This window comes from Zalophus californianus, chromosome 17 (assembly GCF_009762305.2).
Source record: "Zalophus californianus isolate mZalCal1 chromosome 17, mZalCal1.pri.v2, whole genome shotgun sequence".
Lineage (NCBI taxonomy): Eukaryota > Metazoa > Chordata > Mammalia > Carnivora > Otariidae > Zalophus > Zalophus californianus.
Window position 1 is genome coordinate 28295021 of NC_045611.1, and position 68356 is coordinate 28363376.

General features: G+C 45.4%; 1 protein-coding gene across 2 annotated transcripts; it reads left to right on the forward strand.

Annotated features, from left to right (window-relative positions):
• Positions 1-35148: 35148 nt before the first annotated feature.
• CES5A (carboxylesterase 5A) lies at positions 35149-60568 on the forward strand. Of its 2 annotated transcripts, XM_035725201.1 has the most exons (13): positions 35149-35237; positions 36357-36561; positions 38587-38725; positions 40359-40492; positions 40922-41075; positions 42564-42668; positions 44412-44516; positions 45829-45969; positions 48718-48786; positions 50642-50789; positions 57668-57817; positions 59954-60026; positions 60131-60568. In XM_035725201.1, the coding sequence occupies exons 1-13, from the start codon at positions 35165-35167 to the stop codon at positions 60351-60353; spliced, it is 1719 nt and encodes a 572-aa protein (XP_035581094.1). In that variant the 5' UTR covers positions 35149-35164; the 3' UTR covers positions 60354-60568. The 2 variants fall into 2 exon arrangements, with proteins under 2 accessions (XP_035581094.1, XP_035581095.1); XM_035725202.1 differs by lacking the exon at positions 57668-57817 and having other exon boundaries at positions 60131-60551.
• Positions 60569-68356: the final 7788 nt, after the last annotated feature.

Here is a 68356-nt window from a genome sequence, read left to right on the forward strand (position 1 = left end):
AAGATAGAGAAAATGTGGAGAGGAGCAAGTTTGGGATGGGAAATATTAGGAGTTCTTTCATGGATGTGTTTAATTGGAGATGCCCATTTAAGATGGCCCTCAGTGATCCTTGCATCCTGCTGTTCATGCCCTGTGTGGTCTTCTCCCCTTGAGGTGGGCTGGATTTAGTGACTCACTTCTAGCAAACAGAATTGGGCAAAGGTGGTGGAATGTCACTTCTGAGATCAAGTTACAAAAAGACCATTGCTTCTGCCTTGGGTTCTCTTCCTTGTCCTCTTGCTCACTTTCTCTGAAACAAGGCAGCTGCCATATTGTGAGTCTACAGAGAGACTCCCATGGAACAGCCATGCAAGTGAGCTTGGAAGCGGACCCTCCCCCATGACACCTTCTGATGAGACTACAGCCCCAGCTGGCAGCTTGAGAACCTCAGCCAGAGGCACCCAGATAAATGGCATCCAGATCCCTGACTCACAGAAACTGCGAGATAACACGTTTATTGTTTTAAACTGCTACATTTGGGGGTGGCTTGTCATGAAGTCATAGATAACTATAGACACCCAAAGTGGATATTTATGCTTGAAGCTTAAGGGCGAGGTCAAGGGTGGATGTGTTTGTTTAGGAACCATTAGTGTTTGATGGCATTTAGAGCCAAGGAACTGAATAAAGTTAGGTAGAAACAATAGCCAGAGAAGAGCTGAGGTCTGAGGAATGAGCCTTGGGGCTTCCCACCATTTGTCTGTCCTGTGAAGGTGAGAGATTCAGCAAAGCCAGCGGACACCCAAGTGGCTCAAGTGGAAGGAGGAAAAGCAGAAGGGTGTGGTGTCTGGAGTCAAGAGAAGGTCATGTGTCAAGGAGCAGGGGGCACTCAGGTGCTGCTGCAGGTCAGTCAAGGTGAAGACCAAGAAGCGGTCAAAGCTCCTGTGGATTTGGTTGGTGACCTGGACAAGGCAAGGCAGTTTGAGTGGGGTGAGAGTCCATATGGAGAGGTGTGAGGAAGATGGGGGCATTCCGGTCCTGGCCATGTTAGAAGGAGGCCTGCCCAGAGAAATAGGGACCTCCCCTTCCAGTTCCACTGTAACTGTGTTGGCTTCCCTGTGTGGTTCTTGGCTCCGGGAGATGGTGGGCAGAAGAAGATGGCAGAGGTTGGGCAGGATGGAGGGTGGCTCTGAGGAACAGGAGCAAGTTTGGTGGCAGAGCCAGAGCTAAAGTGCAAGTGTCCGATTGTTAAGAGCATTTCTTTGTATAGCCTGAGCTAGAAATCCGAGTGAAAGTCAGTCACTTGACATATCCTTACTGTGTGCAGAGAGACTCTGCCAGGCAGGAGCGATCTGTCATCCAGTAGACATTGTCCCAGGCAGTACGTTCTGTGCTACCGGAGGATAAGGGAAGGAGGGCCTGGAGCATGCAGGGGGCGTTGGGGTGGGGGGAAGTAGGCAGCGAATGAAGACTTCCTGGAGGAGGTGGCCCTAAGCGGAGGCTTAGAGACTGCTCTTGAAGTCTTTACCCTTAAAGCCTGGGAAGATTGTTCCAGGTCCCTTCTCTCGCCTCCCCTCTAACCTCCCTGCTTGCCCTCTTTTTCCAGCTCATACCCCTACCCCCATCTCTCTCCTTTTCTCCCTCCTCCTTCCCTGGCCCACGATGAAAGGCTTTCATGGCCTCCCAGCTGTTGAATTATGCATGCCATTCAGCGGGTGTGCCTGGCATCCAATTAGGGCCTTGGCCAGGTTGATAACATAGATTAAAATGTAATTCATTGAGGTTGACATTTAAGCCCCAGTGTGAGTGGCAGGAAAGAGAAGCAGTGCTTCCCCAGAACCTTGTGTTTTGGGTGGGGGATGGGGAGGCGCTTGGGGACCTGCACTTGCTTAACCAAAGCCAGCTAAGAGTCCAGGCAGCCTGGGGGCTGGGCCTTCTGATGCACCACCACACTGGGGAAGGGCGCAGGGCAGGCTTTGAGCCAAAATAAGCTTTTTTTTTTTTTTTTAACTTGGAAATAATTTGAGATTTACACAAGAGTTGTGATGATAGTACAGAGAGTTCCCATATATCCTTCACGGCGCTCTCCCTAATGTTACCATCTTATGTAACCATGGTACAATGATCAAAACTAAGAAATTAACATGGGTACGATACCATTGAGCTACTGATGTTTCTTCAGATATCGCCCAGTTTCCCACTAACGTCCTTTTCCATTTCTAGGATCCAATGCAGGATCCCACAGGTCAATGCAGGCTTTGGTGATTGCATCTCAGCAGGGACGGCAGTCCCTCTCCACGTGCTAGGCCAGTGGTTCACAAACTTTCAAGTCTAGGGAGTTACCGGGGATTTTGTTTAAAAGGCACATTCTTGGGGCCTCTGGGCAGCTCAGTTGGTTACGCGTCTGCCTTTGGCTCAGGTCATGATCCTGGGGTCCTGGGATCAAGCCCCACATCGGGCATCCCACTCAGTGGGGAGTTTGCTTCTCCCTCTCCCTCTCCCCTCCTCCCCCCACTCGTGCTTGCTCTCTCTAGAATTCTCTGTTGTCTTTCAAATAAATAAACTCTTTAAACATAAAAAATAAAAAATAAATAAAAGGCACATTCTTCCCTAGACTTTATGATTCTTTAAATCTTGTGGAGAGCCCTGCCATCTATATTTTTGAACAAGTACCCCAGACTAATGGAGAGTTGCTGGCCCTGACCAGCACTCCAAGCAAAGTTGGGTTGGTTCCTAGTTCCTTGGGCAACCCAAGTGTCAACCTGCAGATTTCCCGCATCCCTCGACAGACAGAGCAGGGCCACCCTCCACCCAGACCCTGGGGGAAGGAGGTCTAACATGCCAGCCAGGGCAAAACCCCAGGCAAGTCTTTTGGGAGAGGAGAAGAAAGAACATTTATCTGCCAGTCTCAGATATACACACTTTTCTCATTTAATCCACAATATAACTCCTATAACTAGACACTATTTTTCCCATTTTATACATGAGGAAACCGAACAATCGTGATATTAAGTGTAAGGTGGCCAGATGTAGCAAATAAAAATACAGGAGGCCCAGTTACATTTGAACCTCAGATAATGCAATACTGGGGTTATACTTATATTTTTAAAAGTTGTAGTTCATCTGAAATTCAAATGTAACCGGGCCTCCTGTATTTTATCTTGCAGCCCTGTTAAGTGATAGCCTTTGGTTACAGAGCTGGTTAGTGGGCCTCGACCTGGGTCTGGCTTCAATGTGTGTGGCCTGCGGCACCATATGCTTACCTGTTTAGTGCCTGCCTCACCTGTCAGACCACAAGCAACAGGACGTGGGGCCATATGTATTTGTCCCCTGCTGTATCTCCAGGGCTTGGCACAGTGTAGCAGTAGGTGCTTAATAAATATTTGTCAAATACATGAATGGCTAAATGCATGCATGAATAGAATCTCTCTGTACCAAAGAAAGGGCGATTGCAGATGATGGTGACTGACAGAAAGCTAAGCTGGTGACGTGTCATGTGGTCAGCTTGCTGAGAGAAGTACAGGAAGGGCACCTGGGTGGCTCAGTTGGTTGAGTGTCCAACTCTTAGTTTTGGCTTGGGTCATGATCTCAGGGTCATGGGATCGAGCCCCGCATTGGGCTCTGTGCTCAACATGGAGTCTGCTTGTCCTTCTTCCTCTGCTCCTCTCCCTGCTCTCTCTCTAAAACGAATGAATAAAATCTTAAAAAACAAGCGAAAAGAAATGCAAAAGAGGAGTTAGAGGGTCCAAGGCCTCATGCCCACACCTGGAACCTCAGCCCTTGCACCCTGAACAAGGACAAAGAGCCAGCTCTTCTCATCTCAAGCTCTCAGGGCCTCTGCTTTCCCAACGGGGAAATGAGATTGGGTCCCTTCCAGCTCTAGGCTTCTGTGATTCTATGATTTTTGCTTCCTAACCCCACCCTCCTGTGTAGATTAAGAAAAAAAAAATGTGGCCAGATAAGAGGATGTGCTGCCGACTATATTTAATTCCCAGCTCATTATTTCTTCTCTCTCCTCTTCTTCCTCTCCTTCCTCCTCCTCCACGACAATTTTCTAAGCCCCTCTCAGTGCCTGGCCTTGGGTTCCTTTCCTCGAATGCTCCCTTCCACCCTGTCAGACGGAATCAGAAGCCCAGAGAGACCCGGCACAGCACAGTTCCTCATATTCAAGGAAGACATTGGGAGCGCATTGTATCTTTTAAAATAGACCCGTTGTCGTCGGCATGTATTTTTAGCTGTGGGAGAGATTGGCATGCTCTCAGTGCCACCATCTGCCAAAGGCGGTTGCTAGGCAACTGACACTGACGACAGCAAGGGGATGACTTCATGGAGGATCTGGGGACCCTGGTGGCCCCATCCCTCTCCACTGTCTAATTCCTGCCTGCCAACAGCCAGGCCCCAGGGAATATGCACCCATTGCCTTTGGGGAGAAGCCAGGGAGCTGGCTCAAGGCCTGGGGGCTGAGTGCAGGGGATGCTAGACCCTGGGCCATCACTGCCACCTTGATTGGTAGATTTTCTAGTTAGAAATTTAGATGCTATTTGAGTTAGGGCTGGGATCTGGATGCAGTGAGTCCAGAGGATACATATTCCTCTTCCCAGCAGCCCCTTAGGCACTGGTCTGAGTCAGAGCAGGAGTTGTTTGGAGGTTGTCAGCCCAGAGCGGCAATCATGGACGAAGTAGCCAACTGGTGGCCAGAACCCCTAGGTTTTTGCTCTCTGGGTGATTTGGGATGAGTCCCTGCCCTTCTCTGGCCCCCAATTTTGTAACTTTTAAAGTAAGGATATTGAACCAGATTATAATTCACGTACAGGGATCAAAAGCAGAACAACCACAGAGCAGAAAAACTCACAGGGCAGATGTGGGTTCGGAACCCGACTTTGCCCCTTACGGCTCATGTGTGACTTCGGTATGATGCTGGACTTCTCAGTCCCATCTCAGTCTGCGAACAGCAGCTGTAACGGTCTCATTCTGTGTTGTGGGCATCCAGCAAGGCAGGACATGGAAGGTATGCCACAGGGCACCTTCACTCTGGGGCCCAGTAAGTGGGGAGGGCGATTCCATTTCTGCAGCTGAGACTGTACAGCATCCGACTTAATTTCCACCATAATTTCCCCTCATCCATGTTAATACTTCATGCTGGGCACGTTTCCAGCCTCCCTTGCAGCTAAGTTCCCCACAAGGACACGTGAAAGCAAGGGATGGCTGCAATTTCTGCCTCACTCCCTTAGAAGATGTCCTCCTCCTTTCCTTTCTGGAAGCCAGGGCATGGAGAGGAACAGGACGATCTGCTTCGAGTAGGGGAGCCGGGCAGAGCGATAAGATGAAGGGAGCCTGGGTCCCCGTTCTAAGAAGAAGACTGCGTGCCTGTGGCTTGTTGTGGGGAGGGCAAGAGTGCTGGCAGGTGAGTGGGGGGGGGCGGTGACCAAAGGAAGGGAAGGAAGCCAATAAAGGCCAGCCACCACAGTGGTTGACGAGAGCTTAATTAATTCCATGGGGAAACTCTGCAGAATAGAGCAGAACACGAGCTTCAGAGCTAGCCTAGGATGAGGGAACTGGGCCGTGCTTACCCCCACACCCATGGGTCCCTGGAGACCGTCAGTCCCTAGGCAGTCCGGTCTTCCGTATGCTCGTGGGCAGAGTGGACGCCAGCAGCCGGAGGGCAGCCCCCCACCAGAGGTGCAGGTGCCGGCCATCAGAAGCCAGGCTGGTAGGCACGCACCTGGTTAAGGGCATTGGAGTGGATGTGCACACAGCAATCGCAACAGCAACTATGGTTCTGCAGAAAGAGAAATAAACTTCTGTGTTCTTCAGGCCATATACTGAGGATGTTTTTGCAGCTCAACTTTTACCCTAACCAATTCAATTTCCAAATGCTATGCATATTAGGAAGTCTCGGTTTTATGTAATCCCTCCAAACTCCTAGACTCCATGCGAGGGATAAAATACATGGAGGTTACATCATGGTTGGGAAAACAAGGTTAATGCTAAGGAGCAGAGGTGTCTCAACAGAGCATGCGCCACGTGGCACTGCTGGAGCTTGGAGAGTAAATGACGTAGGCCCTCAGAGAAGGGCAGATGAGTGTGGAACAGCACAGTTGGAAGAGTCTTCTCGGCAGAGGTGAACTGAAGCTGAGCTTTATCTGCTGGAGAGGACTGGGAAGGGTGGAGGACATCCTTGCTGAGCCATGGGCAGCTCCCCTGTGAGGTGTGGGGCAAGCAGGTACATATCACTGCACTGTGGTCTCAGGCCCGTGGATGCTGGATCTAACTGCATTGTGCATGTAAGGAGTGGGCTGCAGGATGCCTCTTAACTGGGAGACACTTGGTGGAGTGAGTCCAGCCACAGGGCACATCGCCCTTGTTCCCTGTGTTCTAAGGTGGGGGGACACTGGTGCCCCTCATTGCACCCTTGATGCCACTGATGTCTAAGTGGCACGTCAGGGGTCCCTGAGACCCAGCAATGAGGATGCAGGAGTGAGTGTCCTATGGTGCCCTGGGGCTGGATGACCAGCCCGGCCTGGCACTCAGGTTGGCAATGCGTCCAACAGTCTCAACACAGAGTGAACACTCAGTCTTGGAAGGCAAAGCTTGGGGTACCTCATCTGGTCTAGCCTCCACATTTTAAGGATGGGATGGCACTGAACCCAGAGAAGGGAATGAACTCCCAAGGTCAGCAGAGGAACCTGAATCCAGATTTCTTCACTCCCTGGGAGGCGGGTGCAGCTGACATAGAAAGAAGCTGGGCTGCAGGTCTCACATCTGCTCCCAGCCACCTAAGGCCATTTGCTCTACCTCTAGGCCCCTTTTATTTATTCATGGAAGCTCAGAACTAGAACAGAACTCAAGAGATGATCAGATCGGTTCCTTTGGTTCCAGGCGTGTGTGCATCCTCAGCCCACGGCTGCTGGCTTGAGGTTGCCTTTCCCAGTCCTTCAGATACCCACAGCTCTTCTTGCCACCTCTACCACACTGGTCTGACAGTGTCTTACCACAGTCTTCCTGGTGTCTTACCACAGTCATTCCTGCTTTAGTTTTGGTTTTATTTTAGCCTCTAGGCATGGGTTGGTTTTGGTCATGATTGTGAGGAGTGGGTTAAAATCATTAAATCTGCATCACCCTCATTCTCTATATTATTTCTATGGGAAAGGGGGCATAGGGAAAACTCCAGCCCTCCACCCGTACCCCCACAGATTGAGGACAAATAGAAAAGAATGTGGCAGTCCACCCAGGCTCCCTGGGACCCAGACATCCCCAAGACTGGGAGGAAGGGTGGAGGGCAGTGTCTCTCAGAGGCCAGTGGGCTGTACAGCCTTGACCCAAACCCAGGTAACTGAAAATCACCCTTGCCAGCTTGTCACAATTCCCATCACCTCTCTCCACAACTTGTGTCTGAAAATGTGGAGCATTATCCCCCTGTTCTAGATTTTCTTTGAGAAAATATGAGCAGCTTTCTTTGTTCTCTTTGGGAAATATGCGTGGAATGGAGAGAAAGGAAGAAGGCTGCAGCCTTAAGCACAGGGGGAGGGGGGGGTCCCTTTATAGCTAGAGCTAATTCCCTATGCCCAGTGCAGGTGGGGAAGTAGAGAGGCCTCCGTGGGGCACCCTATCTCTGGAGAATCAGACCTACAGGTCAAGGCATTTATGGCCAATACAAGCCATAGGATGGATTAAACTGGAGGGTGGGGTGGGGTCGGGGCCCATCTGAATATCCCAGAAGCAAGAAAGGGAAGCTCAGTGGGGACTATAGGAGCTAGAGAGGGCACAATGAACAAGAAATGTTCATGGGATGCTGACCATAGGATTCGGGCAGGATGAGCCAAAAAACAGACAGAAGAAGCTCAAGCGTTTAGAGGGACAGTGAAGAAAGCAGGGCCCCCCCATGCCGTGAAGGACTAGGATGGAGCAGAAGTTTAGCTAATTCCAGGGGTGCAGAGGGTGCTGCTGAGGGAGGGAGCAAATTCGCAAAGAACCTGGCAGGGCAAGGGAAGGAGAGGCCAGTTATCCAATGCCAAGGCCAGACAGGAGGCCAGACTGTGATAGCCTGGGACGTCTTCATGGGCTGGGAATATTCATGTCCACATCCCAGGAGCTTTCTGGGGTGAGTGGGGATGGAGGAACTGAGTGAGTGGGGCAGAAGTAGGGAAGATAGACATTTCCTTATGGATTGTGATGTGTCTCGAATCCCAGCAGGCCTGGAGATGTCCTCACAAGTCCTGCACAGCACATGCATGATGGGCAGTGACAGGGGCTAGGATGGCAAGGGGGCCTTGTCCTGCCAAGTTGAGCTCATCTCTCTCCACCCTGCTCCAAGAATCCCTGGGATGAGCAAGCTGGCCTTGCCATATCCAGGAGGAGTATCTTTGTCAAAGCTGTGGGGGGCTCCCCACAGGTGTGGAATCACTTTGTGCTCAGTCTAAAACTCTTATGTCTGCTGCACTTTCATTCTGGAACAGGAGAATGAAATTCTCCATTCCTTCCCATAGCATTTGAAGCTCTCAATACCTTGGCTTGGCCTCATTTCTCATTACTGTCCCATCATCATCACCATCATCACCATCATCACCATCATCACCATCACCATCATCATGTTAATAACAAAATTAAAACTAACTAGCTTTGATTGAGTATCTATATGTGCCGGGAACTCTTTTAAGCACTAAACATAGAGTTACATTTAATCTTTATGACAACCCAATGGGTAAGAACTTATGTCTCCCGTCTCACAAATTACAAAAGAGGCAGCAAAGGCACAGAGAAAGGAACTGGTCCAAGTTCTCTAAGCCAGCATGTGGCAGGACAGTGGGTATATCAGACACCACAACTTCTTGTGTATCATGCATACTCATGCCCCCAGCCTTTCCTCAGGTTGTCCCCCCACTCCTGGACTGCCTTCCCACTTCTCATCCACCTGATGGACAGCCACACAAAACCTAGCCTGCAAGACCTAGCTTAAAAGTCACCTCTTCTGCAAAGTCTTCCCCAGCCCTCTGGTGAACAACTTTCTCTAAGCTCCCCCAGCACACCCTGATTATGGTATTGATCATATTACGCTGCTGGGTTTTGTTCATGTGCTTGTTATTTCCCTCAGAGGTAGAAACCACTCTTTATATTTTTGCATTTTGTAAGTAAACATTTCATTGACATATAGAGGAACTGCATTTTTCATCAAGTTCATGCCTTCCCTCTCCCATCCCTGCCAAGGTCTGGTGTAGAGCAGAGCTGCAATAAATATTCATTGAATGGAGATGTCTTTCTGCCCCCACTCAGCTCCTTTCCTGACCACCCTGTTCCCGACTCTTTGCCGTGTAGGAGAATCCAGACGTCTTGTACAGCTGCAGCTCAGTGTGGCCCATGTTGGCTGGGATTCAAGGAGTAATTGCAGACAAATAAGTATTATTACAACCCACATCAATCAACATCCCTCTCCTCAAATGCTCTCACCAGGAAACACTTTCTTGTTTAAGCTTAAGTATCTTTCCGGTGCCCAGGGAGTGTGTGATACTCGGAGGGTCACCAGCACTGACCATCTGCAACTGAGTCTGTAGAACATATTGCCTATATTATTTGAGATTCCAGGCCCCTAGAGGCAGACAGACCTGAACTCAAATCCTGCCAGTCACTGTATTTGTGAACTTCACAAGGGGCTTACTTCTCTGAGTTTCATTGTTCTTATAGGTAACATGGAGTCAATGTGTTACAATGACTAAATGAGATCACGCAGTTAAAAAGCATCAGAAGATTTCCCAGGCGATTCATAAATAAAAACTTTCCTTTCCTCCCACTTCTTAATTAATCATTTCATTCTTCATTCTTTATTGGAGGTATGTTTTGTAATCACAAGGGCTTTGTGTCAGCAGCTAGATGTTAAGTTCCAACCATATCTATGTTCCAAACCTCACACAGCACAGAGTAACCAGTGTAGAGAAGCTTTCCTGGAGAAATAGGAGCTTGATCTGGGCATGGGAGGAAGAATCATGTTTAAAATAAAATTTGTAGATCTTTTGTGGGGTGCTAGGGTATTCTGGAGAAAAGCAAAACAGAGCATTAGAAGACCCAACCACAAAACTCCTCTCACGTGACACCACCACATTTGGAACCATCCATGATTTGTATGCAGAGGAAGTTGCCTATGTGGTGGAGGCCTGGAAGATGGGCCTGGGGGCACCATGCTGCAGGAAGAAGAACTTGTCCTGGACCACTGGCTCATCTAGCCATCTGTTTTGGAAAAAAAAAAAAAAGTTTCTAAAAATTAACATTCAAGTGGCCAAGTGGCTGTTTGCCTGGATGGTGCTTGGGTGTGGTAGAATTTAGCTTCTTTTTGCCAATCTGTTCAATTCAATTTAATAAAATACCCTGATACTCTCTTTGGGTCAGGCATAGTGGTAAGATTTGGTGATCCAGGAAAGACAACTTGCCTTCAAGAGTGGTCTATGGGAAGGTATGAACTAGAAACATGAGTGCTGAATTCTGCCTGGGGGCAAGGGGACACCTGATCTCAGATTTGAAGGATGAGTGATCTGTTGCCATTATTATGTGCCAGGTGAGTGTTTTCAGTTCATCAGTCAAAAAACAGGCTCATGTAGTGCTTGAGAGCAGTCACACAAACCTGGGTTCAATCCTAAGTCTGTCATTTATTAGCTGTGTTACTCTAGGCAATTCACTGATTTTTTTCTGAGCCTCAGTTCCCTTTCTGTATAATAAAAATAGTGATAAATACTCCTACTTGAAATGGTTTTTGTGAAGATTAATAGAGGCAATGCATACAACACACTTACACAGTGCCCATGTAATCACCCAATAGCTGCTGGTGGTGATGGTGGTAGTGATTTTACCCTGAGAAGCTGAGGAAGGGAGGACCAGAATCTCAAAGTGAATGTACAGTTGGTGCTTTATGCTCTGTTTTCTCTTGGACTTCTGATATTTCCTATGAAGCTCATAAATTCTTTTCCCCCTCTGCCATCAAGAACTGGCTGGCTCTACGACAATTCAGTCCAGATCTTCCATCATCCCAGTGCTCATCCTTGGCAGGTATAGTAAGAAGGAGAGTCATAGAGAACAAACACAAGCACAGACAGATTTGAGTGTTCACTTGTACTTTGGCTCCAAATTCCAATGAAGCCACAGTGAGTTGGACTGGACTCTTATGAGCAAGTCCTTCATCTCCACAGAGAAACTAAAGTCCAGAAGCCTCCTATTCCTCAGTTTTTTATGTCCCTCAGTTTCAGCCATGATAGGTTTCTCTCTGGGGTGACGAAGTGTAGTCTGGGTTCCTTATGTAGCAGGGGCTATGTTGTTCAAATCATCTCACTATGAGTATAGACTTTTTCAATTTCCTTATATTTTTCTGTCGGTTCACTCATTGTTTTCTCCCTTATTTTTCTGTCAGCTTATGCTTTATATATTTTGAAGCTTGTTAGTGGGTGTCTACAAGTTCTTGATTGCATTAAATTCTTAGTGGAATTTTTTCTTAGTCATAGAGTGTCCATCCTTATCCTTATTCATATTTTTCAACTTAAATTCCATTTTGTCTGATTTCAGTACTGTGAGATATATTTATCTTTTCATTTTCAACCCTCTTCTTATTTTGTTTCAGGTGTGTTTTTTGTAAACTACATATAGTAGATTTAAGTTCAATCTGGTGACCTCCAACTTTTTTTAATTGCATATATTTGACATATAATGGGTAAATTTAAGGTGTACAGTGTATTAATTTGAAACATTTATATATTGTAATATGATTGTTATAGCAATATGTAGCACCTCTATCATGTTACATAATTATCTTTCCTTTTCAGTGGTTGGGATAATTAAGTTTTAGTCTCTTAGCAAGTTTGTTAATTGCAGTACAATATTGTTGTCTCCATTCATTATACTATGAATTAGATCTCTATAGCTTTTTTATTATTCACTGCAAGTTTGTACCCTTAAACAACATCAGTCTTATCCTCCAATCCCCCATCCTCTGGCAACCACCATTTTGCTCTCTGGGTTTTTTAAAGATTTTTATTTATTTATTTGGGAGAGAGCAAGCTAGAGAGAGAGAGAGGGAAAGAGCAGGGGGGAGGGGCAGAGGAAGAGAGAGAAGCAGACTCCCCTCTGAGCAGGGAGCCCAACACGGGGCTTGATCCCATGGACCTTGGGATCATGACCTGAGCTGAAGGCAGATGCCTTCTTCCTCTTTCTTACATCTTTCTTTCATCTTTCCCCTCTCATTTCCCCTCCCCTTTCACTACTTCTTTATTGACTACTTCTTTATTCTGGTCCAAAAATGAAAAACTCATCCCCCTCATCTGAGGGCCTTGAGCTTCAGCACTCTCTTCCAAGGCATTTGTGTTGTAAAGAAGAAATCACCAATAGTGACACTTCAGGTAACAGGTAGAGCTGGAAACTTTGATGATACTCTTCATGTTTTTGTATAAATGCAGGGGCATAAGGTTCTATCTGGCAGGGACCACACTTTTGTATCTTCTGAGTCCCCTTCAAACTGAACGGTGCCAAAGACTCTGACACTTGTGGATGGTGTCTCTGATTACCTTACATCATTTTGAGTATCTTCTTGGGAAGGTTTGAATAGACAATGATTTCACAGGATGTTAGGACTGAGAGAAGAAACGATAGTGAACTCTTCTTTCATTTGCTTCATGTCTTCTATGGGCAGGTCCTTAGGAGGTCTGTCCTAATGGTCAGTGAAGAAGTTGTACCATCTCTTTCTGATTGAGGGTAGAGGACAGCCCTCTTGGGGGAGAAGCTGTCCTGGACAGAAGGCAGCATGTAAGAAAATTTCTACTGTCCATTCCATGCCCCATTGATCATAGCCTCCCCAAATGTCCAGTCACTATTAGAAAGTGGATGTTCATGTTTCTCACTCCCTACCACTGGCTGCCCTGACCTGCCAGGTGGCATAGTTTCTGTTTATTCTAAAGGGAGCAGAGGATGTGGAAAATCTTTGGTGGCTTTTGGCAGGCGAAGGATCAAAGCAGTGTTTAGCAGCCAAAGGCACAATCGAAAAGGCCAAGATCAAAGGGAAAGGGCTTCATTTGAGAGTGAACTCTTCTGTTCCTCATTACAGTCCATGCCAAGGCTTCTATCATTCCCTTTTGAAAGGAACAAGGATGAGGAATTTGGGCTGCGGCTAGCTGCTGAAGCCATGTGCTGACAGACAATCCTGGAACAGCTGCAGTTTCATTGTAAGCCTTAAAATTAAAATAAAATCCACTGATTTATAAGAGGGAAAGAGGGTCAACACTAGTAGGGTCAGAAAAACCATTTTCAAGAGCCCTTGGGTTGACCTAAATCCTATGTATAAAATGGAAGGTGGAAGTGTTTGCCATGGAAATCTTCAGAGGGAAGATGAGGGAATTCAGGTCTTGGTAGGTGATTTCAGTCCTTGTTGCACCAGAGGGGAGATAATTGAGGCCCCGATAAATAGGAAATCTAGAGAGGCTATACCTGAAGCTCGATGCATTTTATAAGGGGGAGGCTTCATCACAGAGGATGGGGAATCTGCTTCCCAAACTCTATGGTGGGTAGCTTAGGGTATTTTGTGTTTGTAGGGGTTTATTTTAACTTATATATATATTACAGATTTTTTTTTTTTTTACAATAAACCAAAACTTTGAATAGGATGCCCACAGGTATTTGCTTGCTGGCTTTATTTCCCTTACTGTCTGAGAAAGAACCCTAGCTTGGGTATGGGTGAGGTGAGCTGCTCTTCCCCTGACTCAGGCAACCCCCTCCCCTCTTTGTGCCTCAGTTTCCCCATCCTACCCCATGAGGCCGTGAGATGCGATGAGTGCTTCCTGGATGCACTTTTTAGAATAGTGAACAAAACTCGGGCAAGGCACTGGGTGTATGGGGCTTAAGTGTCCCAGGACTACAAGGAGCACATGCAGGTTAAATTCAAGTTGGCATGGAAGCAGCCATACAGTTCCCCGGCTTTTGGCCGCTTGACTCTTGTTCCTCACCCCAAATCTGCCTCCCTCGGACCATCTCCAGCATTCTTCCCAGCTGTGGCAAGCAGAGCTCTGCTGGAGGCTGTGTGTCCTCAGCCTCTGGAAGTGGCTGTGGCACCACAGTCTCATTTTTCTTGGACGATGAGTCTCTTCCTCTCCTACCGACCCCAGAACAGGCTTTCTTATGGGATGGCACCGGGCTCATTCTTTCCGAGTGAAAGGCTCCCTGTCCATCTGAAGCAAAGCTTATTATTCCTTGAGAGGAAAGCCTTGTCATTCTCAGTGTGCTTCTCGTTCGCCTTTTCTCTCTTCATCAACGTGAGCGGGTATTAATCTCACTTAATTCCCTGCAGCTGGCCTCAACTGGCATGGCTGTTGGGGGATAAGGTTCTTTTGTTCCCCTTTTCTTTCTTCTTAGGCAAACAGATTTTCTTTTTGAGTTCTGGATGAATGTCATTCCCAGTTTTTGGTGGCGAGCAGGCCTCTCAGAAACAACTTCTGCTGTGGCAGAGCGTTGGAGCAGCAAACAGGGAAGAAGCCATTTCCTGGCCTGCAGTGGAGGTCAGGCTCCTGTGTTGACAAGGAGAGTGAAGGGGGCCCATGTTCAGGTCTGGATCCATGCTCATGTACTGTGTTTGACCTTGGGAAATCCCCTTATCCTCTGTGGGCCACATTCTGACTATCTTGCAACAAGAAATTTGGATTGAATTTGGTTTACAATGTTTAAGACTACTTTGGAAACCTCTTTTGAATTGAAAGCTATAGAAACCCAATAGGAATCCTGTGAAATCACTGCTTTTGTAGGTCGAAAATGTCAAATGTATCATATGGTTTACCCCAGGGTTTCTTTCTTTTTTGGGGGGGAGGGGCAGAAGGAGAGAGAGAATCTGAAGCAGGCTCTACACCCAGCACGGAGCCTGATTCAGGGTTTGATCTCACAACCTGCGATCATGACCTGAGCCCAAATCAAGAGTTGGATGCTTAACTGACTGAGCCACCCAGGCACCCCTATCCCAGTGTTTCTTAACCTTGGCACTGTCAACCTTGGGGGTGGGTAATTATGGAAGGCTGTCCTGAGTAGAGTGGTCAGTAGCATTCTCAGCCCCTACCCACTGGATACCAGTAGCACTCCCCAAGTTTTGACAATCAAAAATGTCTTTAGACGTTTCCAAATGTTTCCTGGGGGAGGGGGCGGGCAAAATTGCTCCTGTTTTAATCTGTTTAATCACTGTTTTAATCTAATAAAACAAGAGGTGAGAATCTCCTTTGAAGAGGAGTGGGAACGAGTGTTACCCAGATACATTCTCTGTGGCTCTAGAAGCTCTTCGGACACACCATTTTTTTAGGAGACAAAGTTTAAAAACTGATAGGGCCCAGAGTGTCTCGCAGCTCAAAACTCCCAGATGAATCCAGGGTCCTCTTTCCAAGTCAGAGTTTTAATTGGAAAGGCAGAGGAGGGGGCTCTGGAGGGATAGCCAGCAGCATCCTCAGTGCTCCCAGCTTCCATTTTGGAAGAATGGATAACAGTACAAGCTGCTTTTCCTGGGCATCCTTATTTGGACACCTTCTCCAGGAAGCCTTCCATCATAACAACAATGAGAGAACATGCTCTCGCCTCCTGTTACCTGTCCATTCTGTTCCACCAAACCGAGCTGCCCTTCCCCTTCTGCAGGCTCAGGCATGGAGACTCTTTGAGACATTGGCATTGGGATCTAGGGCAGGTACTTGGGCATGAGGATGTCCAGAAAGGCAGGCCAGGCACTTGATGTGCTTGCCTAGGCTCGGGGCTTGGGAGGAAACAAATCCATGGTGTATTTGGATCCAGGCTGAGTCATATGCCGTGCCTCCAAAGCCCTTAGAACAAGACCTTCATCTCAGCCTCCACTTCGTTCTGCCACACCAGCTGGGGGACCTTGGATGAACCTCTGCTTCCTCATTTGCAAAATGCAGCCATCAAGACTCCTTTTACATGATGATTGAGAAGAATAAATTTAGATCACCTATTTAAATACCTACACAGTGCCAGGCACACAGCGGTCTCTTGGAAAACGATCATGAGTGTGTGATTCCTGTGAAGATTTTGGTGTTGGCACCACATCCCAGTCTCCCTGGTCAGGCTATCATCCCAGGAAGCCCCCAGCTTCTCTCATGGTGACGGAGAACTGGCCAGACTGGGGCAGCGATTCCTAGCCTCTGGGTGGCCCCCCGGGACACCTCCCTTTATGAGGACAAAGCCTTCCTTCCATAATTGGAGATGAGTCTTCAAAGGACTTCTGTTCACTGGATCTCAGTTTCCTGGTTTAGTGAAACAACCTTACAGAAACATCCTTTCTGTGGGTATTTACCGAGCATTTATGAGGTGGCATTATACTTTATTTGGAGCCTTCCTCCTTTATTCTTAAGGGTTATTTGCTTTTATTTTGCTTTAATTATGTCTTTCCCCAAATAAAAATAACCATTTTTTCTGATTACAAAAACAGTACATGCTCATAATAAATATAGTTTCAAACAATACAGAAAAGTATGAGAAAAGTAAAAATGACTCGGATTTTTGTCTCGAAGATCTTCCCACTCTTGACATCTTGGGGCCTGCCTTTCAGAGTCTCAGGATGCACCTACCCATGATTTCACATGCATGAACTAAAGGAATAGTCACTATTTGCTTTCACCTTTTTATTTAAGTATAATGTGTAACATGCACATAGAAAAGTGCACAAATCCTTAGTGTACAAATCAAATCTTGACAAATTTTTGCTCATGCAGACATACCACACAGATCAAAATACAGAGCATTTCCTGGAACCCCAGAGGTCTTGTGGTCATTACCCATCCCACCGCTATTCTGACTTTTGTCAGCATACGTTAGCCTGACTGTTTTTGAACTTTACATTATGGGGCTTATGCAGTATATACCATTTTTGTGTCTGGCTTTTTTTTTTTTTTTAAGATTTTGTTTATTTAGAGATCATGTGTGCACAAGTGGGGGGAGGAGCAAAGGGAGAGAGAGCGAGAGAATCTCAAGCAGACTCTGCTTTGAGCATGGAGCCCAATGTGGGGCTTGATCCCATGACCCTGAGATCATGACCTGAGCCAAAATCAAGAGTTGGACACTTAACCGATTGAGCCACCCAGGGTCCCCTGTGTCTGGCTTTTTAAGTTTGACATTGGGAGATTCATTCATTTCATGGCCTATAGTAGCACTTCATTCTTTTCCACTTCTGTATAGTATTCCACATTTATTGTGGAATAAATGTGGATCTATCACATTTATTTATCTTACTAATACATTTATGTATTCTACTAATGCTGGACATTTGAGTTGATCCCACTTTTTGACTATTAGCAACTAATGCTGCTATACACGGTAAATTAATTTTCTAAATACTGATGGTAAAGACACTTTGTCATCTGTAAGTGCCCCTTAAGCAAAAAGGAAATGTGGAAATATCTGCCCCACGCAGGATCTTGGTTTCCCTATTGTACATTTAGAGGCTTGGAGGAGATGCTCTGTCAAGGCTCTTCCACCAGGAACATGAGGGGATTTGGGGAATGCATCTTTAAATCCAGACACACGCTTGGTCCTTCTCTACTCGAAGGTAGATGTCTTAGTGAGGGTTCTCCAGAAGAACAGAACCAATAGGATATATGAAGATATATATAAGAGGAGGAGGATTTCAGGAATGGGTTCACCTGGTTATGGAGGCCTAGAAGACCCATGATCTGCTGTCTGCAAGCTGGAGAACTAGGAAAATCTGTGGTGTGATTCAGTCTAGGTCTGCAGGCCTTAGAAGTGGGACAGCCAATGGCTTTAGTCCCAGTTTGAGTCTGAAGGCTAAGAGGGCAGGAGAAAGTACACGTCTCACCTCCGGCAAAAAGCAAATTTGCCCTTCCTCCACTTTTTTGTTCTATTCAGGCCCTCAACAGATTGGATGATGCCCACCCACACTGGTGAGGGCAATCTTTTTTCACAGTCTACTAATTAAAATGCTAATCTCTTTCAGAAACACCCTCACAGACACACTCAGAAATAATGTCTTACTAGCTTTCATCCCTTCAAGGGATGACACATAAAATTAACCATCACAGCCGGCTCACATAGGACCTGTCCCTTCCATTTGGGTATTGACCCACATCTCCTAAGTAAAACAAAGCAAACCTTCATCTTGGTCCCTTTCTAACCCTGGGTCACGTAGAGGGTCCCAGGATCATTTTTCCCTCTTCCAGAAAACTCCTGCCCTCCTCCCCCAGCCCTGGGGATGTCTTGGCCTTTTGGTCAGACTAATGGATAGATAATGACCCCTGCCCCCTTCCTCTCCACTTCTTCTTGGCTCCCCCACCCCCAGACAAAGTGCTTTGTTCCCCATTGAGGACAGCAGGAAGTGGTCCCTGGCAGTTAGATGCTCTTGGCATGGGCAGCACCACTTAGCAGTCCCCTGAAGACACAAGCTGGAGAAAAGCAGAATGAGAACTCTTTGCATACAAGTGAGCAAGTGGGGCCTGGAGAGGCGGAGGCTAGTGTAGGCATGTGGGAATGCTTCCGAGGCCCCCGACTAACAGAAAATCTCCCTTTGTGAATTCATTCCCTGGGATGATCACTGGTCCTCAAGCAGGCAGATCAGGAGTTAAAAAAACAGGCTTCCCTAATAGTTTTACTTTCAAATGCTGACTCTGCCGTTCAGCGTCCAGAACCTTGGGCAAGATAATAAATTTTGGAAACCACAGTTTTGTCATATTTAAAATGAGGATAAACCCTATCTACCAGGGTTGTCATGAGGGTGAAATGTTGCCCTTTTGGTCCACACTGCTTATACATTGTCAGATCAGCACCCTCGGGGAGGAAAGGGAGAACCCTCTGCTATCCATGTAGAGAAGAGCGGTCAGGAGTCAGGAGCCATGGTCCTGGTGTGAGCCCTACCCCCTGTAACCCTCGGCGTCCCCATCACTCTGATCAGCAGGCTGGCTTTGGTCATCTCTGGACCCCTCCTGCTTGTAATTCTTTGGCATCTGTGAGGCATGATTGTTGCTTCCAAAGACAAATTTGCAGTGTAGGGGAGTGGGTGAAACAAACTTAGAAGTCGGGGAACTTATTACTTAGTTCCCCTAAGCCTTAATTGTCTCACCTATAAAATGGAGTAGTAATAATACCCACTTCATACAGTCGTAGGAAGAATAAAGTAATGTATGTAAAGCACTTAGCCGAGCGGAAGTCATGATAATAGTAATGAAACAGTAAATATTACATAATAATTGTATCATATCAATATTACTCATAAATAATTTAAGTATTTCCTCCAGTTGCAAGGAGTTGAACTTTTTAAAGCTTGACTCCCACAACAATCATTGAGAGCAAAGGAGTGTGTTGTAATGTAACTACCCCAAACTTAGTACAAAAGTATAATGTTCTTGATCATTTATGATGCTATGTTAGGATACAGAGCTCTCACTCCACACAAATGGTGGGAAAGCTTAGCCTGACCTTTTTCTGGGTTCCCTAACCCCCTCCCCAGTTCTGGAGATTGGGTCATAATCCCCAGACTTCAGTGCCGTGGCATGGGTTAGGGGCAAGAGATTTGCAGGGCCACCTACTTCTCAATCATGGGTCCACGTAGAGTTCAACATCTATCATCCAGTCGCCCTACAGGCCCAGAAGATCCATGCCTTTTGTGGGTTACATTTGGGGCATGGGACTTAGCCATTTGTGTGATGGCTTATAGAGTCTTGTGTGCCTAGGGACACATGACCATTCTGTCTTGGGGTGCAGGACTGACCCCCTCTCCAGCCAGGAAGCAAGATGCAGATTCCCTCTGTTCAGGACTCATGGGTTTCTTCTCTCCACTGTCCTCCACCCTTCTCTGCCCCCTCTGAAGCATGGTCTTCTGGACACAGCAGTGTAGGACTGAAATGTTTGCCAGGCATCGATTCTTTTTCTGCCTTGCTGCATGCTTTCTATCTTATCATAAGCAGCTAAGAGCGCACTAAAGATACAACATTCTGGCTTACGAGTTTTAGGTTTTTTTAGGCAGTATCTAACATCTACATACCAACTTTTGTCTCAGTTATATATTGCTGTGCAACAAACCATCCCAGAACACAGTGGCTCAAAAAACAGCCATTTATTCAGCTCAAGTTTCTGTGGGTCAGTAATTTGGGCAGGGCTTACTCAGGCAGTTCTGTTGGTGTTCACTAGACTCACTCATGCATCTGTGGTGTGCTGCCAGTCAGCTGGGAGACCCTGCCTGTGTGGGATGAATGGTTGTCACCTGGAGGGATGGGGGCACTGGGCCTGACTCCCTGCCTCTCATCATCCAGCAGGCTAGCCAGACTGGTTCACACACGATATTGCAGGGTTCTGAAGGGGCAGCAAGACAAGCCAAACCCAGTATACAAGCACTTTTCACTTCTTGGCTTGTATGTATTTGCTGTTGTTTCATGGCCCAAAGCAAGTCACACGACCAAGCTCAGTGTCAATATAGAAGAGTCAATGCCAAGGGTGTACATATAGGTAGGTGTGGACAAATTTGAGCCTTTCCTGCAACAATCTTCCAGAACTCCTTCTGGCTCCTTACCCCCTCCATTTGATAGGGGTTGAAACACTCTTTCTTCCTTGACACAGCCCTGCAGTCTTCTGGGGTTAGATGTCATGGTTTTAAGCCCAAGGAGGGAGGGTAGGGTGTGAACTACCCTCAAGGCTGGGAGGACCAGGCTAGGAGCAGGGAGCTCCCTGATGAAGAGACCTAAATCCATTGATCAACAGCCATGAGTGCAAGGGTGAAAACTAAGTGGCTGTCTGCTGGGTTGCTTCACGTGAATCATCTTCCTTCTCTGCACACCATCCTGGTCCAAATGTCAGTAGGGGCAATGACCACGTTCAATCTTCTATTAGAGTTACCTGCATTTACACAGTAATTCCCTCACCTGGATCTGGGCTTGCAAAGGTGAAATATATGCTTTATTTTCCTCCCACCCTCCTGCCCACAGAGTCACGCACAAATTTATTTTTCAGCAAAGTTCACGGGAGGTCTCAACACTCTCCAAGGATGTGTGAAGGGATAATATTTTGAAGTATTATATTCCCATTCCTTGTACCTATTTGGCCCTTTCCCCATCCAGTAGTAAGGCCATTCTGCATTCGTTGCCTTAAGAAAGAATAGCACAGCGTAAAGCAGCCCAAATGGGAATCATTTCGGAACTTCTGAGGTTCAAAAGTCCATTCAGTAGAATGGATAAGACGCATGCTCATGAACATTATTAAGTTTGTAATTTCTGAGTCAGCATATGGCAGGAGCTTGTTTGTGCCTTGACACCCTCCTCTGGTCCAAACCCACTGCAATGACAGGCAACATACAAAGGGGACCTTGGTAAAGCTCTGCTCAAACTCCAGACCAGAAAAGGAGCAGAGACGCAGAACAGTGAGCAGGGATGCAGCTTCAGGCTTGGATCTGAACATGGCAGTGGTGGCAGGGTATTCCACTCTTCAGGATGGTGACGGGCACGCAAAGTAAGAATTCAGTTGAATTAGAGAAAAATAGAGCCCCATGTATTGTTCTCCTGAGTTTGTGGACCAGGATTCACACCCACTCCCTATGCGCAGACAGTGAAGAACACCTGGACATTACTGAGTCCTTCCTAGTGGAAATCCGAGAGACCCCACTGGACTGGTGAATGGGCTTGTACTGTTGGCAGAGAGTTGTGTCATTGCAGGAACTGCCCGGTGTGTTTTCAGGCCTGTGGCCTGAGCTGAGAGTTTGGCCACAGGATATAAGGATGAAAAGCTGACTAAATCCCATGGTTGGCTTTTAGAGCACATCCGGGGTAGGGGTAGGAAGTCAGCACTGTATCCTATCCAGCCGGGATACCAGCGTACAAGCTGTTATTACAGTGACCCAGGGGCGCCTGGGTGGCTCGGTTGAACATCTGACTCTTGGTTTCAGCTCAGGTCATGATCCCAGGGTCATGAGATCTAAGCCCTGCATCTGCCTCCACACTCAGCGGGGAGTCTGCTGGAGATTCTCTCCCTCTCCCTCTGCCCCTCCTGCTTGTGCGTGCACACACATTCTCTCTAAAATAAGTAAATAAATCTTTAAAGACAAAAACAAACAAACAAAAAAAATGAAAGAAACAGTGACCCAGGCTTGAGAGTGACTGAATCCAGAAATGGCCTTGACTTCCAACACCCAGCAAAATCCTTAGAAATGGGACCACAGTGATTTATCTCTCAGCAAGTTGTTGAAAGATAATTTGCCTAGAATGAGACAATGTGTTAAGTGTTCAGCTTTATACATCTTAACATATGTTGACACCCATGTGATCACCAGATTAAGACACAAAACGTTGGCATAAACCCCCAAAGTTCCCATGCCCCTTTCTGCTTCATTCTCCCCTCTGATGTAACCACTTTCTGACTCTGTCACCAAAGATTAGTTTTGCCTGTTGGTGTCTGGCTTCTTTCAATCAGGATAATGTTTCTGAGATTCATTCACATTGTTGTACATTTTAGTAGTTTTGTTCATTTTACGGCTGAGTGTGTGAATATATCACAATTTATTCATTCTCCTATCGATGAACATTGGTCTCTAGTTTGGGGCTGCTATGAATAAAGCCACTGTAAGCATTCTTGCACAAGTCTTTTTGTGGACATAACACATTTATTTCTCTGAAGAACAGAACTGCCCAGTCATAGGGTTGGTGAGTATTTAACTTGTTAGAAACTGCTATGCAGTTTTACAAAGTGGCTTTATCATTCTAACTTCTCCCAGCAATGGACGCTCTGCATCCTTGCCAATATGTGATCTAGTTAGTTATTTTTTAATTTTTTATTTTTAGCTCTTTTGGTGGGTGTATCATGGTACTCACTGTGTTTTTAATCACATTACCCTGATGGCTAATAATATGGAACACACTTTCAAGTACTTATTAACTAATTGGATAGGTTCTTCTGTAAAATGTCTGCTCAAGTCTTTTGCCCATTTTTTGAAAACTGAAGTATGATTAACATAGAACATTATACTAGTTTCAGATGTACAACATAATGATTCAATTTTTACACACTGGGAAATGACCACCACAGTAAATTGAGATATCATCCGTCACTACTCATAGTTACAACATTTTTTCTTGTGATGAGAACTTTTAAGATTTACCCTGTTAGCATCTTTCAAATATGCAATTCATATGGTTAACTACAGTCGCCATGCTGTACATTACATTCCTAGGACTTATTTATTTTATAACTGGAAGTTTGTACCTTTTGACCTTCTTTATCCATTTTGTCCAACCCCCCAATTCATTTTTTGCCCATTTTTCATTAGGTTATTTATTTTTTTATTGTTGAGGTATGGGAATTCTTACATATTCCAGATATGACTCCTTTGTCAGATATATGTATTATGAATGTTTTCACTCAGTCTGTGTCTCGTTTTTTTGCATTCTTAATGGTGTCTCTCAACAAGCAGTTTTAAATTTTAATGTCCAATTTATCAATTTTTTTTCTGCTCCAATTAGTGCCTTTTGTATCCTCTCTCAGAAACCTTTGCCTGTTCTAATATTATAAAAATGTTCTCAGGGCACCTGGGTGGCTCAGTCGGTTAAGCATCTGCCTTCCTCTCAGGTTGCGATCCCAGAGCCCTGGGATGGAGCCCCACATCGGGCTCCCTGCTCAGCAGGGAGTCTGCTTCTTTCTCTCTGCTCTTTCTCTCTTTCAAATAAATAACTAAAAAATCTTTAAAAAACATGTTCTCCAGTGTTTTCACATTTAGGTTTTGATGTGTCCTAAATTAATTTCTGTGTATGATGAGGTAGGGGTCAAGTTACTTTTATAATAAGTGTTGATGTCTGGTAGTGTAAGTCCTCCAAAATTTATCAAGGTTTTGTATTTTAGAATCAGCTTTTTAATTTACCCACCCGCCCTCCCCCCAAAAAAGGCCTACTGGAGTTTTTGTTTGGGTTGACTTCACTCTATAGATCAACTTGGGTTGAAATGACGTCTTAATAATACTGAGTCCTCGAATCCATGAACATGGTTTATCTCCCCATTTATTTATGTATTCCTCTTAACAGGGTTTGTAGTTTTAAGTCAGAGGTCTTTCAAATCTTCTGTTAACTATATCACTTAGTATGTGATATTTTTATGCTATTATAATTTTATTTTCTAATTTTCTGATAAGTAGAAAAGATTGATTTTTCATATTGAAATAAACATGTTCTCACAAACTTAATAACAGACTGATTGTTCTGTAGCCATGGTAACAAGTAGCCACCAGAACTGATTTTAAACTTGTTCAATTGATCAGTGACGACTTACTTCAGTGAACATGCTTTTGCAAATCACAAATCATCATTATCTGATCACTTTTGAAAATCAGCCATCAGGGACAAACTCACTTCAATAAACACACTTCTGAGGGGCAACTGGTCAATAGCACCTGAGTGAGCATGCTTCCACAGATGATGTCAATCCACTTATGATATCTAAAAGTCCACCAATCCTTTGTCTAATTTACCTTGTTATGTGGAAGCGTGTTGTTTGATTTCCAAGAGTCTGGAATTTTTCTAATTATCAACTTCTGCATTGTGCATATATCAGAGAATATACTTATTTTAATTATTTTAATACTTTGCAATCTATTAAAACTTGCTTTAGGGCCCAGTGTATGGTCTCTGTTAGTAAATGTTCAATGTGCATCTGAAAAGAACATATAATCTGCAGTTGTTAATCTAGCATCTGTCAATTAGATCAGATTGATTATTAATACTCTTGTTCAAGTCTCTATCTTTACTGATTTTTTTTCCTCTTTATTCTCTTAGTTATATGGAGAGAACTGTATTAAAACTTCTAACCATGATTGTAACGTTTCCATTTCTTCTTATGGTTCGATTTTTTTCTTCATGTATCTTGAGGTTCATTGTTAAGTGCATCACAATTAGGATTGTTTTATCTTTCTGATCACTGTATTTTGTTTTTGTCACTAAAAAATGCTCCTGTTTGTCTCTGGTACTATTTCTTACCTTGAAATCTACTATACTGAACTCATTGAAAATCTCTGTCTTAACTTGTAGCATTTAATCCATTTTTATTAAGTGTGTTTACTAAAATGGGTAGGCTGAGGTCTATCATCTGGCTATTAGTTTTGTATTTCTTTCCAACAGTTCTTTTGTAGTTTTTTTGTTTGTTTTTTGTTTTGTTTTGTTTTGTTTTTTTAAAGATTTATTTATTTGAGAGAGAGAGAATGAGAGATAGAGAGCACGAGAGGGAAGAGGGTCAGAGGGAGAAGCAGACTCCCCGCTGAGCAGGGAGCCCGATGCGAGACTCGATCCTGGGACTCCAGGATCATGACCTGAGCCGAAGGCAGTCGCCTAACCAACTGAGCCACCCAGGCGCCCTCTTTTGTAGTTTTTAGTGTATTGTTTTGTTTTGTTTTTAGAGAGGGAGAGAAAGAATCTGAAGCAGGCTTCCATGCCCAGTGTAGAGTCCAATGTGGGGCTTGACGCAGGTCTCCCATCTCATGACCCTGAGATCTTGACCTGAGCTGAAATCAAGAGTCAGACACTTAACTGACTGAGCCACCCAGGCACCCCTCTTTTGTACTTTTTGTTGTCCCTCCTTCCCTATTTTCTTTTAGATTAATCAAGTACTTTCTATGATTCTCTTTTTTTGGTCTCTGTATTGAGTATTTTGGCTGCATAATATAAGCAACTTAATATGATATAATCCCCTTTACCCCCTCCTCCCATGTCATAGATTTTACTTCTGTGTGTCTTAGAGCCCCATGATCCATTTGCATTATATCTGATTTATCATTTCCTTTCAGCCTGAAAAACATTCCGTAAGGTTGGCAGTAATGTTCCCACTTTCATTACTAACCTTAGTATTTTGAATCTTTTCTCTTTTTGTTTTGTTCAACCTAGGAAAAAAGTTTTGTTTTGTTTTCTATTTTGTTTATCTTTTCAAAGAACCAGCTTTTGGTTCTCTTGTTTTTCTCTTCTCTGTTTTATTTACACTCTGATATTTGTTGCTTCCTTGCTTCCGCTTGCTTTGGAATGAGTCTGTTCTTCTTTATCAAGTCTCTTAAAGAGGAAGTTTCGATTATTTATTCGAGATCTTTCTTCTTTTTTTAATGTAGGCATTTACAACACTGCTCTCACAACACCTCATCAGTTCTGCTAGGTTGTGCCTTGATTTCATTCACCTCAAAGTATTTTTTTAAGCCACAAGTATATACGTTCATAGAACATCTCAAAGTATTTTTTATTCCCTTGTGATTTCTTCTTTGACCTGTTGGTTGTCTGAGCATCTTGGGGCTTGATCTCATGACGCTGAGATCACAACCTGAGCCAAAATCAAGAGTCAGATGCTCAACCGGCTAAACCACCCAGGCACTCCAAAACAGCTTTTCTTATGAGAGACATTTCAGTGTTGGGTAAGGAAATGTTTTGTTGGCTATCATTTAAGGCTTGTTGGGTGAATTTAGTAGGGGATTTTATGTGTGATATAATGTCTTCCAGGCCAATGGAGAAAACAAAGATCAGTGCAAATGATTGTACTAGTGGAAAATGGAACTGGCTCACTTCACCTGGCTGTTCGTACCATGCCTGTTGGCTGGTGGAGGCAGCACCGTCAGGCATGAGGAGATGGACCAGGGGCAGGATATGCCAGATCGGGACTCCCACCCTCACCCCTTTCAATGGTGTGTGTTCTACTGCAGTCCTAGTGCTTTTCAACAGGTCTGACTTGCATCAGGAGAATAGGATCCCAGTGGAGATTGAGTAGTTCCCCCTCACCCCCTCATGCAGGGGGTGTGAAGTAACTTGCCCGTCCCATCGCAGTGGGACATCCCACTGCAGGTTCTAGTAGATGACACCTTTCTCAGACATGTTGGGGCTTGGTTTTCTCAGCAGCATAGCATGTTGACCCATGGTGAGAGCCAGGGCAATGCTGTCCCCCAACACTTGCATACCTTTACAGTGTTGGGTGTCTGGACAGGAGTCCCCAGTCTGGCATAAGGGGTAACAGGCCCTACTGGTTGATTATTTAAATGTATTAAAGACACATTAGTCCACCTGATCAATGTGGTTTGCCTGTTAGTAATTTAATTTACTGCTTTAATTTTCCATTCTTTTTTTCTATCACCCCTACTGCTTGCAGGTTATAGGGAGGATGAAACCTCCATTCAATGTCATATCCTTTTGCCCAGTCTTATACATCGTGACCTTTGAAATGTGACCCCTCAATCACTGTCCAATTGATAAGGGTATTTGTACATGGTATGCAGCTGGCCCAAATACCAGGGGGGACATGAAAGCGGCCAGCTTCGAGTGGGGTCTGGAGAGGAAATGGCACCATGGACCAATCATCCCTGCTATCTGAGTGATAGGATCTGGCAGGCCCTCTGATATTGGACGGGAAAAGATGCAGTGTGGAGTTTATGGCAAACTCCAGTGGGAGAAGCATGATCTAGGTCCCTGGAATTCTGGAGTAAGTCCTTGCAAACTGCAGCAGAGAATTACACGCCTTTGAGAAGCCTCTTCTGGAGTATTACTGGGGCCTGGTTGAGAAGAAATGCTAAAAAAAAAAAAAAAATCATGGGCACCAAATGAGCATGCATTTGGAATATCCCATGATGAGATGGGTCCAGTAAATTAAATTAAATTACAAATTCCTTTAGGGAAGGATTGAGGGAATGATTATTTTATATATATATTTGTAGTGGCATTGCATAGTTCTTTAATAGGACCCAGCATCCTGTAATCAATGGGCTCAATAAGTTTGAGAAGTGGTTTAGGTCTGGAAACATCTGGTAAGGCATTGTGACTTTTCATTGTTATGGCTGGCATGAAACTTCTGCTCACCAGCTCTTGACTTTTTCTGGTGTTACAAGTGAAGCAATGTTCAAATTGTCTGACCACCTATCTTATTTCTAGGAATACGATGGTCTGTTAGTCACCGTCATAGATCTCAGTGGGACAAGGTACCCTGGTTGCCACTCTGTCTTTGCCACCCATCGAGGTAGTTATTTCCACCTTACCTCTGGTGGTTAAGTAGCACTGTCTGGCTTCTGCTATTCCAGATTCATTCACATTGACTGAATCTGAACGAAGCCAATTGTCATGGTAGCATCGCCTACCGTCAACCCTGACTTCCCAAGAATTGTCACCATTGGGCTTCTCAAAGATGCAGGTGCCCTCCACACTGGTGTGTTCCTCACTACCCTTGTGAAGAGAGCCCGTGGGCACCCCTAGTAAATATCACCAGGTTGTGCATTCCCTCATTCTAGGAAATAAATTCATTCTAATAGAGTCACATCCTGAACCTTCTGATCTCTTTATCAATACTCGGCCGTGACCATTCTAGAAGCTCCATCTCATTCACTATAGGCTGTCATCGTGTTCAAGATCCAAGGAGCCATTCCGGCGGCATCTTGGCCCCGCTTGAGGCATTCTCTCAGGACAATAAATCCTGAGTGGTGAGAATGTGCTCTTGTGTTAATGAATTCTCTCCTGCCCAATCTTATCTTTTGCCCCAGCCCTCAGGTCCACCGCCCTCAGGATTCACTCCCACACATGTTTTTCTCAGTTGCTACCAGGACCTATTGGCCATGGTATACAATTAATTCAGTGAGAAAGCCATTTCCTCCTGGAGAAGGAATGGTCTTCCCTTGCTCCGGCTAGGCTGAAAGCTGGCTCCCATGATTGACCAGGGCCAGTGCATGCAATAGGGTGATCCTGATGAGGAAGAGCATTTTCATGGGAGGCACACATCACAAACCAAGTCTGCTCCCCTCTAGGAAGAAGGAGAAGGCGGCTCCTGCTAGTTTGGAGAGTTTAGGAGAACCCTAAACTCAAATGGTTCATGGTTCTCAAATGCATCCATCCACATGTCTCCATCCCATGTCTCCGGGTCCCAAACATCTTACCTGAGGGCTGACTTTAGCATAGGAGTTCTTCCACAGCTACACAATCAACCTCCTCTGCAGCTCTCTCACTCTTATGGTTAAATCCTGGGTCTCATCTTCAGCATGGTCTCACTGTGGTTCAAGGAGATAAAGTTATTTTTTTTAAATTTTTTATTGTTATGTTAATCACCATACATTACATCATTAGTTTTTGATATAGTGTTCCATGATTCATTGTTTGTGCATAACACCCAGTGCTCCACGCAGAACGTGCCCTCTTTAATACCCATCACCAGGCTAACCCATCCCCCCACCCCCTCCCCTCTAGAACCCTCAGTTTGTTTTTCAGAGTCCATCATCTCTCATGGTTCGTCTCCCCCTCCGATTTACCCCCCTTCATTCTTCCCCTCCTGCTATCTTCTTCTTCTCCTTTTTTTTCCTTAACATATATTGCATTATTTGTTTCGGAGGTACAGGAGATAAAGTTATTTTTAAAAGCTGCCAGGAAGCCCTCTAATTTTCACTCTGTGTTGATAGCTGATTGACCAGAGCCTGTCATTTTTTTTTCAAGGCTTCCAAGGCAGTTAATGAAATCCAGCCAACACCACAACCTTTGTAATTACCATCACCTCTATACCTTCGAGAGGCTGGGGTTAAGGCATACCTCACTGGTGCCCTCCCAGCTGGACCACATCCCAGCCACCCCTGAGAGTCTTCGTCACATGATGCTGTCTGGATGGCCAGTGATCCAGTCACAGAATCCCACTGATGGTCTATTTCAAGGTCTCCTTCTGGTGCCCACTGACTTCGTTTGGTTCCCTGAGAGCAGAGCTTGGGGCAGGGAAGGGAGGGAGAAAAGACAATATAGAGTGTATTAGTGAGACTGCTGCTATAAGCAACGAGAACCCGATTTTTCTAGAACCCTCTGCCTCTTGAGCAGCACACAGAATGCTTCCAGAGGCTGGAGTGTGTATCTCCCAGGTCTATGCTCCTTTTCTTGAGGATTACTCCTGGGTTACTCTAATTCATGTCTCACTGAAATAAAGTCAGCGGGGATATTTGTGATGGGTGAAGGCCCTGGGCAGAAAATAGAAAGTCACGTGGCCTACCCAAGTATCAGGTGGTGTGCTATCTGTGCAAGGGGAGGCTGAGCCTGCACAGAACTGTCCACTGTAGCTGTAACTTAAAGAAGAAGAAGTGGGCTAAGATTATGTGACCAGGATATAAGTGATGTCATCATGGTCATTGCTGTCATCATCACTTGTGGCTAAACCAGCCATCGAACTAGGATGGAGCATTGTAAATGGTATAATAGAAACATCAACAAAGTGCACAGGAGGAAAGGAGAAAATGATTCTAGCACTTAAGAATAAGGAGGTCTGTATGGAGGCGATGGTATTTCTGTGGGAATTTGAAAGACCGTAGGATTTTACCAGGTGAAGAAGTCAAGGCAAAACATTCCAGGAGAGGAAAATGTAATTAACAAAAAGACTGGATGCAGTTGGGGTGCAGTAATGGGTATAGTTATAGGGGTGCAGTGATGGAGTTGCAGTGATGGGACCCACACTGATGGGCATAAATGATGGTGGTGTGATGATGAGGTTGTAGGGATGGGAGCTACAGGGATGGGGGTGCAGTAATGGCAGTACAGTGATGGGGCTATAGGGATGGGGTACAGTGATGGGAGCACAATATTGGGGTTTCAGTGATGTGGGCACACTGATGGGGTACAGTGAGGCATCCATCTGGAAAGGCAGGACAGAGCCAGATGGGAAAAGATCTGAACATCCTGTTGAAGTGTTTGAGTTGAACAGCAGGGTGAGGTGGGTTTGAAGAAAGGTCATGAGAAGGAGGCTCTAGGGTGCCCAGCGCCAGGCCCCTAGAGTGAGAGGGGCATTGCCCAGTGACACAAGTCCATCCCCAGAGCATCCTCCCTTTGTTCTGTCCACCTGCAGGCCAGTCTCCACCCTGAGGCCACTGGCAGCAGGGTAGATTAGATTATGTTCTAAGCCGAAGCCAAGCCTCAGACTGAGGTCCTCTCTTATTGTGGTTTCTCCCTCAGGGTTTCAGCAGAGCAGTCTGGGAGGACAGAGAGAGCCCATCACAGGTCTCTGTCTCGGGGGTCATCCAGGCCACTGGTCTGCTGGGAACAGCAAGGTCCAAGGAGGTGATGTCAGGTGGTTCCTCAGCTTCCTAGAAGATTAAATGATCTTTCATGGCCCAAGAACTGCAGAAGTCAGCCCATGCTCCCCAACCTTCCTGTTGCTCCTCATTCCCACTCCTCTTCCCTAAGTGGCAAAGGCTGCAGCTTGGAGGCAGGAAGTCTGGGCTCAAGTCCCAGCTGTGCTGGCTCCTCAGTCCTGTGATATCTGACGATTCATCCTACCTTGCAATTTCCTTCTCTGCAAAATGGGAATAATCGCATTACATAAGGTAATGGCTGCAAAAGGTTTAGCCCAGGCTGTGACACCTACAAGGCATTCGGTAAATGAAAGCTAGTATCATTATTTCCTACCATGTCAGTTTTCCAGAGAGCAGGCTCTGTCCGTTAGGGGACGCCTGAGATAAGCAGAGGTGGCACCTTGATGAAGAGCAAATACAAGATACACAGTTAGGAAGTCACACCCTCCACAGTTCTCTTTCAATGTTGGGTTTGTAGAAAAGATAGACTAGCTTTGGCCATAGCATGTTTCTTATGGGTATCTATAACACTTATTAATTTTTCCTTTTAACCAAGAGAGAACAATTTCCCCACCCCCCATGGTTCATGGTAGATATTTACATGGAGCACCATCTGGTAAACTCAGTCCTACTCAATAATTTAAACAGTCTCTTTAAGTCACATAAGCTTTTTCAAATAAGCGCATAGCCTCTCAGATTTGCTTCCCATCCTCTCCAAGATGGCGTCTGGATGTATCATTTGGGGGAAGCTTATATGACCACACCAGTAGAAGGGTAGAGAGAGCCTAGACCCACTTGCAGAGGTCCTAGCATTGTTGGGCTGTCCTCAGCAACTTGTTGGGCTATCCACAGCACTGAGTTCCTGGGAGGATGATGAATTCTGACATGGCGAGCTCATGGTCTATCCTGTTGTCTTGGTCAAAGCCCATGGATCCTTCCTTGGGGACTCAGTGCCCCCACCTTGGCTCTGACCAGCCCTCAGCACTGTACTCTACCCAGGTCAGGTTGTGGTTCCACTTTGTCCTCAAGCCCAGGAAGCACCTCTGTGGGTCCCCTGACAACCTCCCTACCCAGGTCCCAACCATAGTCTCAGTTACTCCTGAGTTCCGTTCAAGGCCATGTTTGGGGCCCTTCCAAGGAATAACTGATCAAGGATAAGCAGGAGCATAACCTGAGATCTGTCTTTGCCCAACCTCTTCTACTTGGCTGTGGCTGCCACAGGCTGGTTTAGGGATTTGGGGCATCCCTACGGCAGTCTCCTCCTGGAGAACCAAGGCTGCCTTCAGCTCCCCTGTCTAGCATACCTTCCACTTTGGGGCTTCAGTCTAAGAGGGAGATTCAGGTCACCTTGTATCACTCCCTGTTTTCCCTACCACTGTTCCCTTCTCCTTCCCAAGGTCCATGGTGCAAGAGGGGCAGATGCTCCATTCTGTCCTATTTTGGGGTCCTCTACACCATACCCTATAGCTTTACTATAACGGTTGCTAGAGGTGGGGGGATGATTTCACAGAAAAGACATGCAAAATATACTGGTACATAAAAATTTCTTGATAATCAACAGTTTTTTTAAAGGTTGATTTAAAGAAAAACTTCAAGCAAACTGATAATCAAGTTAGGAGTGGGAATGGTACAAACTGTGAAGCTACCAGGTCCCTGGCTGAGTTTGGGGAAACACCAGGACCCACGGAAGAAGCTGTGATGGATACATAAATGGAAAAGACCTTTTTGTTGAGGAGGAAAGCAGTCATATTCACAGCTCATTAGGAAGCAAGAGGGACCAGAAAAGCAAAGTTCTAAGGAGTTCAGGAGAATCTAGGAAAGGTGGTTGGAAGAGGTAGCTGTTGAATTGGGCTTTAAAGGGTAAGAAGCTGAAGAAAGGCCACAGCATGTGTGGGGGAGGGGGTGTGTACAACAGGCACTTTGTAAACAGTGCTGAATGAGTTAATGATATAGAGAATCCATAAAGTTTCTGATACACTTATAGAGCAGGGAGAATCTTTCTGGTGGCAACTAAGGAGGGCCAGAGCGGGGAGATAGTGTAAGTCTCAAGGTTGTAGACAAACATGGATATTGCAGACCTTCATTGGCAGGGCCCATGGAGACACCGTTTTGAGCTGGCAAAGCTTGTGCCTTCAGAGCCACTTACTGGCCCTGCCAGTAACCTTCTTCCTCTTCTCAGAAACTTGTCTATTTCTTCACCCTGCTCTGGGTTCTTCTGGCCCCATAGGCAGTTCTGTAAACCTCATTCATGCTTGGGTCTCTGGAATTTATAATCCTAAAACATCTGCACAAATGTCACCGGAAGATGGAAACACTGAGGCCCAGAGGAAAGAAAAGATTTGTTCAAGGACACCCTTGATTCTGAGGAAGAATCCAGATAGAACCTGGGTCTCTGTAAATGGTCTCAAGGCCATGGGCAAGAGCATTCAGCTGCTTAGGGCAACCATGCCAGGAAGGGCCTGGGAAAGGCAGGAAAACAAGTGGCCTTTGTTTTGACCCCATTTTAAAGAGTCATGTGTGGGCGGGTCTCAACACGCTAGGGCCAGACCCAAGCTAAGGGGTTTGATGTCTGAAAAGCTGTAAGTATTTGAGCCTAGCAGCAACCAACATGTCTATACACATGTGTTGGGATTTTGGTATGCTCAGTGTTTAACTACACCAGCAAAGTCTGCAGGGCATGCTGCGAACATTTTAGAAATTCTCACCCCATCCCCCATTCATCTCCTGGGATTTGTGGTCACCTCAAAGGTGGGCAGTCTGAACATCTAGACATTTGATACAGGCAGTCCCTTTCTTCCTTACTCCTCCTCATCATACCTAGGGACTGCTGTCCACTGCTGTTCACTGGATTTCAGGGGGCAATTCAAAGTGTTGTCAAGGTTCCATTTGAACCATAAGTGATTTTTTCTGAATTAAGAATCAAACCTTCAGAAAGGACTCTACCCAAGTCCTGCTTCCATAATTCCTGGCGCTGTCAGTGGTGCATCAGAAATGGACCTGGAGTTGGGAAGAAAGGTATTTATTGGAGTACTTCTAATCTGTAGAGATTTACAGGAGCACCTGCCTTTAGCAAAATGCATCTGGCAGCCCCTTGCTCTGACTTTGAGGAAAGCTTTCCCTGCCTGTCGTGTAGAGTTCTGTATCCAGCAGGCACATAATACCTGCTCGTGACAACCCCGCCTCTCTCAGGAGGTGACTCCTCTGGGAGACCTGTACATTAGATTGATGCTTCCCAAACCTCCAATGATGTTGTTCAGGTCCTGCTCCCAGATCTCCAGGGGGGCTGAGCAGAAGGACACAATTTCAACAAGTACCCCACATAATTCTGATTCCACCCACCTAACCCCAAGCACTTGGGAAGCCCCATCCTGGACCCTTTACCCCAAGGGTGGTGTGGACCCTGCTGGAAGCAAGATGGTGATGTTCCTGGGTCTTGAGCTAGATCTTCAATGACCCACCAGAATGCTAAGGACAGGCTTCAACAGAACCACCCGCGTATAGGAATTTCACCTCTTTGGACTTGTCTCCTCGTGTTTACGTGGGGGTGCTGGGTCTAGATCAGAACTGCAGATGCAACTCAAGCCAGTAGAAATACTGCATTGGGCTCATATCGTGATTTTTTTAAAAAATTGAAGCCACATATAAAAATCAAGAGAGATCACTGACTTCTGGTTTGGTGTACCTACGTTGTCATAAGCCAAATGTTTGCTGGAGTTGAGAAGTCACTGCCCCTTTAAGAGAGGGCATGTGCTGTGTCCCACAGTCCCCATCACATCCTATTGGGCTCTCTTGGCCAGCTTGCGTTCACTGCTTGTTTGCTGCCTTCCTGGCCCCTGCAGGCACTGGAAAATGGTCTTTGACTTCCCTGATCCCCAGTGTCCCTTGTATTTGTCCCATCCCGCACACCCAGGGCCTGCCACATTATCCTTCCCCAGCTTACAAGTTAATCATCAGCTTCTCCTTATGTAAATCAGAACAGGAAAGTCTTGCTTGGCCAATTCCTCCAAAAATCTTGGTCCGCTGCCTCTCTTCACCAGCCCGGTGTCCTGTGTCTGCCTGCTCAACATTTGTCTGCAGACAGGAAGCCCTTTCTTGTCCCTGACTGAAGCTCTCTGAGGCCAGCTGCGGCCGTGGAGGTGCAGGGAGTTCAGGCAGGCCAGCCGGATGAGCAGGGAGTTGGGGCACCAGGGCCAGACCCTGATCTGGGCTGTTTGGGTCCTTGCAGCTGCCACTGAGGGTGAGACACCCCATGGGAGAGGAGAGCCCTCAGAAGATGGGGTAGGGAGATTTCCTTACCATAGAGGATTTTCCACTAGTGCAAACAAACCCATCTCTTGGAGGTCCGAAGGCTCATAAAAGGCTATGTAGTAACCTCGGGGCACCTGACCAATGTCCTGGTGTTACTGAAAGCCACCACCGTCCCCCCCGCCCCCGCCAGAGTCTCCTTTGTGGGAGTGGGTAGAGCGCAGAAGACCCCGGTCCTGTCTGTGAGTTGCTCACACCTTGTCGGAGGCACTGGGGAGGGACATAGGATGGAGCCCATGCTTTGTACTGCTGCCTGCCTGGACAGGACTTTCTCTATTAGAACGACATTAGAGCAGGTAGCACCAAGACACCTGAGTCCTGCTAAGTAAATAGCTGGCAGTGAACTTCTCAACATTCCATATTCTATGTGGAAACCGAGAAGCTTGCACTCTCGGGTTCCAAAAATGTCATCCTCATATCCCTGGAGGTGGATGAGCTGATGTCAGGTGGCATCAGCATGAGAACTTTTTATTTTCGTTGATGTATATTCATTTTCATGTGTATTCAAACCATAGGCCTAACTCATCCAAAGCACAAGTCCATAGATGTTATTGCTTGGGATTCCTCTGGGTAAGATTTTTAAAGTTTATTTAAATTTAATTTTAAGAAAAATCAAAAAGCTAGTAGTCATATAGGGGATGCACAGACATGCCAGCAAGTGTGCTGATGGGTATGAAAATGACTCGGGGCCAGATGACTTTGTGGGATGCTAGGATCTGCAGAGCCTGGCATCTATCAGATCCAGAGTAAGGGAAATCTGCTCTGCGGAAGGGAGAGCTTCCTTGTTCCCCAAGATGACTGGGGCAAATTTTGTGGCTCAGTGTTGTGCTCCTAGGAGAAACTAAGTCGGTGCTCTGATGCAGGTGCCTTCTAAAGCAATCTTGAAAGAAGCCCTGGACAGGGGTTCGTTCATTGACAGGGAGTCTAGCTACTTCCTGTTGCCCAGCCTCTGGGCCAAGAAAGAGTGCCCCCAAGTGAGGGGAGCTTCTAGTTGGGCTCATTCCAGTTCTCTACCCAGCCACTCCTGATTCGTCCCTGTGTGTTCCCTCAGGGCCAGCCGCGGATGCACCGGTGAGGAGCACCAGGCTGGGATGGGTCCGGGGGAAGCAAGCCACTGTGCTGGGAAGCACCATGCCTGTGAACATGTTCCTCGGGATCCCCTATGCTACGCCCCCTCTAGGACCCCTGCGATTTAAGAAACCCAAGCCTGCCTTGCCCTGGAATGACTTCCGAGATACCACGTCCTACCCTAAATTGTAAGAGCAGCCTCAGTCCCGTGGTGGAATGTGACCTGGGCATGGGGGCAGAGTACTGAAGGGGAATAAAGGTCATGCAGCTCCCTGGGAAAGGGGGGGGGGCACCAAGGAGGAGGAGGAGGGGTGCAGAAGTGGACAAGGGCTTCGGTAATCCCATGGCCCCCCAGCTGGCTAATCAGTGGGATCACTGGTGGTGGTGGTCAGAGCACGCAGATTCCTTGGGCTCCCTTCTTGGGACTTCCTGAGTCAGAATCTCCAGAGCGGGGCCCAGGAAACTGGTTTCACTGGAAGGTGTCTAGTGGTTTGAGGACCAGTTGGATTTGGAAACCACTGTGACTGACTTACTGAGTCTTGGTCCAGGTGTTTCTATGTCATGCCCCACCCAGACTTAGTCTCTCCAGGGTCCAGACTGGCTGAGGGCTTTGGGGTGAAGAACCACCCAGGAGGGATTTCAGCTCTAGTGCTCTGTGCCCAATGCAGGGAAATCCACAAACACCTGTGGAATAAATGCACATGTCGTGGGTCAGGATCCCCCCGTCATTGCAAATGTTCAAGCTGAGGTGGGTGAATCTTGATGAGGACTTGAGCATAGGTTGGGAGGTGAGACTTGAAAATCCCCCAGAATCTTCTGATGCTCAGATTCTGGGAAGTCCTCAGGTTGGGCCACACTGGTTCTTGGTTCTTGGCCTTGAGGTCCCAGGCAGAAGGAGTACCCTGGTGCCAGGAAGCTCCCTAAGCCACAGAAGAAGAACCCATGTGGCCCAGGGACCGAGGACACTAAGCTGAAACTCATCTGTTCCTTCCTTCATGTATTCATTCAGCTAATATCCATTGAGAACCAACTCAGTAATTGCCTCTCTGTAAGGCCCTGGGGGCACACAGTGGGCTGGTCACAGCTGCCCTGAAGGAACTTGTAGGCTGGTGGGGGTGGTAGGGACATAAATAATAACAACGATTAAAATATGGAGTGACAAGAGCAACCTTTTAGGGGATCAGAGAAGGGTGCTGAGATGGAACCACCTAGCCTAACCTTGGAGGGAGGTCAGGGATGGCTTTGCTGAAACCAGTGAGGCCTTGATTTCTCATAAACAATATACAAAGGGGCAAAAATGCATAAGCACTTGTTGGGGGTAAATTTGCAGTGATAAGTACCGCCTAAGCTGTACACTCTTCTATTAAAAAAACTTCACAGTAATTGAGCCCTGAGAATATTAGGAATCACATATATTGGTCTCACTCAATCCTACTGTGTCACATGCTCAGTCCTAGGGACTACGTGGTACTGAGGTGACTAAAACAGCTTTTAGCTGCTCACGTTTGAGTGGGGGAAGATGGTAACACTCGTGCAAGTCTAGGAGAACTTCAAGGAAAGAACACAACATATATAGGTGTTTCTAAAAAGCTGTGGTCTAACTGGAGAAATCTCAGAAGGCTTCTTGGAGGATGTGGCACTTGTACTGAATCTGAAAGACAGGGAAGAACATGAGCAAACATATGAGCAGAGAGCCGTCTGGGTGTAGGGACCAGCTTGAGCAAAGGCTTGGATACCAGAATCTCCCTGCACATCTACTTCCATTGGTTCCTGGTGGAAAGGCCTAGAAATGTCCTTTTGTTCCTCTGGGGGCTAGAAAAGGTAACTGCTAGAGCAAAGCCCTTGCTATGTAACCTAGTGTCTTGCCCTCTAGGTTGGGGAATTGTTGAGGCATGTTGAATCTTTATGTGTGTGTCTGAATTGTGGTAGTGGCTGTAGGCATGGATGAGTGCTGGAAGTTAATGATACAATTATTCTGCACAACGTGCTTTCCTACCCAAACACCAGATAAAAAAGAATTATAGTGTGTTTCTTTGTCTGTGCCACCATGGTGGGGGCCGGGGAGCTGATTAGACTTTGTACCAGTAGCTCCCATACGCCTCTTCCACTCAGACACGGGAGACCACCAGGCCTCTCTGCAGTCACAAGGCCTGGCCCCTCCCAGGCAAGTTAGCTGACAGCAACTCTGAGGATTTCTCCTTCCTTCCTCCAAGGTGCTTCCAGAACTCAGAGTGGCTGCTCTCAGATCAACACTTTCTCAAGGTGCATTACCCCAAATTGGAAGTGTCCGAAGACTGCCTGTACCTTAACATCTATGCGCCAGCCCATGCGGACACCGGCTCCAAGCTCCCCGTAAGGCTGCCTGTCATGCCGGGACTCCAGCTAGCGGGTTCATGCCCAGGGGGTAGGTTTGATTCTAGCGGGTTCATGCCCAGGCTAGAATCAAACCTACCCCCTGTTGGGTAAAAGGGAAATGTAATCACTTGATGCATCAATAACTCTTAAAAAGTCATTTAATGACAGATTCACTTTATCTTCCTTTCTGATTGCTTCTTTGTTGGCAGTGACTTGACCTTTGATTTTTATTTTGTTTCGTTTCCCCCCCTGTTGACTATTTAATGGTCTGTAAATATTTAGAAAGACGCTGCTTAAAAGGACCCTGATTTTCTGTTAGCTAGTTTGTTTGGGAAATCCTTTTTTAAAAAGGATCATTTGCTCTAGTTTTTCTGTTTGCCGTGAGGACAGGTAATAATATTAAGTATTTCATTTAAGAATGTAAAATATCTCTGTATAAGTGAGCGGGAAAGGTATTAATTTTTAACCACACTCTCCTGTATCCTGTCTCCCCTTTGCCGGTGCAATGGGAGACTCAATCTGTTGGATCCTAACAATATGTATTGAGCACTGACTATGTGCCAGCCACAGTATATTATCTCATTTAACCCCCACAGTAACCGGTGGGTAAGGATTATTGGACCCATTGTACAGATTAAGAAGATGAGGCACGGGGATGGCGTAAGTGACTCGTTTCACGTTGTGCACACAGTAAGTGGCAGGTCCGATGCCAAAGCCAGGGCTTTGTCTGGTCCTTCTTTTTCCTCAGTGGCTTTATTCTCTTTTCCTACCCCAAGAGTTGTAGTCCCTAGTATGACTTTAAAAAAGAGAAGGGCGGGGCACCTGGGTGAAGCATCGGACTCTTGGTTTCTGCTCAGGTCTTGATCTCAGGGTCGTGAGATCGGGCCCCATGCTCAGTATGGAGTCTCCTTAAGATTCTCTCTCCCTCTGCCCCTCCCCACCTGCACTCTCTCTCTCACTAAAATAAATGAACAAATCTTTTTTAAAAAGAGAGAATGGAAAGGATTTATTAATAAGTATATCAATCCTGATAGTACCATGTGAATGTTTAATGTTCCCCAGTCCAAATTTTTCTAATCGATATAGTAAAGTTTTCACATTTCTCTTCCCTGTCATCTCTCCTCGCTTCTCTTCTCTCTGTAGGTAGGGGAAGGAGTGAAGTTAAAACAATTTAAGTGGTTTTTGCTCTCCTACATGGCTTACAGTGATTTCCTTCTTCCTATGGGTCACAAGTTCAGAGATATTTAGTTAATACTTTCTGAGCACTTGAAATTGTTCTAAGAACTTTAGATGTAGGATCTTGTTTAAAATCTCATGATAACCCATCAGTGAGATACTTTCATTCTTCACATCTTACAGATGAGAAAAATGAGCCTCAGAGAGGTTAAGTAATCTGCCCAATGTCACACAGCTCATCTGTGGCAGAGCTGGGAATCAAGCCCAGGAGTAGCCAGGTGCCAGAGCCCACAAGCTTACCCCTGGGCCTTCTTCAAAAGACAAAACCTCTGATGCTACTTAGAAAGGAAAGTGAGATGCTTATATTTCCCTAAAGAAAGAAGGTCCCAGAATGCATAGGGAGGGGATGTGAGTTTCTGGCAGGTTGACTAGAAAGGTCTTCTCCCTTCCACAGGTCATGGTGTGGCTCCCCGGGGGTGCCTTCGAGACTGGCTCAGCCTCCATCTTTGACGGGTCTGCCTTGGCTGCCTATGAAGACGTGCTGATTGTGACGACCCAGTACCGGCTAGGAATATTTGGTTTCTTCAGGTGAGTGTCCCCACGCTATCGACACCCCGGATCCCCAAGGCACAGCTGTGGGCAGCCACAGGGGATTCAGTGCCCAGCCGCCTAAGGAGGAATGAGCCTTCAGTGACATTGAACAAATGTGACCCAAAGTAGTTAGGTAATTTTTGCAGCAGGAAGAGATTAACCCCCAAGTCTTGGTGGCTTAAAACCAAAAAAAAATCTTTCTCACTCCAGTAAGGTCCAGCTGAGTGATCCTGACTGACAGACATCTTTCCATGTGCTCCATCAGGGACCAGGGTCCTTCTATCTCATGGCTCTGCCCTACTTAAGGGCCCAGACCCTCTGCATTTGACCGGCAGATGGACAAACAGAGCCTCCACCTCGAACTCCTTGAGCTTCAGAAAGCAGATTGACATCCACTGAGTATTCTCACCCTGCCTCTTGCCCCAGCACAGGGGACCAGCATGCTCGGGGGAACTGGGCCTTCCTGGACCAGATGGCCGCCTTAACCTGGGTCCAGGAGAACATCGAGTTCTTCGGTGGGGACCCACACTCTGTGACCCTCTTTGGCGAGTCAGCGGGAGCCATAAGTGTTTCCAGCCTTGTGAGTTCTTCTCTTTGGGGGGCTTGAACGAAACTCAGTGGGAGAGGTCACAGAAATGAGGACCATGTATCACTTGTAGCTGATTGGTGCTTCACGTCGAACAGACATCTTGTCTCCCTCAAGCCTCCCATCATGAGTTAGAGGCTCAGTCTCCTTTCATGGACAAGAGCTGTCATCAGGAAGAGTTTAAATGAACTGCCCAAGATCACCTAGTGAGTAACAGTTTGAAGAAAAATCCCTTATATTTATAGGGTCGAAGCCCTGGTATCTAATTACCAGGACAGGTAATTACTCATTTAATAGAAAAATTCAGCTAAAACGTAAAGTAACAAAGGATGCATATAACAGTTTATTTCAAATTCCAACATAAAGTGTGCATTTCTCCACCAATGGTTTGATACGGTGCTGTATCTTTTCAGGGTCAGTCTGTTGGCCGGAGATCCACCGTGGGCTCTGGGCATAACCCCCTCCCCCCAGATTCATTGTCCTCTAACAGCTGCTTTAGCTTCTTTACAGCGAGCACAAACTTGAGGTGCCTGCCTTGTAGTCTGTGAATGCAGCGTGCTCGTGGCAGCTTCTGCTGCCTCGCCACATATCTTATACTCTTACCTCGTTCACACCAAATTAATCTGATGGCGGTATTTTTCAGCTACTTGCCTTCATCAAAGGTTTCTTTCCCCAAACATAATTTTGTTTTCTCTTTACATGCATACTTCATTGGTTCCCACGATATTTCATCGATTAGGTCATTACAATAGCAAGTGTAACTGACAAAGCAAGTTTGGGAGCAAATGCCCCTGGCACGTGGCCAGAAACCGGTGGGAATAGAAAGGTGTGTGGTGCTAGAAAACAGCCCTCTGGCTCCGAGGGGTCAGCATCTCCTGGGCCTCAGCTAACAGGTGCACAGAAGGCAGTTACATGGAAGCGGGTTAAGAGAGCTTCTGCTATATAGCACTTGACAATATACAAGATATTTTTCTGTCTTCAAGATAACTCGATAAGGTGAATTAGAGTAAATCAACTTTTACATATATGATGACAGCCACCGTTTCCTGAGTGTGTAGTATTTGACCAGGTGTTGTGCAAGGCCTTCTATATTCGTTACTTCTGCTCTACAGAACAGTTCTGTGATATGGGCTCCATCTTTCCTTCCAGTTTTGCAGGGAGTAGATTGATGCTCAGAAATATATACAAAACTTGCCTGAGGTTCTCCAGCCAGGAAGTGAAGGAGCTAGCACTCACACACTAGAATGTTTGACCTCAAAGTTCCTGGGAGCTTGGGGCTCAGAGAAGTTAAATAACTTCCCCAAACTTTCATGGCTCATCCTTGAATCCCAAAACCAGGGATTTTTTTTTTTTTCTCCTGTATGTGTAGAGCTTTTAAGGAGACTTCCTGGGAAGGTTTCTTTAAAGAAGGCTGGGTAGTGTGTTTAATGGATGGGGAGTCTCCTGCCTGACTTTTCCTGGTCTCCTGTGTTCTCATTCCAGATTCTATCCCCCATGGCGAATGGCTTATTCCACAAAGCCATCATGGAGAGTGGGGTGGCCATCATCCCTTTCCTGAGGGCCCTCGATGATGAGAGGAATGAAGATGTAGGTATATTGTTAACACCTCTCTAGCTTCCTCTGCTTGGTCTGGGGAGAACATGGTCAGGTGTTGATTGACCATGTGCTTGGCCGTCCTTACCGACCATGGCCAAAGAATCCAATAATGGCCAAGGCGAACCTTATTGCTCCATGGAAGGCCTGGTTCAGGAAGTAGGTCTCCAGCGCAGTATAGCTGGGGCACATGAAGGTGTGTGCACATGTGTACATGAATGTCTATGTGATAGTTCTTACATTATTCACTATTCTTCACCTGGAATAGATAACTCAGTCCCCTCTGTGATATACAGCTCATTTCCAGTACCTACTCCATTCCACCTAGAGTACTATGTTAAGAAAGATTCTGAAGCTGTTTCCAGTTCAGTGGGAAAGAACACTGTGACTGATGCATGTTGCCTGGCATGAGATTGTAAGGGGGCGGTGAGGCATATGCCCCAGACTTTTGTCATCTGTCATCTTGTTCAGTGCTCTACCAAGCAGTGAGGACCTGGAGACCAAGATCTCTGTCTCTTTCATGTCCCAGCATAATGCCTGGGGTCTAGTAGGTGACTACTGATGTTTGCCAAATGAATGAGTTAACAAATGAGCTGATTCAGTCAATGAATATTAGCACGGGGCTGTGGAGCCATCTCCTGGGGACTGTGCATTTTAGTGGTATATTTGCTTAAACACCTTGTAGAAAATAACGGTGTACACCAAGAGCAGAGACCTAGAGATATAATATTGTAAACATACCCTCAATACACAGGGAATATTAATTTGGAGAACACAATATATCAGCTTTTGGTTTTGTGCACATACTTATTCATTCAGCATACATATATTGAGTGTCCCTTGTCCCCCCAGCTCTATGTTAGGACCTGTGGGTTTATAGATGAAGACAGGCCACACTGACTTGAGAAGACCATCATCTTTAACCTGGAGTCCAGGAAAAGTCTGGGAGGTGGTCCTTGAGCTCCTACAGTTGTAGGCAGATTCTGTATGTTTGTGCATTTTCCCAGGGAGAGGGTTTGTAGTTTTCATTGGATTTTCAGAGCCTTCATGACTCCCAAACACTTAGGGACCACCACTTTCAAGGGACAAGTGCCCAAGGAAAGTTCAGTGACTGGGAGAGATAGTGTTTAGGAAAAGGCTAGGAAGAGCAGGTAGGAATCCGTGACATGACAGGAAATTAGAGAAGGAGGGAGTTCATGAAAGGACATCCCAGAGGAGGTGGGGATGAGTGGAATTGGTGGGAGACAGAAAAAGATGTTCAGGGTTTTCCAGGCTGCAGTGGGGGTGAGGCTGAGCAGAGCTGACAAGCTGAGACTGAGCCAGAGTCATGCCTCAGCATACAGTTAAGTCATGCTTGCAAAGCTGCTCCTCACTCTTGGAGCTCCTGAGTTGGGCTTCTGGGCTCAGTGGGGCCTAGTGCCATGGAGTCAACGTCATAGGACTGGTATCTCCGTGACCAGGAAGCTTGACTCTATTCGGTAGCCACAGACTGACACACCACCTCCCCCAGCTCCAGCGGTTGCTGAATATGGCCAGGAGGGTCAGGCAGGAGCGTGAAGAGGTCCAGGGCCAACCGGTCCTCAATGAGTACATTCTGTTACATGTACATGGGGGTGGGGAGGGGCAGCAGGCTTCATATATGAAGAACCAGCCTGGGGCTGGATCAAGGACTCTTGTCAACTTTCATTTTCGTGGCGGCCTTCAATGCTGTGCTCTGACTCAGTCCTCCGGAAATAGTTGCAGGTGATCACGCATATCTGTGGTTGCAACGCGTCAGACTCTGTGGCCTTGCTGCTGTGCCTGAGGGCAAAATCCCCCGAGGAGTTGTTGGACATCAACAAGGTGAAGACGGACAGGAGGGTCTGGGGGCCGAGAGAGTCCACCACTCTCTTACTTACTTTGATTTGGGACTTGGAAAGATGGAGGTTGGGATTCATAGTAATGGCCATAGAAACACAAGGTAGAATATATAGAACCCTGATAGGTAATTTAAGGAACTTGATGGGCCAGGGGTGCTGCTTAGCCTGGAGAACATCCAGGAAAATAGGAAGGTTGTCTCTAAGTCACCAGGAAGAGGGACAGCACCTGTTCCACATGCTGCCAGAAGTTAATTCAATGCCAAGAGCCAGAGTTCTGTAGGAAGCCATTTTGGCTTGGTATAACCAAGAATTTTCTAAAAACTCAGCTGTCTTCAAAACAGCCAGCTCCTAGATAAGGTAGTGAGACACCCACCTCTATAGGTATGCAAGCAGAATCTCGATGACTGCTGACAGATTTCAGTCCCTGGATGATTCATTGGACCAAATGAGCTGTTATGTCCCTTCCAACCTTGAGAGCTTCTGATGGTCTTGGAAGAGCGAGGTCATTATCTGTCAGATTCCAACATTTGTTAAGTAGTTATTTGGCATGGATGAAGGGTCTGCTGAGCAGTGCTGGAATCTGGGAGCTGGTTACCAAGTCCTTGACCTGATGTAGTGTGAAAAGTCTTCTATGTACTCCCTTCCACTCCTATTCCCAAACAGAGACCCCAGAAAACCATGGATAGAGCCAGGTGTTGCTTCCTGAGACCCAAGAACTATCCAGCCAAGTCGAAGGCAAATATACACCAACCCCCACTACTCTGGCCACCTCCAACCCCCCCAGCCAACGCCTGCCGCTAGCTCACCACTCTGCCCATTGCATTTGGCCAGTGGTTCTCAAACTTGAGCATGCATCAGAATCACCTGGAGGGCTTGTGAAACAAGTTGGCCGGGCTGTAACCCCCAGAGATTCAGATCTAGTAGGCTTGGGCTGGGGCCTGAGAATTTGTTTCTAACAAGTTCCCAGGTGATATGCTGATGCTGCTGGTCCAGGACCCATACCTTGAGAACCACTGTTGTAGGCTCCTGTCTTTTTTAGGTAGATACTAATTATTATCCTCATTCAGCAGATGAGGACTCTAGGCAGGAAGCTGAGCCCCTTTGCCCAAGTAAGTGGCAGGGCTGGCCAGGCAGCACTCGTGCCTTGGGAAGGGCCAAAGGTGGCTTATTTTTCCTTTCTTAATGCAGTTTGACCACTGCTGGAGTGGGTTGGCTTTGCTGGGCTAAGGGTCTGGGGGACAGCGGATTTTATGAACAGAAACAGATGCTGATTTTTCTCTTCTTCCTTATTCCAGAAAACCAAGTCTTTCACTCGAGTGGTTGATGGTTTTTTCTTTCCTGATGAGCCTCTAGACCTATTGACTGAAAAAACATTTAATTCAGTTCCTTCTGTCATCGGAGTCAATAACCACGAGTGTGGCTTCCTGCTGCCCATGGTAAGAACCCCAGCTGCCCTCCCTGTCGCTCCCTCAGCCACAAGGCAGCTGTGTGCTTCCAAGCTGAGCACTCCCGTGCATGACGCCAAGCGCTCCGAGGGGACCCGGCAGCCAAGGATGAAGAAATGCCCCTTCCTCTCGCTCAAAGAGGGTAACTGAGGATTGGGGGCAGCCGTAGCCAGTGTCTGCCCTGCTCCTCGTATAAGGCTTATAGAGAAAGAAACAACTCTATAAAAAAGTAAGGGAGGATGGGATCCATTTGAGCTTTGATCAAAACATTACAAAGGATTGTTTCAAATTAGCACACTACACTTCAGAGATGAAATTCATGCGGGTTTGGAAAATTTCAGGCCTTTACATTTTCACGTCCAGCCTCGGTTCTGGCATTTTGACTTCCAAGAGAGCTCCCGAGGCTCGTCCAAGTTGCAAAATTATTGAATCGCTTTAGTCATTCAACAAGTATGAACGGAACATTTGCTACCTGCTCTACACTCTTGGCAAAACCCAAGTGTTCAACAGTAAACAAGTCACACGGCTCCAGCTTTCGGCAAGCTCCCATCTGAGTGAGGAGAGCAGATGAAATGCAAGGTTGAATAGATGGTTTCAGGAAGGGGCAAGTGCTATGAAGGACGTAAACTGGTAGAAGATCTTTAGGAAGGAGAAGGGGTAGAGAGGAAAGGCTTCTCTGAGGAGGGATCGTTTGTGCTTGGGCCGAATGCTGAGAAGGAGCCATGATTCCTTGACCCTGCCATTTAAGAAGCCTCTCCTGATTCGAAATAAACTTTTCATCTGTCCTCAGAAAGGAGGAATGCTCAAATTCATAATATCACCATGGCTTAGTTATAGAGACCAATCTCCTCCTTTTAAGCTGAGAGAGATGAGGTAATGAAATACAGGGTTTGTCAAGGTTAGATGCTAGTTGGTGCTGTTTAGAACCAGAACCCCAAGTTCCTTGGGCTGTCAAAGGCATGTTCTGCCATGATGAATTTGACCTACAGAGCAATGTTTTGGGGTAAGTGGGGGGTGGGGATCTTTCTCTTCATGTTGTAAATGAGGCAACTGAGTCACAGACTGTGGCTTAAGGAAGGCCCTTCAGTACTTCCAGGTCTGTGCCAGAAAAAAGAAGGCAGGTGCTCCTGATGACAGCCACCACCACCGTAACCACTGCGACCAGTCCCGAGTGCCTTCCACGTGCCAAGTGTATGCCAATCGGTGTAACACCTTGCAAACGGGCATTGGTAGTTAAAGAAACTTAGCCTCAGAAAAGCTAAAATTCCTTTCCAAAGTCTCCCAGCTGGGAAGGAGACAGTGGTGTATACTTTTTTTCATGCGCTTAGGCTCTGCCATTATATGTTGGGTTCTCTGTTAACCTGCTGTGTGACCTTAAGTGAACTGCCCAACCTCTCTGAACCTTTATTCCTTTAATCTGTGAAATAAGACTGATCTTACTACCTGCTTCACAAGTACCCATCAAATAGCCTGGCATATAGCAAGTGCTCAGTAAATGTTAGATATTGGAATTATTCAAGTGGTACCATGATATTTGGTGCCCAGGTCTGCATAGGTCAGGAGCCTGGGGCGGTGCTGTTATATCATGTGACCTTGCAATTACATCCACTGCTGGTCGTTGGAGACCGTGGGTAATCCTCCAAAAACAAATCTCAGCTCCTGAACTTATAGAGAGGTTCTCTGTAGTTGAAATATACTTGTGGATAAATTGAATTACCCTGGAGATTCCCTCAGATGCCAGGAGACAAAGTTGTTTAAATATTTACCCTGGTGATTTATTATCCCAAGATTTTCAGCAGAAAATGTCAAAGAGAAATTCATTTGACAGGTGAAGAGTACTTCTACCCTCTCATGTTTTTAAGCTGTAGAACTGGCCAGGGAGACGTCAGTTAGCAAATAATTACCCATAGCTTGTACTAGGTCCCAGGCAGAGCCTAGGTTCTTAACCCCTAGCCTTGCCACCTCACTGGCTGTTGGCAACCTGCTGGCTTCTCAGAGGCCCTGATTGCAAAGGTCTTGAGAAAGAGAACTTTAAATCACTGGCTTCAAGATTTTCTGGTCTCTGTTTGGACTTGATGCCAAAGCCAAGGTGTAGGCTGTTATCAGTTTGCCAGGGCCTCCATAACAAAATACCACAGACCAGATGGTTTAAACAACAGAAATTTATTTTCTCACAGTTCTGGAGGCTGGAAGTCCAAGATCAAGGTGTCAGCAGTTCCAGTTTCTTCTGGGGCCTCCCTCCTTGGCTTGCCTTCTCCCTGTGTCCCCACATGATCTTTCCTCTGTGTGCACGCATCCCCGGTGCCTCTTGTGTGTCAGAATTTCCTCCTCGTATAAGGCCACCAGCCAGCTAACGTCCTCTCTCTCATTTAATCACTTCTTGATCAACCCTATATCTACATGGTCACATTCTGAGGTAGTGGGGATTAGGGCTTTAACATGGGAATGTGGTGGGGGGTGTCAGCTCATAACATGGCCTTTCCACAGAGCAGCCACTCGGGCCCCACAAGACCACAGGTATGGCAGGGAATGACTGCCTTTTAGCAAATGTGGGAAGAAGAAACTTCATTGCTCCACCAACCCACTGAGGCTGCTCCTGCATGTCGCTCCCTGGGGGCTGAACAGGTTCCTGCTCTCCAGCCTGTCTTCTAAAAGTCAGGCACTGTGACACTCAGAGACAGCGCTTTCCCTTCTGGTGACCTGAGGTGCTCACAGAGGACGCCCTACTTCTCTCCACAGAAAGAGTTTCCTGAGATCCTCGGGGGCTCCAACAAGTCTCTCGCCCTGCACTTGCTACACACAGTCCTGGTAAGTGAGCTTGGGCAACTGATTTTTCAGTCAGCTATTTAACAAACCTCCTTGGGCCACACTCAGGAGAAGGGGCTGGGTCTGTAGACGTTCCTCGTTAACTCATTCAGTGAATCTTTGCTAAGTAGGGCTCCACCGTCCCTTATTCAGTCTCAAAATCCAAGGAGCTCTGAAAACCAGCCCACAGGGCAGCCACACTTGCCCCAGCTGATATGTGGCCACTGGTCCTTACCGTTCCCATTCACATCATTCATCCCACTATTCACATGCTTCTCTGCGGACACGGAAATGTAGGGGCTGAGGGGGCCACCCCCCAGAGCATGTGACATCATATGCAGCCTCGGTACTGAATTATCTGTGTACAGTCTGAAAAACTATAAATTCTGAAACACACCTGGGACTAGGGACCCATATTTACTAGATGCCAGCGAGGCACTGTATTAGGTTGTAGCAAGACCAAGGACCATTACTCGATCATTTATTCATTGACTCCCTGGACAGATGTATCAGTACCAGGTCTTAAGCCAGACGCTAGACTTAGGGATGGATTCCCTTCTCTTCTTCGGTCTTTTTGCCTTAAACATTTATCCAGCGTGAACTCTGTACCTGGTTCCTTTCTTTCACTTAGTCATTGAATGGATGTTTGTTGAGAGGCCACGTGCCCCAGGGCTTCCCTACACACTGAGGTACTGAGGTGCAGTGAGAAGCAGGCATTCCCTTTATGCTCGCAGAATCCGCAGACCGTGGGGTAGGTGGAAGGAGGCGGCACTTCAGCGCAGTGTCTAACAAACCAGATCAGAGGAATGTCCGAGGCCCTCTGGTGCCTGTGGGAGGGAGCAGGTGGCTCCCTCAGGGAGAAGGGCCTTGAAGAATGAGTTAGGTTTGTCCGGCTGATGGAGGAACAGGGGCCAGGGGCTCTGCTGGTCCTATGGTCCAAGTCAGGGGCACTTGCACCAGAGCCTGGAGTTGCTCTGGGCCTGATTAAAAACACCCAGCCTTCAGAGGACCCGCTGAACGAGTCTGAGCAGTACTCCCAGGTGTCCTCTGTACTGTCTCCACATTCCAAAGAAACTTCTACAGGGCTGTACCTGTTTTCATGTGGCAAGTGGGTGGACTGATGGTCCAGGTGCCATGGCTTGTCCCAGCACTTCCCAGGCCCCCAGATCCCCAAGAACATCACCAGTGTGGCAGACCCTGAATCTTCATGAGGTTTACTTTTCACTGGCCAGCATTTGTGCTTGGGGCAAGTTGAGGGATGGAAGCCTGGGAGGCAGCCCTATCCCGGGTCAGGAAAGCACAGAATGCCCTGTTCAGGGATTTGGCAACAGGTCTCAGGGGAGACTGACAGAACTGAAGACGGGCTCTGTGTCAGAGAGCATGTTTCTCATGTAATCCTCCGAACAACTCATTTTTTATAGATAAGGGAATTCCAACAAGAGACTTGTTCAAATCAAACAGCAAAGGACTGGAGGCAGCACTGCTTCCAGAAGCAGGGTCCCAGTAGCAGTCACAAAGGTCTACACTCAGAAGGGTCCTACACTTGGTTGACAGGGATGGCTGTTTCTGAAACATCTCAGAGAGGCCTGCGCACTGTGATTAGGAGCACGCAGTCTGCTGCAGATAGACTTGCGGAAGAATCATTGTTGCACCAGTTTGGACAACCACGTACCCTCTCTGGGCCTCAGTTCCCTCATCTGTGAAATGGGGCTAATTTTGATATTTGCCCCATAGGGTCACTGTGTGAATTAGATGAGACAATGCATGTAAAGACCCCAGAATCATGCCCGCCCAAGCAAATGCTCAGCGTGTTGGCCGTTGTTGACCTGGGTCTCCTGTGACCATGATTTTTTTACAGCACATCTCCAACCAGTATTTATACCTTGTGGCTGATCAGTACTTCTCCAACAAGCATTCCCCGGTTGAGATACGAGATCGTTTTCTGGACTTGCTTGGAGATGTGTTCTTTGTGGTCCCTGGGGTGGTCACAGCTCGGTATCACAGAGGTGAGTCTCTGAGTACCCCCAGCCCCCACCCCACAGCAGGGTCACAGCCCAGCAAAGCCAGTGGCTGCAGAGAGTCTTGTGGCCTGATGACTGGCCACCTGCTCCACCCTTCTGTTCCCTCAGTGAGAGGGAGTTCTCAAGAATGTGTGGGATATAACCCTGCACACTGACCTTTGCAATTCCCGTGCCTTTCAGAGTTCAGGGATGTTGATCAGTTCTGTTGTTTCTGTTTCTTCTCCGTCAGGACCATGCAAAAAATGCCCACCTCCCCATAATTTGGGGGGGACTAGTTTCCCAGTCTCCTTTCTCTTTGGAAGTATCTTTCCAAGCATTTTAGCTCTAAGGAGTAGTGGAGCAACCAGAAAGAGAGTATTATTTGGGAGAACACAAACCTTGTCTCCCTCCCTCACCTCTCCCTGCCCTAATTCCTTCTCTCTCTCCTTCTCACTCACTCTCTCTTTCTTCTATTCCCCTTTCCTCCTCTTTCCACAGTTTTTTTTTTTTTTTTTTTTTTTTTTTACCAAGAGCCTACTATGTGCCTGACAGTATTCTGGGCCCTAGAGATACATCAGTGAACAAAACAGAGACCCTGCCACCATGAAACTCACATTCTAGTTGGGGAGATTGATAACAAACAAGTAAAGATAGAATATGTATGTGTTAGAAGATAAAACAGGGCAGGGGATAGCAGTTGCAGGGTGCTGTGGGATTCTGTATCATAAGGTCTATGGAGGTGATGAGGGAATGAAGACCAAGAATTGACTCTTGAATTTGGAAACAAGATCACTGGTGACCTTGACAGGAACTATTGTGATGGGATGATGTAGATAAAAGTCTGGTTAAAACGGATTCAAGAGAAAATGAGTAAACTGATCTTCAGAGAATACATCCCAATCTCAAAATCTCAGCAGTGGTTTTGGAAAAAATGAATGAATTGATTTTAAAATTTTACATGGAAATGCAACTATAGCCAAAACAATCTTGAAAAAGAATAACAAAGTTAGGGGACTTACAAGTCATCTGATTTCAAGTCTTATTTTTGAGATGCAGGAATTAAGAATGTCTGGTATTGGCTGAAGGACAGACAAATAGAACAGAGTGGAGAGTCCAGAAAATAGTTAGCCAATTTTTGACAGAGATGCTGAGATAATTCAGTGGAGAAAGGAAATACTGTTCAACACACAGAGCTAGAATAACTGGATATTTATGTAGAAAAAGTGAACCTCAATCCCCTAACTCACACTATACACAAAAATCAATGTGAGATGAGTTGTAGATCCAAATGTAAAAGCTAAAATTGTACTTAAGCAAAATTAATATATATTTTTTTGCTCATCAAAAAACACTGTTAACAATGTTAGCAAAAATAGTGGAGGAGGGAATTCCAAAAATCTGTCCCACTACAAAAGCAATGAATAAACTGATAAGTACTGTCAGAATCAATTTTATCAGAACTTGGAAACAAATCAAGGGTTTATAGCAAGCAAGTGAACATTTAATCAACATATAGATCCTTGAGTCTCAGTGAGAGAGTGTGGCATTTCAACTTACTCTGTACCATTTCCTGCTACCAGCTGGGCAGTGACCTTTAAGACAGTAGCCCACCTTGGTAGTATAGGCTCCTAGTACTGGAGGGAGAAAAAAGGACCTTATACTCAAAGAATTGTGGTTTTTTTCCTTTGATCTATCTGGTGGCTCCCTAAACAACTGAGCTCAAGGGGCTTGCTTTTATTTCACCTAACCCAGAACTGTCTCAGGGATTAGGAACCTACCTGGAGGGCATTTTTCATCAACATTTAAGGGTAAATGCATTTGCTGGGGTGCCTGGGTGGTTCAGTTGGTTAAGCGTCCAACTCTTGATTTCAGCTCAGGTTATAATCTCAGGGTGGTGAAACCGAGCCCTGGGTCCAGTTCTGCACTGGGAGTGGAGCCCGCTTAAGATTCTCTCTCTCCCTCTCCCTCTGTCCCTCCCCACCCCTGCTCACATGCACACATGCGTGCATGCTCTCTCTCTAAAAAAAAAAAAGTAAATGTATTTGTTGCTGCCACCGGAGGCAAAGGATAACAGTTGGAATAAACAATAGACAACACTTAGGAAGAAAAGCTGGGCAATGGAATGCTCTGGGAATAAAGGTTTGAGAAGTTCCCTCATGTCCCTGGGAAATTAGAAGGCCTTGTGCATGTCCAGAGTGGGGAGAATGCTCAGAAAAGGCCTGAGATGGCCCTAAGCTGTTATATCTGGCTGACCTGAAGGCTCTTCTCTTACAGAGAGTGGAAGCTAAGTAAGAGTTGTAAACTGTCTAGCTGAGTGTTGAGGGTGTGCTTCAACACACACATAATGCCCATCTTCAAAGATTGGGAGATTTTGTTTGTTTGTTTTAGGCATTTATGAAAATCTCAGCTGACTCATAAAATTATTAGTTGACCACTAAGATAACAGGAGAAAAAAGACTGGTGGTCACACATGATGAAGAATAGTCAAAATTAGTATGGGAACATTTCTAAACAAGCTAACAACAGCGACCACAACAAGCAGTAACAATAAACCATGGCAAAGGGGTAGAATCTGATGTTCAGAGTTGCCATGTTATAATTTTAAAAATCTCCAGTGTTCAACAAGGCATGCAAAGAGATGGGAAAGTATGGCCCACAGACAGGAAAAAAAGAAATTAATAGAAACTGTCCCTGAAAAACCCCAGACATTGGATTTACTAACCACTTTAAACCAACTATTAAATATACTAAAATAGCTATAAAGGATACCACATATAAAAAATTAAAGGAAACCATGAAAATGATGTTTTACCACATAGAGAAGCAATAAAGAGAAAATTTATAAAATTATAACAAGGACCAACTAGACATTCTGGCATTGCAAAATACAGCAACTGGAATGGAAAATTCACTAGAGGGACTCAATGGCAGATTTGATCATGGAGAAGAAAGAAAGAAACAGAGAACTTGAACATAAATCCATTGAGATTACCCAGTGTGAGGATCAGAAAGATAAAGGAATGAAGAAAAATGAACAGAGCCCAAGAGATCTGTGGAACACCATGAAACATCCCAACATATGCATGATAGGACTTCCAGAAGGAGAGGAAAGAGAAAAGAGGTAAAAATAATATTTAAAGAAATAATGATCAAAATGTCTCAAATTTGATGGAATTTGAATCCCAAGTAGGAAAAACTCAAAGAGATCCACATAGAGACATAATCAATCAAACACCAAAAACAGAAATTCCTGAAAGCAGTTAAAGTGAATAGACTAATCATGTACAAAATAGTTTCAATAAGATTAACAGCTGATTTCTCAACAGAAACCACAGAGGCCAGAGGCAATAGAATAACATATTCAAAGTGCAGAATGAAAAAAAAGCCTGCCAACCAAGAGTTCCATATCTGTCAAAACTATCTTCAGAAATGAAGGGGTAATCAAGACATTACCAGATAAACAAAAATTGAGAGAGTTTGTCACTAGTAAACCTGCCTGAAAAATGCTAAAGGGAGTCCTTAAGGCTGAAACAAAAGGACACTAGACAGTATCTCAAATCCACAAGAAGAAAAAAGAACACTACTAATGGTACTCGCATTACTTATGTTTACTTATAGAAGTCAGTATTGATTTATTTTTGGTTCTCTAATGTCTCCTTGTTTTCCTATATGATTTAAAAACAACTGTACAAAATAATAATTATAAATCTATGTTTTCACATACAATGCATCAAGATCCAATCTGTGACAATAACAATATAAAGGCACAGAGCTATAAAGGGGGAAAGCTTTTGTACACTATTGAAACAAAGTTGGTATTAATTTGAAATAGATTATTATAAATTAGGATGTTAATTGTAACCCCAGGGCAACCACTTAGAAAATAACTAAAAATATGTATAGTAAAAGAAACAAGAGGGGATCAAAATGGTACACTGGAAAATATTATGGTAATGGAAGACTTGAAGAATAGAAAAGATATAAGACATATGGGAAACAAATAGTAAAATGGCAGAAGTAAGTCCTTCATAGTCAGTAATTATACTAAATGTAAATGGATTCTCTCAAAAGGCAGAGATTGCAAAATGAGTGGATTTTAAAAACAGTCCAACTGTATGCTGTCTACAAGAGAGTCACTTTAGAACTAAAGACACAAATAGGTTGGAAGTGACAGTGGATTCTTAGTATTACAACAAAAGTATAATCAAAAAAGAAAAAAACCCAGATAAATTGGACTTCATTAAAATGAAAAATTAATGTGCATCAAAGGGCAATATAAAGAAAGTAAAAAAGACAACCCACAGAGTGGAAGAAAATATTTGTAAATCATTTATATGATAGGGGTCTATTATTTGGAATATACAAAGGACCCTTATAACTCGGCAAAAAGCCAAACAAGTCAATTCAAAAATGGGCAAAGGATTGAATGGACATCTCTCCAAAATAGATATACAAATGACTAATAAGCACATGAAAAGGTGATCAACATTATTAGCCATCAGGGAAACGCAAATCAAAACCACAGCAACATACCACTTCATACCCACTAAAGTGGCTATAATAAAAAAACCAACAAACCAAAACCCAGAAAATAACAGTGTTATTGAGAATGTGGAGAAACTGGAACTCTCATGTCCTGCTGGTGGGACTGGTAAATGATAAATGCAATGTGGAAAGTGGTTTGACTGTTCCCCCAAAAATTAAACATAAAATCATGGTATAACCCATGGTACAACCCATATCCTAGGGATAGATCCAAGATAATTGAATACCAGATGGTCAAGCAAAAATTGTACATGAATGTTCATAGCAGCCTTATTTAGAGAGGCCAAAAAGTGATAACAACCCAAAGATCCATCAGCTGATGAATGGATAAACAAAACGTGGTGTACACATAAGAGGGGTTATCATTTGGCCATGGGAAGCAATGAAATCCTGACACCTGCTACAACATGGTTGAACCATGAGAACATTATGCTAAGTGAAAGAAGCCAGACACAAAAGGCCACATGTGTGATTCCATTTATATGAAAAGTCCAGAATAGGCAAATCACAAAGACAGAAAACAGTTTCCAAAGGACAGGAGGGGGGCAAATGGAGAGTGACTGCATAATGGGTCCAGGGTTTCTGTCTGGGGACCTGAAAGTGTTCTGGGCCTCAATAGTGGTGATGGTCATACAACATTCTGAATGTACTAAAAACTACTGATTTACATACTTAGAAATGGTTCAAGTGGTGAATTTTATGTTATGTGCATTTTACCTAAAACAAAAAACCCAATGTTGCTACGGAAAGGGGAAGGCAAGCGACAGACTGGAAGAAAATATTCACAACATAATTATCTGACAAAAACTTCACATCCAGCATATGAGAACTCTTACAATTCAATAATGAAAAGACAAACGTTCCAATTACAAATGGATAAAAGGCTTGAAAGGACACTTCACAAAACAAGATACAGGAAAGCCTCTTTTGGCACATGAAAAGGTACTCAACATTATTAGTCATCAAGGAAATGCAAAATAAACCCCAAATGAGGAAACCATGTATACCTACTAGAATGGCTAATACTGAAAACACAAACCATACCCACAAGTACTGCGAAGGATGTGGAATATTCAGAAGTATCGTGGACTTCTGGAGGGAATGTAAAATGGTACAATCATTCTGGAAAACTGTCAGTTTCTTATAAAATTAAGTGCACACCTATCCTATTACTCAACCATTCTACTCTTAGGCATTCACTGAAGAGAAGTGAAAGCTTATGTCCTTCCTTGTATATGGACATCCATAGCGGCTTTAATCAATAGCACCAAACTAGAAAGAACCCAAAAGTCTATCATCAGATGAGTGGGTAAATACATTGTGGTATATTCATGCAATAGCATACTACTTGGTGATAAAAAGGAATCAACGACTGATACATGAAATAACATGGATGAATCTCAAAAACATTACACCCAGGAAAAGAAGCCAGACACACAAAAGTATATATATTGTGCTACTCCACTTATGCAGAGGTCAAGGACAGGCAAAATTAATCTGTGGTGACAATCAGTAAAAGTGTTGATTGTCTTCTGGTAGAGTGACTACAAAGACATACAAGGGAATTTTCCAGGGTGATAAAAATGCTCTGTATATCTTGGCATGGTGGTTACAGGAATGTGTATACATTTGTAAAAACTCATCAAACCATGTCATTAAAATCTGCACTTTTTATTGTCCATAAATGACACTTCAATTAAGAGAGAGAGAGAATGAGAGGGAGCAAGATAATGAGTATTGTAGGGTCTTGCTAGAAGGGATTTAGAGAGATAAGCCAGTAGCCAGAGGGGAAGCTGAGACCAAGAGTATGTGTGTTTGTGTGTGCCTCTGTGTGTGTGTGCATGTGTTAACGGGAGACTTGTAAGCATGTTGGCTACTGATGGCAGTGGTCCAGTAGAGAAACATTGATGATGCAGGAAAAGGTGGGGGCGGGGAGGAATTACAAAGCAAAGACCTTTAGCCGAAGAGAAGAGTAAGAGAAGAGAAGAGAAGAGAAGAGAAAGAATGTTGGAAGCAGGGAATAACTGGTTTGTCTCCGGACAGTTGAACCAGAATCAGTGGGAGGAAGTCACAGGGAGGTAAATCTTTGCTCAATAGGAAAGGCATATCTCAGTCTGCCCTGAGGGGTAGTGAGTTCTTGTCACCAGGGGTGCAGGGGCTGCTGTGGCAGCAAGTACTAGCCTCCAATAAGGAAGAGAGAAGTTAGCAGGGTTCAGGTCACCTATTGTCTCAGCCGTCCCACCCACGGGTGTGGAGGACCCGCTGGGTGGGGATGCGGGGCCAGCCCTTGTTCCACCGCCCTTTGCACTGGCCACAGGCCCTCTCCTACCTCTGTGCAGATGCTGGGGCACCTGTCTACTTCTACGAGTTTCAACACGGGCCCCAGTGCTTAAAGGACACAAGGCCGACTTTCGTCAAAGCCGATCACTCTGATGAAATCCGCTTTGTATTTGGAGGTTCCTTCCTGAAAGGCAACATTGTCATGTTCGGTAAGGAACAGGCTTCGGGGGGCGGGGTGTTTCTGCTCTTGTGGGGACTCGAGCTTGGGATGAGCTGGGAAGAAGCCCCTCCCTCCACCCAACATGATGCCAGAGCCCTGGAGTACTGGTGGGTCAGAACTTAGTCTGTGGTTTACAAACACAACCATTCCCTGGAAAACGCCCCCACTCTTATTTTTAGAAACCAAGATGAAAAGGAGTTGCCAGCATTGGCTTGATGAGTGTTTCTCTTTGTGCTAAAGCCGAAAGGGCTGGGCAATCGGGGGCACTCATGCGACCTAATTTCTTTTTTTAATTAAAACCACTTTCTTCCTTCTCTCTGACCACTGGTCTTACCCTCCCTGCCCTTTCCAGACCTGTCGATGAGGTTACCACCCAGTGCTTTAAAAGGCAAAAACAAAAAGCCAAAAACCAAAAACCATGTTTTTCATAATTCCCGAAGTCCTCTGGACCCAGGTGGCCTAATGTAGATGCTTGTGGGCTGCTGCTAGCGAGGTTAGCTCATCCATTCCTGAATTTATGACCTGTGCAGGGCCTAAAATAAGAAGCCAATCAGGTGAGGTTATCCACAGAAAAAAATTATAGCAACTACACACTACAGATATCACTAAAATATTTTGTTAAAGAAATTGCACACTACAGGCTCTTGACCAGTTCATGCTGGCTTCTCGACGATGAGGACCAAGCCCCTGCAAAAGTACGTTTGTGCACTGAGGTTTATTTGTTACGTCATTTATTCATTCCCATCCTTATAATGCAGATAATAACACAACTACCTCTTCGGTTGTCATAAGGATTCAGTGAAAATTCTCACAAGGCACACAGTGAGTGCTTAATAAATGTCACTGTACTATTACTCAGCAGCCATCACCGAGCTCATACTGTGGGACGGGGACAGGACTCTCCACGTGGGAAAAAATGAACCACATGAGTGTCAAAGGTTAAATTCCTTAATATCTAAAGAGCTCCTAAAACCAGTGGGAAAAGAACAACCCAGTGGAAAGCTGGCTAGCAGATACAAATAGACAGTTTATGGAAAAGGAAACATGAGTGACTTTTAAGTATGAAAATCCACTTGACCTCACCCATAACAAGAAGATTGCACACTAACCTTGACTGAGGAAGACTTTTTCATCTATCAAGGTTGGGAGGAGCAACACATTTTACATAATGTATTTGAGCAGGTGTAGGGAGACAGACAACCTCATATATTAATGCAAAACTCTACCAAATTTAAAATGCAGATGGTTTTTGTCCAAGCAATCCAACGTCTAGAATTTTTTGGTGCAATTATACTTGCACACAAGCAAAAGTATAAGCACACGCTGAAGCATTGCTTTTACCAGCAAAAGATTGAAAATGATGTAAAGATCCACCAAGAGAGTACTGGATGCATGAATTATATATTCACTTATAATTGCATATATACATATTTATGCATTATACATTTAGAGAACAATAAATGGCAATAAGTGGTGGGTTTATAGGCGACAGTATGGAACTATCTCCTGGATATGATTTTAGTAAAAAGAAAAAGACGCAGAATATGTGTTCATATTATACTGAGTGTGCAAAAAGGGGTCCACTTAACCCCTAGTACATGACTAGGCTGCCTTCAGAGGGCACTCAAGAAGCTGGTAGCTATGGTTGACTCTGAGCCTGGGGACTGGGTGTCTGGAGAAAAGAGATGGGAGGGAAACTTATTGTCATTAGATACCCCTGGTGCATTTTGGATTTTGTACTTTGAGCAAGTATTACTTTCTCAAATAAAGAAATGCAATAATTAATTAATTGCATGAGGCGAGGAGTGGTGGAAAGAGACAGAGAGAGAGGTGGTCTCTGTCCTCAGGGAGCTCGCAGCCTCACAGGAATGGATAGAAAAGCACTGGCTAGACGGGGAAGCTGCATGTTCAGCCTCCTCCAGCATTTGGAAGCCACGACTCCTTGGGCGAGTCCTGGCTGCTCTGGGCCTCAGTCTGTGCAGATGCAGAATGAATGCATGGATTGGTGGGCTGGTGAGAGGATCCGGCGGGAAGGGACATGTGAATGTGATTCAGCGCACCCGAGTCACCTTGGCCTTCTGGTGAGTCCATGTGAGAGCCGGATTTTGCGATTGTCTTCCTTCAGAAGGAGCCACCGAGGAGGAGAAATTGCTGAGCAGGAAGATGATGAGATACTGGGCCAACTTTGCTCGGACCGGGTAAGTGAGCCGCCCCCCCCCCCCCCCGTCGCCTCCCCCAGCCTCCCCCACATTCAGGTGTTGGAGGATGGAAATCTCACCCCCGTCTCTGCCCTCACTTCCAGGGACCCTAATGGGGAAGGCCTGCCTCTGTGGCCAGCCTACGATCAGAGCGAGCACTACCTGAAGCTGGATTTGAACGTAAGCGTGGGACAGAAACTGAAGGAGCAGGAGGTGGAATTTTGGTCGGATACCCTCCCCCTGATCATGTCCACTTCCACAGCCCTCCGTGGTCCTCCTTCCTTACTCCCCTTTTCTCTGCTCCTGCCTTTATTCTCTGCTCCTTGAGAAATTGTGTGTGATTTTGGTTTTCCTTCTTCTGCAATTTCCCCCACGATCATTAGCTCCATTTTTGTGTTTAGCTACTTTGTGAAATCAGCTGCTTGTACTGATGTTTTATGGACGTGGGGAGGAGCCCTAGGGGACTTCTTTTCTATATCAAACAACGCTGCTTGTCTTCAGTGCTACCAGATCTCTCCAATAAATCTGCAGGAGGGCCAGCCTATTGGTTGGCATCATAATGATCTTGTTACTAAGAGAAAACAAAATCAGAACGTGAAATATGTATGGGGAGCAGAATTTAATCCTGTGCTCAAAACTCTCCCCCAACCCCCAGCATCCAAGGTGAAGTGGATTTCCTATCAGAGGTGTGTATTACCTGAAATCTGAGTGCTCCAACTCCAATCCAGGCAGGTTTCAGCCACAAGCCAAGCATGGATGTCTTGAACCTCGATGGCTAGAACTGGGTCTTTCCTCCAGTGGGGGAGGAGGGGGTGGGGTGGCCAGAGAGCCTCCTTCTCAGGAATGGAAACCAGAGGTCCTTCAAGGTCAGGAGCCAAGGAGTCAGACGCCTGGTGGCAAAGTCAGGTCGGGGGGACACCGAGGAGAAAAAATGTTTGCCTCATGGGGCGGAGACCTATCTCTCCTTCCATAAACCTACATTGGGTGCCTGATGTGTGCCAGGCATATCCACACTGGGGCTACAGTGGTGAGCAAGACATGCCCTCCACCAGTGCTAAGCAAACACACAGTAAGCAAACATTCACACTAGTGAATAGCTGATGACATAAATTTGATAAGATCACTCTGAGTAAGGTGTTGTATAAAAGTATAACAGGGGGATCTAATTTAGAGGCAAGTCTCAGGAGGTTCTCTCTGGAGAAAGGATGAATTAAAGTTAACCAGATGTCAGGTAGGGAGAATGTTGCAATACCATCATTCAAAGGATGCACTTTTACTTTTTTTTAAGATTTTATATATATTTTTGTTTGTGGAATTGAGAGAGAGAGAGCACAAGCATGGGTGAGGGGCAGGGGGAGAGGGACAAACAGACTCCCCGCTAAGCAAGGAGCCCAGTGCTGGGCTCGATCCCAGGACCCTGAGATCATGACCTCAGCCAAAGACAGACGCTTAACTGACTGAGCTGCCCAGGCACCCCACACTTTTACTTTTTCTATCATATTATAATTTAATATTTAATTTAATGTTTACGTAATTATATATTAATTTATAATTTATATTTAATATGTTAATATATTTAATATTGAATATAATTTGATATTTAATTTAATTCATATTATAACTACATAATCCCTATTCTATCCATGTAATTTACCAGGGTAATTAGTTTTTCTTTGTGATTGCCTCGGGATTACACATGAGGTGCATGGAGTAGGAGGGTTTCTGAAATGTCAGTAATGTAGAGTTTCTCTGGGTCAGAGATCTCCAGCTCCTAGCCTCAGTTTGGCCCCCAGAAATGTTTTGTTTAGCCCACAGATGTCAAAAACGTTTTGGAATTCGTTTCCAGTTAATATGAAATCAGGGGAGTTCCACTTTAAAAGCCATTGTTTCCAGCCCCTCCAGAGAAAAAGAAGGAAAAGGAAAACAGGAGGAGGGGGAGGGGGAAGAAGAAATCTGGCAATATTGGAGCTGCATTCCGGCATGGTAACCAGGGCTTCTGACAGCCCGTACATCACCTTTGTGCAAACTAGAAGGTATCCTTTCTTCAAAACCCTCTACAGGCATCTTCCAGGAAACATCATCACTGATAGATACTATATCTGTGATGTGAACTGTACCTCCTCTGAAGTAGTGTTCTTGTGCAGTACTCAATCTGCACAACTGTGCTCAGTGACCCTGATGGAAAAACCTGCAGGAACCGAGTAGTGGCCACCCCTTTACCAAGGCATAAGCTCTCCATTTTTTCACAGTCCTCACTATTCACGGGAAAGTTTGGTTTGTCTCCAGAGTTTTGTTGGATTTGATTTGATTTAGTGATTCAGGTCCAAGATTGTAAGGGTGAGGGGGAAGGATTTTCTGTAAAAAAGGAAGTTGTTTAATTTGTCTTGTTCCTGATCCATTTCACTCATGGATATTACCCTTCCCCTGAAGATGTTTAGGTTTGGACCCCTGGCTTCTCGTTTTATAGAAATCTATGGAGATGTGAAGGAATTCGCCCAGAATCATTCAGTGAATTAGCAGCAAGTCAAAACCAGACTTCGACTATCTTGTCTTTCCAGAGCAGGAGTCTTTCTGCCATGCTCTCTGGCTCTCTCCCTCAGCATAGGGTCCAAATCTGTTGGAATTGTGTCTGACTTAGGTGGTTGTGGACCAACAATACTCAGGGCATTTTCTAGTTCTAGGAAGAGGAACCAAGCCACACACAAGCAAGCTGGAAATTCAGTTGCCTCTGCAGCTGCAGACAGCTAATTTCTACACTGATATTTGGCTAAACTAACAGCTAGAAAACACCACTCAACTCATTTTTTAAAATACTATCATATTAAATGACATTACACTTATTTATATACTGCACACAGTCCCGGCATCCTCAAATACAGTTCTAATTTTGGTAGGTGTCTTGCAAGAGGGAGCATATTTCCAACACATCTAGATACAAGGCCCTCTTTCCTCCTTATTCCTGTCCATGTGCCATCAGATGTTGTATTGAGTTAAAGCTTAAATATAAATGCCACTTGGCATCCTGCTTTTTCATTTAATTCAGGGTTTCCTATCAGAGGTGTAAGTAGAGGAATCACCCAGAGGGCTTTTCCAAAATTCCACTGTCCAAGCCACTCCTCAGTCCAGCCGAACCAGAAACTTCTTGGATGGGACCTGGAAACATATGTTTTCACTTTTTTAGGCATTAGATGCACACCCCCGATTACGAACAGCTGAGGATTCACAGTGTGGTATGTGTATTCCAAGTCGGTAGAGGATCTTCAAAGAATCAGCTTTCATATCTGTCTGATGTGGATACGTCACCATCTCTAGCCAGTAGCCTGCTCCTGGGACATTTATGGATATAATTTGATGAGCAGCTTTGGGAATGAGTACTTTTACTTTTTAAAACTATTCCTGCTATCTGGATCTGCAGAAGATGGACCCAGTCACAGGCCATGCCCTTTTTAAATTGCTCTTCTGCTTTTTTTTTTTTTAGTATTTTATTTATTCATTTGAGAGAGGGCACACAGAGGGAGAGGGAGAAGCAGGCTCCCTGCTGAGCAGGGACCCCCCCCCCCCCCCGATGATGAGGGGCTCAATCCCAGGACCCCGGGATCATGACCTGAGCAGAAGGCAGACACTTATTGACTGAACCCCCCAGGTGGCCCTAAATTGCTCTTCTTATGTTCTACAAATTCACTTCCCCAAAGGGTCCCTTCACTTCCTGCTCATCAGCAACACAGAAACATGCATTTCCCACTCACCTCTGCTTTCCCACCACTGTAAAAACAAACTATTTCATTGCTTTCTTATTGTAAATTAAACAACTTCCTTTTTTACAGAAAATCTGCCCTCCCCCTGCCCCCCTCCCCTTACAATCTTGGACCTGAGTCACTAAATCAAATCAAATCCAACAAAACCCTGGAGACAAACCAAATCTTTGCCTGTGCAGCAGAGGGCAGCGTTAAGGGGAAAAACCTCTCTCCTCCCTTCCTAGGCTCCTGAGATGGGGGTGGCATGATATTGCACAACTTCAAGGTAAAAAAAAAAAAAAAAAAAGGTTAAATTATAAACCAATACTATTTATCATCGTTCCTTTTCTCTGTAGCACTTGGAAAAGGGAAAATTCCAACCCATTACCTGAAAAGCCTGACTCCGATGACTACCTTCACAGGCAGAGCAGACGTTGGGGCCAGCAGGCTTTTTTCTTTCCTAATTTTTGTACTTTCCCATCGAGCCCCGAGGAGCCCACCTGAGACAGGCAGGGTCCCTTCCCTTGCGGCTCCCTGTTCCTGCTCCTCTCCCCTCAAGGGCCCTTTAGACTCTGGACCTTCCTGGCCAACACCAAAGCCCAACTCCCCACCTGTGGCCCTGGCTGCAGGTCCCAGGAGGGCAGAGGTGGGAGAGGGGGTGTATCCACATAGTAAGTGGTTACAGATTTTTATCGCTTCTGTGTAGTCATTATTTGTGAATATGCCATAAGCTATCCATTCTACCGATGTTGGGCATTTGGAGAGTTTCTAGTTTCAGGTTATTATGAAAAGAGTTGGCATGAATATTTTAGAACATGTCTTTTAATGACTACATGCATGCATTTCTCTTGGATATTTACGTAGGAGTGGCTTTGCTGGGTCACCAGGGTTGCATATGTCAACTTTAGTAGGCACTCCAAAAAATTTTCCAAAGTGGTTGTGCTGACTTGCCCTCCTACCAGCAGAGTAAGGAAATTTCCAGGTCTTCCATATTGTTGTTGATACTTGGTATTTTTCTAAAGTATTCTTTCACTTTTCTCTTTATTCATTACTGTATGTTTCCTTGCTTAGTTTGCCATAAGGCAACAATTGTTTTACAAAATTGCATTCCTGTGGACCATTGATGGGCAGGGTTAGGTGACCGGGCATTGGCTTCATCAAGGATCACTGTGACTGCGCCATTTCCTTGTACCTCAGGGAACGTCTTCCTTTGGACATTCAAATCTCTGGACAGAAACCACACTTTGTTGATGTTGCCAAGGCTTTGTGTTTTTTGGGGTTTTTTTAATGGTAAGAATTACTTTCTTTTTTTTTTTTAAGATTTCGTTTATTTATTTGACAAAGAGACACACAACGAGAGAGAGAACACAAACAGGGGGAGTGGGAGAGGGAGAAGCAGGCTTCCCGTGGAGCAGGGAGCCTGATGCAGGGCTCGATCCCAGGACCCTGGGATCATGACCTAAGCCCAAGGCAGACGCTTAACGACTGAGCCACCCAGGCACTTCAACCAAGGCTCTTTTGATGCTCGGTTGTAATCAAGTGATTGGATTCCCCAGATTCAGTCAGTTCTGGGACTAGCAGAGGCAGAACACATGTGGGAACTTTGGTCTGGGGGTAGATCTCAGAGGGGAGAGTTACACTCCCATGTGCATATTTGGGGGTATCTGCACCCCACTTTCACAGATACCCAGTAGCTCTAAATTCAGGGTTTTCTACTGCTTCCACTTCGAATGTGGTAGTCTGAGTGGGGGTGGGGGTCCCTCCTTATGCATAGATTTTCCCTTTCTCTGCTCTAAAAGCAATTGTCACTCTGTCCACCTTCCTGCTTCTAAAAGGATGATGTCATTGTCATCGCCTCTTCTGTTCTATTTGTACACACGCTTGTGCCCTCTAAAAGGGATAACATGGGGAGAGGGTGGAAATAAATGCAGTTTCTGATCCTTCTTTCATAGGAAGTGGCAAAAATGCTTTTTAAATGAACAAATGAAAAATATATATGTTTCTGCATGTTTGACAGTGACATAGCTTTCCATAGCCGGAATACTTGGTAACTTATTTAGCCAGTCACTGTAGCTGGTCACTCAGATTATTTCACAGTTTTTACTACTGTTGGTATCATGGAGGTAGACCGTCTGATGCATTCATCTTTGGGCTCATTCAGAATTAGTCCTGGTTAGAGAATAGCGTGGACAGTGGGAATGCCCCTTTGCAGTGTTTGGATGGATTTTGCCAAAAATTTCCCCAAGAAAGCTTGTCCTAGTTTCTCACAGTGATCATTCCTCTTTTTCCACACTCTTGTCAATATTTGTCACAACCACCAACATAGCAGTGATAGAAATCCTTGCCATTTTAATCTTGGCCATTTGAGTGTTTGCTTTGAATTTGCGTGTCTTGATGTTCCTATTTCTTGGTATGTTGAAACGACATTTTACATGTGTGTAGCCTGAAAGGCCCTTGGAGCCTAGGTGATAGGATGAAGGGGGTTGACTGACTCATCCTTCCCTCTGCCACACACTGCTGCTTACCCCCCAGTGTGCTCCTGACCTGCTTCCATAGAAAGACAAGTAGGCACAGGGCAGACAGTGACTTGGGGGTGGGGATACATCCATGCAGTCCAGCATGCTAATGGGATGCAAGGAGGCCATACACGTTAAGCAAAACTGAGGTCTGGTGTGAGGCTTTGTAAGCTCCAGGGAGATGTATCCCCACCCTCAGCTGCCAACCAGCTCACTAGGCATTCTGAAGATTTCATGCCCCCCAGGACCTTTTAAAGTGAGAACCAAAAGCCAGGCTTGATAGATCCTGGGATTTGGGCAAACCATTCTGCAGTCCAGCATTTCGGAGATGCTGATGTTACCATTCTTGCTGAGGTCTGTGGGAGCCCAGTGGGCAAGTGTCTCATGCAGAGAACTTAGCCTTCTCTGGAGACAACTCACTTCCCACCTCCCAGTGAATATTTAGGAGGAACCCTCTTGACCTCTCCAGTGGCTTGCCTGCTTCTGTCAGATTCTACTTTCGGAAACACACTTTTTCGCTTGTCAGTCCCAGGATTAAAGACTTTGAATGGCTCCCTATTGTCCAGGGTGAAAGCCAGCTCCCCTTAGCTTGCCATTCAAGCCTTCTGTCCTCCATTTGCCCTTCTGGCCCAAATGACCTCCTGAAGAAGCCTCCAGAACTACCTTGCACCAGTGCTAACATGCTCTCTTCTTTGCTGCTGCAAATCCTGCTCACCTCTTTTTTTTTATTACATTATGTTAATCACCATACGTTACATCATTAGTTTTTGATGTAGTGTTCCATGATTCATTGTTTGTGTATAACACCCAGTGCTCCATGCAGGACGTGCCATCCTTAATACCCATCACCAGGCTAACCCATCCCCCCAACCCCCCTCCCCTCTAGAACCCTCAGTTTGTTTTTCAGAGTCCACAGTCTCTCATGGTTCATCTCCCCCTCCGATTTCCCCCCTTCATTCTTCCCCTCCTGCTATCTTCTTCTTCTTCTTTTTTTTTTTTTAACATATAATGTATTATTTGTTTCAGAGGTACAGGTCTATAATTCAACAGTCTTACACAATTCACAGCGCTCACCATAGCACATACCCTCCCCAATGTCTATCACCCAGGCACGCCATCCCTCCCACCCCCCACCACTCTAGCAACCCTCAGTTTGTTTCCTGAGATTAAGAATTCCTCATATCAGTGAGGTCATATGATACATGTCTTTCTCTGGTTGACTTATTTCGCTCAGCATAATACCCTCCAGTTCCATCCATGTCGTTGCAAATGGCAAGATTTCATTCCTTTTGATGGCTGCATAATATTCCATTATATATATATATATATATATATATATATATATATATATATATACCACCTCTTCTTTATCCATTCATCTATCGATGGACATCTCGACTCTTTCCACAGTTTGGCTATTGTGGACATTGCTGCTATAAACATCAGGGTGCACGTAACCCTTCGGATCCCTACATTTGTATCTTTGGGGTAAATACCCAGTAGTGCAATTGCTGGATCGAATGGTAGCTCTAATTTCAACTGTTTGAGGAACCTCCATACTGTTTTCCAGAGTGGCTGCACCAGCTTGCATTCCCACCAACAGTGTAGGAGGGTTCCCCTTTCTCCGCATCCCCGCCAACATCTGTCATTTCCTGACTTGTTAATTTTCCTGCTCACCTCTTAATGCCCTGCATTATCAGAAGTCATGGACGGTTTGGGCATTATAGACATAAACTCTAACAATGCTCAGAGTAAGAAAACACACAAAACACCTCTCGTTCAAGGTCACTGTATCACCCAGATGTCTATAATACAATCCATAATAATAATTTGGGTTTGCTGGACTGTTTTCAGAATATAATTCAATCTTAACTTTCTGGGGCTTCCATTTTTATGTCTTTCTGATTCACCTTTTTTCCTTCTTTACTCTTAAGAGGCTGAAGGAAACCTTTATAGAGTAGCCCAAGCAAGCAGGGATTAGGTTTACAATCAGGCTAACAGAATTTAAATAAAAGAAATACAGACGCTCATTGTTTACCAAAGTATAGTACACTTATTCCTGGAGTTACATAAGACGATT

Excerpts from the sequence above, each read along its gene's own strand:
- CES5A (XM_035725201.1), top strand. The coding sequence starts at position 35,165 with ATGAGCAGGGAGTTGGGGCACCAGGGCCAGACCCTGATCTGGGCTGTT. Across the intron at positions 36,562-38,586 it reads ACCACGTCCTACCCTAAATT|GTGCTTCCAGAACTCAGAGT; the intron begins GTAAGAGCAGCC and ends CCTTCCTCCAAG. Across the intron at positions 42,669-44,411 it reads ATGATGAGAGGAATGAAGAT|TTGCAGGTGATCACGCATAT; the intron begins GTAGGTATATTG and ends CTCCGGAAATAG.